The following is a 72089-nucleotide window of genomic DNA, read 5'->3' on the forward strand; positions in this document are numbered from 1 at the left end:
GAGGAGGAAGCCATTGTTATAAATACCTTAATATGTCTTTAGGTAAGAGTGCTTGAATGATTTGCTTCACTTCTCGCTATGGACACCTTCGCTTGGAATTTTCACGCTCTCTAGAAGTTTGAATGCTCAGTGAATAAAAAAAGAGCCAAAACACTAGCTTTATAGTGTCATTTCCTTCAACTGCAATATTTAATGTCTATTGGTTAAGTGTAAACTTAACTCATCTGCCGGTAAAGAAGTAATCCAACTTCTCATCATCAACTGAGGGTAAACTAGCATGTTTTTCAATTTGTTGTCATACCCCCAAAGGATTATTTCTCAGTTAGAAGAAGAGTCTCCTACCAGTGGAGTGATACTCTATTCTACTGGTGAAGGAATATTCACATCAACATTCATATCTGATTTTTTGATCCATTGTTTTGAAAATTCTTGCTTTACTTCTTCAACGTTTTCTTTAGCTTTCAAACTGGGTCCTTTGTTATTTGCTAGTGATGCCTTACTTCTACAAATTTTTGCAGTATGTCCAATCTTGTTACAAGAATAATAAGTCACATTGTTTTTCTGAATAGCTTTTCCATATCCTATGCCGGTATGTGTTCTGCATTGATTAGATAAGTGTCCAAACCTTCCAGAAATATAACATCTTACATTCATTCTGCAATTTTCTGAATTATGACCAACTTTATTGCATTTAAAACATTGACCGGTGGGTGCATTGGTGTTCTGATAGTTTCTAGATCTACAGTGATTTTCTCTATGACCATACTTGTTAGAGTTAAAGCATTTTCCATTAAATTTATAAGCATTAGGCTGTCTTACTGGTTTGTTGTGATCATGTTTGTTTGTAGTGCCGGAGCTTTCACCAACTTTAAAGCCAAGTCCATTAGTATCTCCATTAGGTTTCTGATTTTTCAGCATGTCATCAAGTTCTTTTGAACTTTTATTGAATTTCTCCCTATGTTGATTTGCAGTAGCCAACTCATTTTCCAAGAAATCCTTTTGTCTCATGAGTTCAATTTTATCATGTTCCAAGTGAATCATATCTATTTTTAACATATCATTCTCATGACTGAGTCTTATATTTTCATTTGCAGCATCATTGATTCTTCTAGCCAAATCATCTTCATTCTTCTTTTTGTTTTCAGTGTCTTTACAAAATCTCATGGTCATGTCTTGCATCTCATTTCTCAAAGACATACTTTCTTGTTTCAGTTTGCTTACCAGATCATTAAGAGTCTCTTTTTCATCATCATCACTTTGTATCTTCTCATGAAGTTCTCTTCTTTTGTTCCTAGCAATAGAGAGATTTTCCTAAACTCCTTGAATGATTTCTTGTGTAGCCTTCAGATCATCTTCAAGTTTTATATTCTTCAATTTTACTGCATCATAATCTGCAAGAGATGTTTCCAATTGCTTTCTCATATTATCCATCTATACCTGTGTCAGAATCTTCCTTAAGCTATTAGCCTTCTAAAAATAGAGGACCAGGTTTTGATACCAATTGTTAGGATTCCTCAAGATACTGAAAGGGGGGGTGAATCAGTATCTTATTGGTCAATGGATTTTCTTGACTTATTAAATGAATTGCATCTCAAAATAGTATACCGGTAAACAAGAATTAATGCAGTAAATAAGAACAACAAACACAATATAGAAATCACACCATAACACAATATTTTTAACGAGGAAACCCGGTGTGGTAAAAACCTCAGTTGGATTTGTGACCCACAATATTCGCTTACTGGCTAATAAGTGAATATTACTATTACAATAGGGGCCTGCACATGCAGGAAGGCCAACTGCCTAAAGCTCACTGCTTAAATACAAAAGAGAAGTCTCACTAACTTACAAAAGTGGATTATGAAAATCCAATGTCATGTACTACTTTGGATCAGCATCTACTATGCCAAGTTCAGTATTGGTTTAAGCTCATACAACTTCCAAAACCTTATTCCAAACTCTGCCTTAATAATCGCATCTTAGTTATGCAAATCTAACCATATCCACATATCTTAAATGATTTACAAGAGCTCATACTTATATGAGTCATATTACAACTCACCTTGTCAGCTTACAAAAATATTTTATAATTAATATTAAATACAATAAATAAAATCTTGTCGGCCAGGGTGCCGATGAACATCATTGTCGTTGCCGCTGCTAGTGTCTGTGCCTGTGCCTGTCCCAGTGTTTGTCGGTGCCATAGGATTGTAAGGTTGCCATCAATGACAATACCTTCAATCACCTACAATTTCCCATTGGAGTGTGCATTTTCCAATAGGGCCTAGCACTTCAAAAGGTAAGAAAGAGCCCCCCTTATCACTAAGGACACAACCTCCTATTAATAATTTGATAGGGCATGTGAAGCCATATGTTGAACAAGTGTCATTAAAACTGCATAAGCAAATGAAGGATAAAAAATGAACTCAAGAAGGACATTCTTCCTATACTCCTCAAGCCAAGAAAGGAAATGAAACACCTTATATCCCTAAAGCCCCTCCTTCATCCTCTATCCATCAAAGAACAAGATAAACTAAGGCAAAGGAGAAATTTAAAGAGATTCCAGAGGAAGATCCCGTAGTGTATAAAAGGTTGAGGAAAGGTCCCAAAGGACATCCTCCTATAAAGGTACTTGAAGATTAGTCAAAATAAGAATAGGAGGATCTTGGACCACAATTATAGAGGAGGAAGAGAATGAGACTTGAGGCCAAAACATAACAACAAGGTGAAAAAGCACGCCAAGATCCTGTTAGGTCCTAGGAAGGACAACTGAGAGGGGGGGTGAATCAGTTGCGAACCAGTTTCCACTAAATTGTAATCCAAATGCAAGTTATTCTGATTTAACCTCAATGTCAGTAAACCAAACTTAAGTGTCGATAAAAAAGATTAATAGATATAGCAGTACTAGTTTAACTTAATGCATGAAACATAAAGAGAAACAACATCCACAACACATAACACAAAGATTTTGATGTGGAAACCCAGTAAGGGAAAAACCATGGTGGGAAACCTTACCCACAATCAGATGATACTACTGCAAATAGTATGTGTATACAAATGGGGTCTGCACATGCAGAAAGGCCAACTACCTAGAGCTCACTGCTCAATCAAAGAATAGGAAGCACACTAACTACACAACTTGATGGTTAAATCCAATGATAATGTACTACTCAAAATAGAATCTCCAATGTTGGATTCAGTACTAGTTAAGCTCTAAACATGAGTGTCAAAACACCTTCATAACCTTCCTTCAACCTTCAAATAATGTCTGCCTGATTCACACAAGGATCTGCCTTTTTTGCTCTTCAATATCCACACTCACTCATGATTACCATGATCTTCAATAAGATCTTACAATCATATATACAAAACCTAATACCAAATGAATAGGTCAGCTCACTAAAGATATTACAATTAAATCAATTATTGTATACACATAAAAATGGCTATGAGCAATTAAATAAATATTTTATATTTATTTAATAATTATTCTTCTATTAAATAGTTAATTTGAAAAGATTAATTTATTTAATTCATTTCGTGTGTTTCTATTAATTAATTTAATTGAAATAATTTATTAATTAATTCATCTATTCTATTCCTCTAAAAATAATTAAATATCTAATATTTAATTATCTCCTTCAATCATCTGAATATCTAATATTTAATGGTTATTCTCCTATCCTATAGTCTCAAATATTAAATAATTTCTTAAATTATTTAAATCCCTTATCCAATTCACTCTTCTATCTCCACTTCATCTTCCCTTTGCCAAATCATCAAACATGTGGCTAAGGAAATTAATATTTCTTAAATATTAATTCATCATTTATCTTCAACCTCCAAATTCAATTAATATTGTGTACGTACACATATTTCATAACCTCCTTCTATATTCTCTCCAACATCCCTACATCTTAGAAAGGAATTGATTCCACTTGTCCTCTCATGCCTAAATCTTCTCCAACCATCCCTAGATTCCCTCAGTCAGCAACCCAAACAAGGTGAGATGAGTGACACTTGTCTTCTTCTTCCCCCTTTCTCTAAACCTTCACCTTTTCTCACAGCCATCCAAATCTGTAGATCTGATCATGACCATTGATCTAAGCCACATCATCTCATCTTCTCAAAGTCTATAAAATAAAGACCTTCAGTTGAGAGAGAGTTAGACTTCAAGAGACTTCAAGTCCATTTTCAAGCAAATCATTTATAAAACTTATGCATCCGTGAGTTTTAATCATGAAGCAAATAGCAATTAGCATTTTAGCATAATCATGTAGCATTGCATATCATAGTATCAGTTAACTATCAGTTATCAGTCCATTATTCATATGCCATCTTGGAAGCTATCAGTGCATTATCTGAGAGCACACCATCTGCAACCAGGAATAGTGGAGTTAGGACACAATGAGACATAAACCATGAAGGTAATATTAGTATTTTTATTTCATATGTATTTCATGTAGTTTCATTGTTGAGTTTGGATTTCCTGTAGCATTTCTATTGGTATTTTGTGAAAGTAACTTGTTACAGGTAGTATTCTGATGATGAAATTCAAGTCGACACATTCTAGTGCCCACCGTGGGGCTCATGGACCTCGCATATAACTTTAAAATCTCGCAAAAGTAGAATTAATGCATTTGTAATGCAGATTAATGCATGTGTGAATTCTGACAGCACTTTTGCATCCCAGGTTAGCAAATTTGCATCTTAGGTTAGCGCATTTGCATCATAGGTTAGCGCATATGCCATGTAGGTTAGCGCTTTTATCTGAAAATGTAGCGTCCTAAAATTGTGACACTTGCAATTTCGACTGCATTTGGGTCTTCACGATGGCGGCACAATGTTGAACCTGAATGGAGATCCCAAAACCTGTTTACGACACCAAAAACTGCATTTTTCTGCACCCTGGCCTGATCCCTCCTTGCACCCTGCTGTCCTAGGAGGTGGGACCATGGCGCCTAGTGCCCTGGTCCCTGGCCCTATTTTGGGCCCGGTCTCTTTTGGGCATCGGGTCTTTAAGTTTGCAATTCGGGAAATAATGTTTCCTGGTCAGCCTAAGGTCAGAAAAATCAGTCTATCAGCCCTAATTGACAAGTATATAAACTACTTTTCCTCTCCTAGAAAGGAAAGGGAGGAAAAACATATGTGAGCAAGACGCGGAAGCGATATTCAAACATTCAAGCATTCAAGCATTCCTTCAAGCAATTGAGCATTCAAAGTCTCCATTCAAGGCTAGGTGTTGCATTCAAGACAAGGATTCAACCATTGAAGAGAAGATCACTTACAACATACAAAATACAACATTCATTACACCTTCACATGTAAGAATACAAACATTCTTACAACAAGGTATCAGTACTTGTTTACATTACAAACATTTACATTTACAACATTCTCATTTCTTGGTTAATTCCAAAACTGGGGTTTGACCTAAAGGCAAACCCCTCATCCCTAACCCCCCAATCATCCTCTCTTTTCTGTGTGTAGGTTGTAGGTACGTGGCTGTAATTGAAGATCTGGAATCCTTGTGCAGAGACGAACAGATCCCCCTTCGTTTCGCGGATTTTTTGGAGGACCGTGTGCACACCGGGCGCCATCATCCCGTCAACTTTTGCTCAAATTTGTAGAATAGCACCGTCTCGACATTTTACTACTAATTCCAGGTCCGCAACTTCATCCCATATCCCTATCTCTATTTATAAGCGAATCTTTCCTACTTTACATGCATTCCTAGTTCAATCTTTCTATCTACATTCTTTACAAAAGAGGGTATCCTTGATGTCACAACCCTTGAAACTCATTTAGAATCAAATCTTGCATTGTGTGGGATTGGATCTTGTGGGTTTCAACCCCTCTTTTGAATGTAAAGTCCCTCCTAAGTGAAAACCATCAACCCTAGTGACTCCCCCTTCTCTCTCCTTGGAGTTGGGGAGGGGAGAACAACTAGGGTTCGATTTTTCTACTTTACATTTTGGTGAACCCGACGTGAACATCCTCATTCTGATTATTCATGTTTAGATCTGAAAATTTGCTTCCCTAATTACATTTCCATGTTTGATCTTTTGCAAATTTTAGAGGCTAATTGCATAAAAACCCTAAAATTTTCTTTTTAAGTAATTAAACTTGTGAAATGTTTAATTGTTAATGCTTGTTTCAGATCTACCCTTCTATTGCAAATTGTCAATTCATATTTGTGCTTTAACTCTGAAAATTAAGTGTTTAAATGTCAAAACCCTAATTTTTAAAACCTTCTTGATTCAACCTTTGACTAATAATTTCACTAATCAAAACACTTCCAAATCGGCTGTAACTTTGGATTCCGCAATAAAATCACAACATCTTTCATCCCTGAAAATTTGGAAAAAAGTTGCGAGGACCGTGTGCACCCCGAGCGCCATTGTCCCCGACATTTTTTTCGAAATTTCGGGAGCTAGATCTTACTGTATTTTTCTTCTAAAATCCAGAATTTTGGCTGATTTTACCAATTTTAACACTTTCAAAATTAAAGTCAAAGTTCATCTAGCGATTGCTTGGATTAAGGCTTCTAATCATTCAAAAATTGTTGAAATTGAAATTCATAGCAAAATTGTTTTTCTTACAGTCCTAAATCTGAAAAGTGTGTTAGCATTCATTCGAAATTTCAGTGTTTTATTCAATTTTTTGCAGTTTGTGACTTTTGAAATTAAGTGTTTAATCGCAACAACTTTGATTTCCACTTTCAAATTCGAATTTTGCATGAAATCGAGTCAACTTTTAAATTTCAATACTTGCATTGCTTTTAGTATTCCCTCTAAAATCATAAAATTCAAAATTTCAGTTTCCCTCTCTCTTTCAAAATTCAAATTTTACATTTTTCAACAATCTTGGTAGGGTTCAATTTTGAGATTGCGACTTTAATTTGGTCTATCTACAGATCGTAAAATCACTCAATTTTTTCAAATTAGCTTTAAAATGATCATAACTTGCATCCCTAAAAATTTTGAAAAAAGTTGCGAGGACCGTGTGCACTCCGTTCGCCACGGTCCCGGACATTTTTTCCAAAATTTCGGGAGATTGTCTTGATTGCATTTAACAGATGAAATCTAGTAGATTGGCTGGATTTATTGAAATTTGCTACCTCTAAAATTCAAAATCTTCTCTCTCTCTCTTTAGTGCATGAGTTTTACAACAATAAGCCCTACTTACACTATTCCCGTTAGACGAAGCCTTAGAATTAAGTCCTTCCAAGGTTTAATTACTGAGGAGATGGAACCTAATTTGAATGGCCTTTTTAACGAGGACATGGGTAATTCCTCTAATCCTCTTAATGATGAAGAAGCTCTCCATGAGGTTTCTATAGAACAACTTTCAAAATTGGATAACCAATTTGATGATTTTCGACAATGGATGTCTCAAGAATACCCTGATAGTCAATCTCTTCCTTTAATTGACGGTCTAAAATGTATGGTTCAAAGTGATAAGAATGGAATTGATATTTTGCGTGGTATTGCACACATTGTGGATTCGAATGTAATGCCTATGAAAAGTTGTGCCGAAACCTTAGGTTATACACAACCTCCTAGTCAAGTTAATCATTCTATTCCTTTGACAACTCCTATTGCTAGTATACCTACTTTTACATCAAACATAATGACTACTTCAATACAAGACATTCCACCTATGATCACCAGTCATGGGGGCAATCCTTCTTCTTCAATCAACCCTCTTCCTTCATTCAATCCGACTTCTTCATTCATTCCTTCAATGAGTGTTCCTATTATATCTCCACAAATGAACATGACGCAAGGGGGAAATTCATTTAACCATTCCATTCCTCCTTGTAGTATTCCTCCTTTCCAATCATCTCCTATAATTAACTATCATAGTGTCCCACCACCTTATTCTCTACCTTCTTTCAATAACATAACACCTCCATCACAATCTAACACGTCTAATATGAACTCTTCGACTGAAGCGACCATTAACAATCTTGCACAAACTGTCTCTTCTTTACAACGACAAATTGCTTCTATGAATCAATCTAAGTTTAGTGTGCCCAGATTTGATGTTGCGAACCCACTTTCTCTTGACATTGTTCGAGCTATTCCCCCTAAACATGTTGAAATCCCGCATTTGGAGCTTTATAATGGTAAGAGTGATCCTCTAACACATGTTAAGACCTTTCAAACAATATGTACTGATTTTGCTTATGACCAAAGGTTGCTTGCAAAATTGTTTACTAGAACATTAAGAGATAAAGCCCTACAATGGTATTGCTCATTGCCTTCTTATTCTATTACTTCTTTCGAACAACTTGCAAATGCTTTTATTCAACAATTTCAAAACAATATAAGTTTAAAGTTACTTTGATTGATTTAATGCATTGTAAACAAGGTGTTAAAGAAAAAGTGACTGATTTCATTGGTAGATATAAGCATTTGTATGCTCAAATTTCTTTTCCAGTACCTGACAATGATATTCAAAGAATCTTTATTTCTAATTTACAAAAAGATATTAGAGAAAAACTTTTGTTTTCTGAGTTTACTTCTTTCCAACAGTTGTGCACAACTCTTCACAATTATCAACTGACTGTGAGTCAAATGGAACAAGCAAATCCTATGGCTCCGAGTGATAAGGGTGATAGTAGTCAACAACCATTTGGGAAGTTTAAACCAAATAGAGAGTCCATTAAATTCAATGAAAACATCATCAACAACAATGTGAATGCGGCATCAGGTGTGCCTCCTATTTCTAAGTTTTTCAAGAAAGAAAGAAAGTTTACTCCTTTGAATGAATCATTGCATAGTATTATGAATAAGTTATTGGAACAAAATGTGCTTACTCTTCCTCCTATAAGGCAAATAGATCCTGCAAAGATTAACTCATCCTATTTTGATAACAAATCTTTTTGTCAATTTCATCGTCAACCTGGACATGATCCTTCTTGTATGGTTAATATCATTACTGGAGAATTTCTTTTTACTTTGCAATTGAATCAAGTGATCTATGATGAAACAAATGTGGTTGTGAAACTATTTGATGCATTTTCTTCTCCTGCAATTGGTTCTATTACATTACCTATTGAGGTCCATAACAAATCCCTTGATGTGGACTTTGCTATTATTCCATCGTCCGAACAATTTCGTGTGAAGCTAGGCTATCCTTGGCTATCTTCCATGAAAGCTATTGCTTCTCCTATTCACAAGTGTTTGAAATTTCCCCATAATGGTGAAGTTCTTACTGTAAATCATAGTCTCTTTAAACCAGCTGAAAGAACTTCTAGCATTCCTATTGATTGCTTTTGGCCTAAACAATTCCAATCTCTTCCTCCGCGAAGTGATCATCTTTTCAAATCTTATCAAAAGTGGAAAAAAGATATGATCTTATCTCTAAGTGAACCTAGAACACCCAAACTTGATATTCCTATCGTTCTTGAGAAGGAAGTTCTTCCTTTGAAAGATAAAACTAATGTCTTTCCTCAAGAAGATTCCCAACCCATCCCTATGGATGTGACTATGCCTATATCTAATAAACTTCCTAAAAGTAGACCTATACCTCTTCGTCATAATGGACTTGGTCTCCTTCCTAAACCAAATATTCCTCCTTTATATGGAGTAGTTCCTCCTCCTTCCTCTTATGGAGAGAAGAGACCTTCCTCTTCTCCTATTGTTCAACCTAAGAGACCACAACCTAAACACCCAAGTGATAAGGATGAGAACATTCCTCCTCCTCAATCTTCTCAACTCCCTACTAAGACTAGACGAAATCACTTTGCATGTGAACGCCGACGAAAGTGTCATCTTAGAGCTCAAACTTTGCAATCCCCAAAAACACCTTCAGCCAGTATTATTCCATTTTCTCCTCAGCCGACGATTGAGCCGAAATCTCCTAAACATAAGATGCATGATGGTTTTGATCCTGTGCGAGTTAAAGATCCTATTTTTATAAATCTTGATGATGGTATAGATGAAAATGTTATTCATGATGAAAATATTACTCCTGTTCATTCTGATAGTGAATATGAATATGTTGATGTTGATAACCATTTATCTAACTGTAAAGCGGAAAATCACGATCGAACCCTAGTTGTTCTCCCCTCTTCCAACTCTGAGGAGAGAGAAGGGAGGTTCGCTAGGATTCGATGGTTTTCACTTAGGGGAGAGACTTTACATTCAAAAGAGGGGTTGAAACCCACAAGATCCAATCCCACGCAATGCAAGATTGGATGCTAAATGTGTTTCAAGGGTTAAGACAGCAAGGCTACCCTCTTTTGTAAAGAATGTTGATAGAAGAATTAAGCTAAGCATGCATAAAAAGTGATAAAGATTCGTTTATAAACTGAGATAGGAATACAGTATGAAGCTGTGGACCTGGAATTAGCAGTAAAATGTCGATACAGCGTTGTCCTGCAAATTTGAGCAAAAGTTGTCGGGACGATGGCGCCCGGTGCCACGGTCGTCCGAAAAATCCGCGAAACGAAGGGGGATCTGTTCATCTCTGCACAAGGATTCCAGATCTTCAATTTCAGCCACGTACCTGCAACCTACACATAGAAAAGCGAAGATGATTGGGGGGTTAGGGATTAGGGGTTTGCCTTTAGGTCAAACCCCGGTTTTGGAATTAACCAAGAAATGAGCAAGTGCTGTAAATGTAAATGACTGTAAAACAAGTACTAATACCTTGTTCTAAGGATGTTTGTATCCTTATGTGCGAAGGTATAGATGTTGTATGTTGTATGTTGTAGCATGTAGTATGTGATCTCCTCTTCAATGGTTGAATCCTTGACTTGAATGCAACACTTAGCCTTGAATGGAGACTTGAAATGATCAATTGCTTGAAGGAATGCTTGAATGCTTGAATGCTTGAATGCTTGAATACTTGAGTATAGTTTCCACGCTTTTACCTATATCCTCTTCATGCCAAATGAGAGAGAAAAATGTAGTTTATATACTTGTCATTTAGGGCTGATAGACTGATTTTCCCGACCTTAGGCCGACCAGAAAAGTTAATTTCCAAATTGCAAACAAAAAGACCTGAGACCCCTTAGGAGACCGGGCCCAAAATAGGACCCAGGGACCAGGGTGCTGGGCGCCATGGTCCTGGGGACCAGGGCACTGGGCGCCCTGGTCCTGAAGGACCAGGGCACTGGGCGCTCTGGTCCCACCTCCCGGGACAGCAGGGTGCAAGGAGGTTCAGGCCAGGGTGCTTGAAAAATGCAGTTTTCAGTGTCATAATCAGGTTTTGGGGTCTCCATTCAGGTTGCGTGTTGCGTCGCCATCGTGAAGACCGAAATGCAGTCGAAATTGCAAGTGTCGCAATTTTAGGACGCTGCATTTAGCCCCCACTTTAGCAGGAGTATGTATGCTCATACTTCCGGTAAAGTACAAGGAAACAATATTGAAAGACTTTCACCACGTCAAGGAGGCAAGATACACCAAGCCCCCAGTGGACTAAGGATCTTATGACTTCGATTGACAAAGTAAAAGGGAAGATCACGAGGAAGAACCATGACTGTCAGTAGTAAGGTTCCCTCACTATGAGTCATGCAAGAAAAGATATGAACGGGATGTATGCCCCCCTACGTTAAAGCGATCGCACACACCTCACTGGGGGTGATTGTTTTAACGTAGTGATACACATAAGAAATGAGAAAGGAAAGGAGCACGTTATCACAAGGATTTAGCCCCCCAGTGTGAGATAAACCCAAGGATAATAGACACAAAACACAAAGCACGAGGTGACTTCGCTTTCCTCGAGGTCAGTATGCTGTATGATAATTCATGTATATATATCATATGTATGTATAATTGTTCTTCATTCCCCAATCAAGGAAGGTCATCTAGAAGAAGGGAACACATGTGTCTTTTGAGTCCACATGAGAGAGATCGAGAGATCTCAATACTTTGCATCGTCCTCAAGTAAACAACACTAAGGACAACAAATAGAAGAATGAGAATAACATATGGAAGAAGTAACGAAAGAGAGGAGGAGAGAATCTGCTATGCTAATGTAACTAGTCTAGCATGTCATCTACCCCCCGATCTTGCTGATCAATGTTTTGGGAAGGTAGGGAACACGCCAGAGGAGGAACATCCAACACAGCAGATGGAGCTATCACAAGATCCAAACAAGGGCTATGTTCATGTTCCGAGCCACATTGTTCTTGTCTAGGAGCTAGGATAAGTGCTTTAGAAAATTCATTAGATAAATGGTTATCAATATCAACAAGTTCATATTCACTATCAGAAGCAAGAGGAGTAACATTTTCATCAGGAATAACATTTTCATCTATATCATCATCAAGATTTATAAAAATAGGATCTTTAACTCGCACAGGATCAAGACCATCATGCATCTTATGTTTAGGAGATTTAGGCTCAATGTCTGGCTGAGGAGAAAATGGAATAATGCTTGTTGAAGGTGTTTTTGGAGATTGCAAAGTTTGAGCTCTAAGACGACGCTTTCACCGGCGTTCACGTGCAGAACGATTTCGTCTAGTCTTAGTAGGAAGTGGAGAAGATTGAGGAGGAGGAATGTTCTCATCCTTAGCACTTGGGTGTTTAGGTTGTGGTCTCTTAGGCTAGATAATAGGAGAAGAAGAAGGTCTCTTCTCTCTATAAAAAGAAGGAGGAGGAACTGCTCCATATAAAGGAGGAATTTTTGGTTTAGGGAGAAGCCCAAGTCCATCATGACGAGGAGGTATAGGTCTACTCTTAGGAAGTTTATTAGGCATAGACATAGTCACATCCATAGAGATGGGTTGGGAATCTTCTTGAGGAAAGACATTAGTTTTATCTTTCAAAGGAAGAACTTCCTTCTCAAGAATGATAGGAATATCAAGTTTAGGTGTTCTAGGTTCACTTAGAGATAGGATCATATCTGTTTTCCACTTTTGATAAGATTTGAAAAGATGATCACTTCGCGGAGGAAGAGATTGGAATTGTTTAGGCCAAAAGTAATCAAGAGGAATGCTAGAAGTTCTTTCAGCTGGTTTAAAGAGACTATGATTGACAGTAACAACTTCACCATTATGGGAAAATTTCAAACACTTATGAATAGGAGAAGCAATAGCTTTCATGGAAGATAGCCAAGGATAGCCAAGCTTCACACGAAATTGTTCAGCAGATGGAATAATAGCAAAGTTCACATCAAGAGATTTGTTATGGACCTCAATAGGTAAAGTAATAGAACCAATTGCAGGAGAAGAAAATGCATCAAATAATTTCACAATCACATCTGTTTTGTCATATATCACTTGATTCAATTGCAAAGTAAAAAGGAATTCTTCAGTAATCACATTAATCATGCACGAAGGATCAATAAGCACTCCACGGCAAGGTGTATTCTTAACTTTTGCAACTATGTATAAAGGACCATCAGGTGCCCTAATGGTTTCACTGGAATCAAATGTGATGGAAGATTCTTTAGGGATTTCTTGCTGCTCTACCAAGTTAATCACATTCGGAGTCATAGACACAAGACCATCAGATGAGAGAGAGGAATCCTTAGCCTCAATTGCATTAGAGGTATGAGAAGGCAATGGATCAGTGAAAATCTGAAGATTTTGGTTAGGAGGAGCAACAGATGTGTTGCCTTTATCATTCACTCCAGAAACAGAGATAGTATTGTTATCAATCAAATCTTGAATTTTACCCTTTAAAGAAAAACATTTTTCAGTATCATGCCCAGGCTGACGATGAAATTGACAAAAAGCTTTGTTATCAAAATAAGGTGAAGTAATCTTTGCTGGATCAATCTGTCTTATAGGAGGAAGAGTAAGCACATTTTGTTCCAATAACTTATTCATAATACTATGCAATGATTCATTCAAAGGAGTATACTTTCTTTCTTTGTTGAAAAATTTAGAAATAGGAGGCACACCTGATGCTGCATTCACATTGTTGTTGATGATGTTTTCATTGAATTTGATGGAATCTCTGTTCGGTTTAAACTTCCCAAATGGTTGTTGACTGCTATCACCCTTATCACTCGGAGCCATAGGATGTGATTGTTCCATTTGACTCACAATCAGTTGATAATTGTGAAGAGTTGCACACAACTGTTGGAAAGAAGTAAACTCAGAAAACAGAAGTTTGTCTCGAATATCTTTTTGTAAATTAGAAATAAAGATTCTTTGAATATCATTGTCAGGCATTGGAAAAGAAATTTGAGCATACAAATGCTTATATCTACCAATGAAATCAGTCACTTTTTCTTTAACACCTTGTTTACAATGCATTAAATCAATCAAAGTAACTTTAGGACTTATATTGTTTTGAAATTGTTGAATGAAAGCATTTGCAAGTTGTTCGAAAGAAGTAATAGAATAAGAAGGCAATGAGCAATACCATTGTAGGGCTTTGTCTCTTAATGTTCTAGTGAACAGTTTTGCAAGCAACCTTTGGTCATAAGCAAAATCAGTACATATTGTTTGAAAAGTCTTAACATGTGTTAGAGGATCTCCTTTACCATTATAAAGTTCCAAATGCGGGATTTCAACATGTTTAGGAGGGATAGCTCGAACAATGTCAAGAGAAAGTGGGCTCGCAACGTCAAATGTGGGCACACTAAACTTAGTTTGATTCATAGAGGCAATTTGTTGCTGTAAAGAAGAGACAGTTTGTGCTAGATTGTTAATGGTCGCTTCAGTCGAAGAATTCATATTGGATGTGTTAGATTGAGATGGAGGTGTTATGTTATTGAAAGAAGGTAAAGAGTAAGGTGGTGGGACTCTATGATAATTAGTCATAGGAGATGATTGGACAGGAGGAATACTACAAGGAGGGATGGAATGGTTAAATGAATTGCCCCCTTGCGTCATGTTCATTTGTGGTGATATAATAGGCACACTCATCGAAGGAATGAATGAAGAAGTCGGATTGAATGAAGGAAGAGGGTTAATTGAAGAAGAAGGGTTGCCCCCATGATTGGTGATCACAGGAGGAATGTCTTGTGTAGAAGTAGCCATTATGTTTGATGTAAAGGTAGGTACGCTAGCAATAGAAGTTGTCAAAGGAATAGAATGATTGACTTGAGTAGGAGGTTGTGTATAACCCAAATTTTCAGCACAACTCTTCATAGGCATCACATTCGAATCCACAATGTGTGCAATACCACGCAAAATATCAATTCCATTCTTATCACTTTGGAGCATATGTTTTAGACCCTCAATTAAAGGAAGAGCTTGACTATCAGGGTATTCTTGAGACATCCATTGTCGAAAATCATCAAATTGGTTATCCAATTTCGAAATTTGTTCTACAGAAACCTCATGGAGAGCTTCTTCATCACTAGGAGGATTAGAGGAATTACTCATGTCCTCGTTAAAAAGGCTATTCAAATTAGGTTCCATCTCCTCAGTAGTTAAACCTCAGAAAGACTTAATTCTATGGCTTCGTCTAACGGGAATAGTGTAAGTAGGGCTTATTGTTGTAAAACTCATGCACTAGAAAGAGAGAGAAGATTTTGAATTTAGAGGTAGCAATTTTCAGTAAAATCAGCCAATCTTCTGGATTTAAGCTGTTAAATGCAATCACAACAGTCTCCCGAAATTTCAGAAAAAATGTCTGGGACCGTGGCGCCCGGAGTGCAACACGGTCCTTGCAACTTTTTTCGAAATTTGCAGGGATGAAAGGTATGATGATTTTAGAGCTAATCTGAAAAAATTGAGTGATTTTACAATCTGTAGATAGGCCAAATTAAAGTTGCAATCTCGAAATTGAACCCTACCAAGATTGTCGAAAAATGCAAAATTTGAATTTTGAAAAAGAGAGGGAAACTGAAATTTTGAATTTTATGATTTTAGAGGGAATGTCAAGAGCAATGCAAATTTTGAAATTTGAAAATTGACTCAATTTCACGCAAAATTCAATTTTGAAAGCGGAAATCAAAGTTGTTGTAATTAAGCACTTAATTTCAAAAGTCACAAATTGCAAGAATTTGAATAAAGTACTGAAATTTTTAATGAATGATAACACACTTTTCAGATTTAGGACAGTAAGAACACAATTTTGACACAAAATTTCAATTTCAATGATTTTTAAATGTTTAGAAGCCTTAATCCAAGCAATCACAAGACCAACTTTGACTGTAATTTTGAAGGTGTTATAATTGATAAAATCGGCCAAAATTCTGAATTTTAGCAGAAAAACACAGTAAGATCTCGCTCCCAAAATTTTGGAAAAAATGTCGGGGACGATGGCGCTCGGTGCCACGGTCCTCGCAACTTTTTTCCAAATTTTCAGGGATGAAAGATATTGTGATTTTATTGCGGAATCCAAAGTTACAGCTGATTTGGAGATGTTTTGATCAGTGAAATTGTCGGACAAAGGTTGAATCAAGAGGGTTTCAAAAATTAGGGTTTTGACACTTAACCACTTAATTTTCAGAATTAAAGCACAAATATGAATTGAAAATTTGTAATAGAAGGGCAGATCTGAAACAGGCATTAACATTTAGACATTTCGCAAGTTCAATTACTAAAAAGAAAATTTAGGGTTTTTATGCAATCACCTCTAAAATTTTACAAAAGATCAAACATGGAAATGTAATCAATTTTTTCAGATCTAAGCATGAAAAATCAGAAAGGATGTTCACGTCGGGTTCACCAAAATGTAAAGTGGAAAATCGCGATCGAACCCTAGTTGTTCTCCCCTCTTCCAACTCCGAGGAGAGAGAAGGGAGGTTCGCTAGGATTCGATGGTTTTCACTTAGGGGAGAGACTTTACATTCAAAAGAGGGGTTGAAACCCACAAGATCCAATCCCACGCAATGCAAGATTGGATGCTAAATGTGTTTCAAGGGTTAAGACAGCAAGGCTACCCTCTTTTGTAAAGAATGTTGATAGAAGAATTAAGCTAAGCATGCATAGAAGGTGATAAAGATTCGCTTATAAACTGAGATAGGAATACAGTATGAAGCTGCGGACCTGGAATTAGTAGTAAAATGTCGATACGGTGCTGTCCTGCAAATTTGAGCAAAAGTTGTCGGGATGATGGCACCCGGCGCCACGGTCCTCCGAAAAATCCGTGAAAGGAAGGGGGATCTGTTCGTCTCTGCATAAGGATTCCAGATCTTCAATTTCAGCCGCGTACCTGCAACCTACACACAGAAAAGCAAAGACGATTGGGGGGTTAGGGATTAGGGGTTTGCCTTTAGGTCAAACCCCGGTTTTGGAATTAACCAAGAAATGAGCAAGTGCTGTAAATGTAAATGACTGTAAAACAAGTACTAATACCTTGTTCTAAGGATGTTTGTATCCTTATGTGTGAAGGTATAGATGTTGTATGTTGTATGTTGTAGCATGTAGTATGTGATCTCCTCTTCAATGGTTGAATCCTTTACTTGAATGCAACACTTAGCCTTGAATGGAGACTTGAAATGATCAATTGCTTGAAGGAATGCTTGAATGCTTGAATGCTTGAATACTTGAGTATAGTTTCCACGCTTTTACCTATATCCTCTTCATGCCAAATGAGAGAGAAAAATGTAGTTTATATACTTGTCATTTAGGGCTGATAGACTGATTTTCCTGACCTTAGGCCGACCAGAAAAGTTAATTTCCAAATTGCAAACAAAAAGACCCGAGACCCCTTAGGAGACCGGGCCCAAAATAGGACCCAGGGACCAGGGTGCTGGGTGCCATGGTCCTGGGGACCAGGGCGCTGGGCGCTCTAGTCCCACCTCCCGGGATAGCAGGGTGCAAGGAGGTTCAGGCCAGGGTGCTTGAAAAATGCAGTTTTCAGTGTCATAATCAGGTTTCGGGGTCTCCATTCAGGTTACGTGTTGCGTCACCATCGTGAAGACCGAAATGCAGTCAAAATTGCAAGTGTCACAATTTTAGGACGCTACACTAACGAATTTTCTAAAGCACTTATCCTAGCTCCTAGACAAGAACACCGTGGCTTTGGATATGAACATAGCCCTTGTTTGGATCTTGTGATAGCTCCATCTGCTGTGATGGATGTTCCTCCTCTAGCGCATTTCGTACCTTCCTGAAATATTGATCAGCAAGATCAGGGGGTAGATGACGTGCTAGACTAGTTCATTAGCATAGCAGACTCTCTCCTCCTCTCTTGATCTCTTTTGTTACTTCTTCTATGTGTTATTCTCATTCTTCTATTTGCTGTCCTTAGTGTTGTCTACTTGAGGATGATGCAAAGCATTGATATCTCTCTTGGTCTAAGACAAATGTGTTCCCTTCTTCTAGGTGACCTTCCTTGATTGGGGAATGAAGAACAATTATGCATACATACATATGATATACATGAATTATCATACAGCATACTGACCCCAAGGAAAGCGAAGTCACCTTATGCTTTGTGTTTTGTGTCTATTATCCTCGGGCTTATCTCACACTTGGGGGCTAAATCCTTGTGATAACATGCTCCTTTCTCATTTCTTATATGTATCACTACCTTAAATCAATCACCCCCGATGAGGCGTGTGTGATCGCTTTAACGTAGGGGGGCATACATCCCATTCATATCTTTTCAAGATACTTGAAAATTTCTTGACAAATTTTGCTTTGCCTTGAAAATTTTTGATATCTTTCTTGCATGACTCAGAGGGAGGGAACCTTACTACTGATAGTCATGGTTCTCCCTCATGATCTTCCCTTTTACTTTGTCAATCAAAGTCATAAGATCCTTAGTCCACTGGGGGCTTGGTGTATCTTGCCTCCTTGACGTGGTGAAAGTTTTTCAATGTTGTTTCCTTGTACTTTACCGGAAGTACGAGCGTACGCTTATACTCCGCTAAAGTGGAGGCTAAATGTAGCATCCTAAAATTGTGACACTTGTAATTTCAACTGCATTTGGGTCTTCACGATGGCGGCGCAACGTTGAACCTGAATGGAGATCTCGAAACCTGTTTACGACACCAAAAACTGCATTTTTCTGCACCCTGGCCTGATCCCTCCTTGCACCTTGCTGTCTCGGGAGGTGGGACCATGGCGCCCAGTGCCCTGGTCCCCCAGGACCATGGCACCTAGCACCCTGGTCCCCCAGGACCATGGCACCCAGCGCTCTGGTCCCTGGCCCTATTTTGGGCCCGGTCTCTTTTGGGCATCGGGTCTTTAAGTTTGCAATTCGGGAAATAATGTTTCCTGGTCGGCCTAAGGTCGGAAAAATTAGTCTATTAGCCCTAATTGACAAGTATATAAACTACTTTTCCTCTCCTAGAAAGGAAAGGGAGGAAAAACATATGTGAGCAAGACGCGGAAGCGATATTCAAACATTCAAGCATTCAAGCATTCCTTCAAGCAATTGAGCATTCTAAGTCTCCATTCAAGGCTAGGTGCTGCATTCAAGACAAGGATTCAACCATTGAAGAGGAGATCACTTACAACATACAAAATACAACATTCATTACACCTTCGCATGTAAGAATACAAACATTCTTACAACAAGGTATCAGTACTTGTTTACATTACAAACATTTACATTTACATCATTCTCATTTCTTGGTTAATTCCAAAACTGGGGTTTGACCTAAAGGCAAACCCCTCATCCCTAACCCCCCAATCATCCTCTCTTTTCTATGTGTAGGTTGCAGGTACGTGGCTGTAATTGAAGATCTGGAATCCTTGTGCAGAGACGAACAGATCCCCCTTCGTTTCGCAGATTTTTCGGAGGACCGTGTGCACGCCGGGCGCCATCGTCCCGTCAACTTTCGCTCAAATTTGTAGAACAACACTGTCTTGACATTTTACTGCTAATTCCAAGTCCGCAGCTTCATCCCATATCCCTATCTCTGTTTATAAGTGAATCTTTCCTACTTTACATGCATTCCTAGTTCAATCTTTCTATCTACATTCTTTACAAAAGAGGGTATCCTTGATGTCACAACCCTTGAAACTCATTTAGAATCCAATCTTGCATTGCATGGGATTGGATCTTGTGGGTTTCAACCCCTCTTTTGAATGTAAAGTCCCTCCTAAGTGAAAACCATCAACCCTAGTGACTCCCCCTTCTCTCTCCTTGGAGTTGGGGAGGGGAGAACAACTAGGGTTCGATTTTTCCGCTTTACAGAAAATATGCGCATTTGCCATACAGGTTAACGCTTTTTCCCTCTAGGTTAGCGCATTTATTATAAAAATCATGCTTTTGTATTTGTAGAGCAGTGGTTTTGTAGTCTAGATTAGTGCTTTTGCTCTCTAGATTAGCACTTTTGAGGGGAAAGATAGCGCATATGTTAGAATAGCGCTTTCATTTGCATTGATAAAATTTTCTTGTAGGCCTAAATGTCCAAGATTTTTTTTTTTTAACTACTAACATGTAGGTGCAATATGGTGTTTAAGGAAAATTTTATGGATTTCCTCACTTAGTTAATTAAAAGCCTTATTTTGGGAAGTAATATATCATGTCTTTCTCATTTAGTTTAACTAAGAGGATAAATTGACAGCATGCAACTTGCATTTTTAGTAACTTCTCTAAAATAGTTGCACATAGACTTTTAAAGAAAAGGCTAAAATAAACACCATGCTTGTTGGAGCAACATCTCCAAATAGGACTTAGCCAAACAATTGCTTTGAAAAGGTTAAAAAGAACACTTATATTCTGTGTCTTGAAAGTGGTAGGTATAAACCACTCTTTTATGCTTTCTTTACTTTCAAGCAATTAAATCCTTTAGAGGGCCTGCCTTCCTGAGTTGCCTTGAGGGGGCCAATGAGAGGGGAATGACCTAAAGTGGAAATAGACTAATACCGATTCCTTCGAATCCGCTATAAATAAATTGTGTTTGTGACGAAAGTCCCAAACAACATGTGCTGATAAGTTCATACCGACACTATGTTTCCCCATAAACCCTATGGAGCGTAACCTCTATAGGCTGGGAACCTTTTGTATTTACAGAGTTGAAAGTGTTGTATGTATGGACACATGACCAAAATCCTTTACTAAAAACCACTTGTACTAGTTGCCAAAATCCTTCTAGTTGTTGGTGCAGGAGGTCGGACCTCTAAAGCAGCTCACACACATACGGTTCTTAGTAGAGATATAAAGTTTGCCATGGGGAGTTTTCATGGAAATGGGTGCTTGGCTGCCCCAAAGAAGTGAGTGTCGAGGGTGGAGCTAGTGGGGTCAAGCATCTAAATATCTACTTTGAATAGCATAGCCTCGGGGGAAACCCCACGTGAGATTCAACAACTATTGTCTCAACTTGCCATAAGATTTGTACTTTCTTGTGCATTTTATTTATTAGACATTGTGTCTTCCATGTCTATGACATGTTCCAAATGGTCAAAATTTGAAGAAAACTATCATCTATGAGTGAGAAAAAATCCAACAAAGCACTTTTTTTTGAGGTGGTTATCAACTTTTGAACTATCTTTAGGAAAGATTTTCATCCAACAAGATTAGGGGAGTATCAAACCAAGTGATCAAGAGTATATCATCCAACTATCTAAACAAAAACAATACCTAGATAGGTATTCAAGTTAGTCAAGTCAAGTTTCCATATCAAGAGACTTTATCCATATCATTTGACATACTTTGTCATAGGGGCCTATCGAACAAACCCTCTATTCGACTTAGTGAGCTTGAGTATCTGAAATGAAGTATCCATCAAGTCAACAAAATCAACCTATTTAAACTGAAACTTTGATCACTCATGTGATCATCCCTTGTCACTTGAAAAAGAAGAATCTTATTCAAAGGAAATGAGTCCTAGCCTAAATCAAGATCAAGATATCATGGCTCTCCAATCTAATCCCATTTTTTATCAAGATCCTACCAATCAAGAATCTTATGATGATCCCCTAAAATTTTGGTATTCCATCCATGATGATCCCCTTTTATCTCAAGAGCATAGTCTCATTCAACATCCACCTCCTAAGAAAGAGCATGATATCCCTTCCATATCCTTCACTAATATAATTCAAAATCAAGTGGAAAACACAAATTCAAATGATCCTACTCCAAGTCAAGATCAAGAAAAGTCTTCATCCTCCAAATCCATTTTAGGTCCTTTCATTCCAAAGTCAAACTCTTCATCCTCCAAATCCATTTTAGGTCCTTCCATTCCAAAGTCAATCTCTTTATCCTCCAAATCCATTTTAGGTCTTTTTGTTTGAAATTCAAACTCTTCATCCTCCAAATCCATTTTAGGTCCTTTCATTCCAAAGTCAAACTCTCTATCCCTTCCATCCATCTTGGGTCCTTACTTCCCTCCATTCACCATTCTATCACCTCAAATGATCCATAAGAAAGATCAACAAAGGTACACATCTTTGAAATTCTTTCAAACATCTATCTAAACATTTTTTCAAAACCATTCTTCCATCATTTCCTTTATCTATTTTGGGTTCTTATGTCCCAAAATTCAATTATCCTCCATCTCTTCATGATCACTTCTTGAGTTGTGTACCAATACTCATCTTGAATGCATTTCCATCTATACTCACACAAGTCTTCAAACATTCTATCTATTATCCAACACCTCTTTTCTATCTTTCCATCCCTTTCATTCAATCCTTTGCATAAATTCATCATCTATGAAATAGGCATTTTTGTCATTTTGTCACATGCTTGCCCATGCTTGAATCTCATGTTCAGTTCATTTCCTAGATATCTATTCATGATACACTTCAGAATCCAAGGTTATTCCTCTTTAACATTATCTTTTGGTTGGGATACACACTCAATCCAGAAAAGAACCACGTATCTTGTCTTGGTACCAACATCTTTTGATTACTATATCTCGTACACTTAATCAATTGCTCTAAATCATTGTGATCTCTTAGTTGAAGACATGGCTAGTGAAAAATCTAAAATCTTTCTTTAGTGCCATTGTAATTATCAGACCCATGTAAGTTTCATTACTTACAAGCCAATGCAATCAAAATAAGAAAAGAAAAAGACAATATCAAAAGATCCAAAGCATGATCAGGAAAAGAAATATCAAAAGCTTGGCTATGGGAAAATACGAATAGCTCCATCAGAGTTATGGATGCCCGGCTAGCAATGGAGCAATATTTGTGATATTACGGTGATAACCTTGTTGGATCTATGGATTCTTTCTGGCAGCGAGGCTCTATCCAGGATGATTTTGAAGTCAGGTCAACTCATGTAGCTAGCCACATTGGATTTTAAAGATTACAATGATCATATGAGCTAGAATGAACCCAATTGCACACACATGGGTAATAAAAGACTAAGTACCTTGATCCAGTTTGGGATTCTTCTTCCTTTTTGAGTCTACTTCCTAGTTTCTAGATATGTTTGGTTGAATTTTCTAGAGGTTCTAAGTGTGGGTTGGGTCTCTATCTTTGAAAAGTTTAGGAACACTTATTCAGGTGGTGCTAAATATTGTGACAATCTTACATATCACCTCTTTAGAAATGGAGACTTCTATACTTGGGGTCAAACTTCCATCCACTCTATTCTTCATACCACATCTCCCATTATCCTTCCTCCAGTATCCATTACCCTATCTAAATTCATCTAGTGCTATCTACGATCTTGCTTCATACTAATCTATACCATCTATCCTAACTATTCATTTCTTTCATCATCTATCACTATCTATGATCTTATTTCTCCTATCCATATCCTATCTCCATCCATATTCCCTTTTTCATCCTTGATCTTGATCAAAACTAAGGACAAAAACATGATTTAAAAAAATAAAAAAATGTCTCAAAAACTAAAAATTGAAAAAATCAACAAAAAACATATAAAGTCCTAAAAAAATAAACAAAAAGCATATAAAGTCCTAAAAAATCCAAAAAAAAATCCCCCCAAAAAATACAAAATATGGAAAAAATGCAATAAATTTAGATGGTGAAAACCTGGTAAACATACACTATCTAAAAAGTGAGTTCCTCCATCTTTGAAGATCACTTTACATACCTATCCACTCCATCCTATCGCATCTATCGCTTCCATCTATCTTACCTTATCCATTCCATCTTCTATCTTTTGCATCCATTGCTCTGAACCATTTAGCAAGAAATATGCAGCTTACCAACAATTATCAATCTTTGACATACTTGTCGTAGTCACTGTCTTAGATTTTATCAGAATCAATTAATCTACATTTGTATCCATCCATGGTTTGGATCTTGATCAATTCATACATCCATAATAAATTTTTGTTTCCACTGGGGGGAAAATCCTAATTCCTTTTGCTAAGGTGATCTTTTGAATCTTTGAAAATCCAAAACATTTAGAAAACTTAGAAAAATAAAAAACACCTAGGATTTTGAAATAGATAACGAGCAACAAAGCAACGAAAATCAAGGCATTTCATCAATAACTGAATCGTGAAAATTAGAAACCAAAGAATCGATAAGCAAGTAATAAAGGATTATCAAAGATCATTCATCAAGATGATTATATCAGTTAATGACCATAAGAACATGTGAATGGCATGCAAGATTCAGTGTTTATATCTTGATTTTATTGCTAATCATGTACTCTATGCAACTCAAAGATGTCCATGACTAGAGAAGCTATGATGAGGCATGATTATTTTTCTTTGATTGTTGTCTATGGTTTATCTCTTACTACGGTATGTACTTGTCTTAGGATATGATCGGCAAAAGATCAAGGAGGATGTTCCAAGTCATGCATGAAAGGGGATAATCCTTGTCTATTTTGCAAACAATATTCAGGAAAAACTTGATCCATTATATCAAGTTGCTTGTATTAACTTACTATATCAAAATCCATGTAAGCAATACTCAGGTCATCTTGAATCATTATGTCAAGTTGCTTGTATTTTCTTACAACATTTTAAAGCTCAATGATGAAATCAAAGCATAGTTACAAAGATGGCATATGAAGAATGGCAGTATCATTTTTAGTTAGATCATTTCATTAGCTCATTACTCGTGTGCTTTAAAAGCATTCATTGTCAGTTGCATTATAAGCATTTCATTGCATTCATAGATCAATGGTCATAAATCAAGATTGAGTATGCTTGGACAAACAAAAACAATTTGCATTTGATCATCATAAATGCATTTCATCAATCATGTAGAAATCATTCATTTGCATCATTTAAGTTAGAAATCATTTTCATTTGCATCCATGGTCATCAAAATCAAAAATCAAATAAAAAACATTTATCATTGCATCATCTAGATCATTAACATAAGGAAAAGAAAGACAAACATCATCATATCATCATCTATGCATAATCAAAATCATCATCATATAGGGTCCATGTTTGCATATAGGCCATCATAAAACAACAAAAAGTCCAAGTATACAATGATATCGAATCAATAATGTAAAAACTCCCATCAATACAAATCAAGTCAAGAATCATGACTACCTCTCAAGCCCGTGGGTCTAACACCTACATCACCTGCAACATCTGCACCAGCATCATCATCTATTGGAATCATTCTTCACTTTGATATCTTCATCATTCATTAAACTATCATCTATCAAGTCTTATACATGATGTATCTTTCCTGAAACCAGAAGTTTTGATCATGTGTCATATCTTATACAGGATATATCTTTCCTGAAACCAGACATTTTGATCATCTTTTGTCTTATACGGGATGTGTCCTTCCTAAAACTAGAATTGATCTCAATCCAATCAATCTTATCAATCTAATTTATCTGATCAATCTACAATCTATTCACTCATCTATCTTTCATATAACATTCTTCTTCTACCAAGAGATCATCCATGTCTTTAATCCACAAACGATCTCTTGAGGGGTCATCATCATCAAATCAATATCCAAAAATCAGTATCTAGGGCACACAATTAGGATTTTCAATCTCCATCAGGCGCACTATCGAGACTTGATTTAATCTTTGAAACAATGTTGTCTCGACATCATTTCAAAGAGGGGCAAAATGTATACACATAAAAATGGCTATCAACAATTAAATAAATATTTTATATTTATTTAATAATTATTCTTCTATTAAATAGTTAATTTGAAAAGATTAATTTATTTAATTCATTTCATGTATTTCTATTAATTAAATTAATTGAAATAATTTATTAATTAATTCATCTATTCTATTCCTCTAAAAATAATTAAATATCTAATATTTAATGGTTATTCTCTTATCCTATAGTCTCAAATATTAAATAATTTCTTAAATTATTTAAATCCCTTATCCAACTCACCCTTCCATCTCCACTTCATCTTCCCTTTGCCAACTCATCAAACATGTGGCTAAGGAAATTAATATTTCTTAAATATTAATTTATCATTTATCTTCAACCTCCAAATTCAATGAATATTGTGTACGCACACATTTCGTAACCTCCTTCTATATTCTCTCCAACATCCCTACATCTTAGGAAGGAATTGAGTCAACTTGTCCTCTCATGCCTAAATCTTCTCCAACCATCCCTAGATTCCCTCGGTCAGTAACCCAGTCAAGGTGAGATGAGTGACACTTGTCTTCTCCTTCCCTCTTTCTCTCAACCTTCACATTTTCTCACAGCCATCCAAATCTGTAGATCTGATTATGACCATTGATCTAAGCCATATCGTCTCATCTTCTCAAAGTCTATAAAATAAAGACCTTCAGTTGAGAGAGAGTTAGACTTCAAGTGCATTTTCAAGCAAATCATTTATAAAACTTATGCATCTGTGATTTTTAATCTTGAAGGAAATAGCAATTAGCATTTTAGCATAATCATGTAGCATTGCATATCATAGTATCAGTTAACTATATATCAGTTATCAGTCCATTATTCATATGCCATCTTGGAAGCTATCAGTGCATTGTATGAGAGCACACCATCTGTAACCAGGAACAGTGGAGTTAGGACACAATGAGACATAAACCATGAAGGTAATATTAGTATTTTTATTTCATATGTATTTCATGTAGTTTTACTGGTTGAGTTTGGATTTCCTGTAGCATTTCTATTGGTATTTTATGAAACTATCTGTTGGTATTTTGGTATGGTTTTGTCATTGATGTCAACACCTACTATCACTTATCAACTCTATCACTTTGAAGAATCAGAAATGTTCACTAGCAAGCAAGTGACTTATGCATAGTCACTGGGATCTGGTACACCGACAGGATATAATGTTCACCCACACTTGGAATGGCATGAAAAACACCTGGTTATGTCAAAGACATCATTTGGACACTTTGTCTTGGAGATTTGTTCATTGGCATATTCGTGTTTGCATATTTGTTGTTACCGGCAAATAGGTCCCGGTCATACACCAACAGGCTTATCTATTCCAGATCAGCACAACACACTATGGAGATGTTTTATTATTGTTGTAAATGCATCAAGATGACATGTTGAATCGGTCATTGCATTAGATATTGTTTTATTTGTAAATTAATTTTATTGTAATATCCTTTAGAACTGACCTACTAAAATTGGTCTTAGGTTATGATATAAATGTAAGATCTTATTTGTAAGATCAAGTGTGGAATGCAAAGGAAGAAACAATTCGGTATATACGAGAATAAGAAGAGCTTTACACGCAGACATCATTTGAAGGTGAAGCAAGGTTTTTGTGAAGACAATCAAAACTACACCGGTATTGAATCTAGCATAGTAAGATGCTATTTTGAGCAGTACATCCTTATTGGATTTAACCATCCAATTGTAGTCAGTGTGACTCCTATTTTTGTTTGAGAAGTGAGCTCTAGACGCTTGGCGTTTCTGCATGTGCAGACCCCATTTGTTTACACATACTATCTGCAGTAGTATCATCTTATTGTGGATAAGGTTACCCACTGTGGTTTTTCCCCTTATAGGGTTTCCACGTACAAATATTGGTGTTATGTGTTGTTGATGTTATTGTCTTTTTATTTCATGCATTAATCTTTACATGTACTGTAATTAACTGATAAAACTGTCTATCGGCATAAAAGTTTGGTTTATAGGTATTAAGCATTAAAGTTGGTTAAGTTGTTTTGGTTTGAATTTATTTTACAACTGATTCACCCCTTCCCCCTCTTAGTTGTCCCTAGGGACCTAACACTAACTTGTTGTAGGTAGCATTCTGATGATGAAATTCAAGTCGACATAATTATAAATGTCTTGATGCAATACAATATGTCAGCTCAATACATTTACCACAATAACCAATCAATAAACAATATCCATGATTTGTTGTGCTGATCTGGAATAGATAACATGTACCGGTCCATAACCTAGACCTATCTACTGATAATGGAAAATCTGTCAACCCGATTAAAACCAATAAGCAAAACATGAAAACCAAAATTCCAATCCATGTCTTTGATATAACCAAATGATCTCCAAGTTATTATCGTTGCTGGTAAACAATATAACCTGCTGGTGAACACATACCAGTGACTGTGCATAAGCCACTAACCATACCGGTGAACCATAATGTAAACCTCCAAGAAGACAAGTGTTGTGATCAATGACAAAACCAATGCAACACATGATAAATTCATCCATAATACCAACAATCTCACCCTTTGGCATTGATGGAAACACTAGATGGAAAAACATCTAAGTGCCAAAATCAGAATGCCAAAACCAGTAAACCAATCAATCACCCAAAGATAGATCAATACAAAGTTCTGTAATAGAAACAGAAACAAAAACCAAAATAGATATCCAAAGAGTATATCTCTCCTTCAATTAATAATCTCTCCCCAAAGGAATAATGTTTTTCCATAGATATCTCTCCCCCTTTGACATCAAATGCCAAAGCAGTTAAGAATTCAAAACTTAACATTCTACCAACTACTCCCCCTGAGAAGTAGCTCTCCTCCATAAAAGTTGGAAAAAGATTTTTCTATTTAGTTCTTGTCAGTTTGATGCCAATCTTCAATATCTAAGTCTCTGCTGGTGGGGAAATTACCCCAAGCTGCTCTATGAGATATTCAAATGTTTTCTTAGGAAAAGGCTTTGTAAATATATCTGCAATTTTCTCTTTAGTATTCACATAAACCAATTTCACTTCATATGCTTCAACATTCTCTTTCAGAAAATTATACTTAATAGAAAATGCTTTGTCTTAGAGTGAAATACTGGATTCTTTGATATATCAATTGTTGCTAAATTATCACAATAAATGATTATTGGTTCTTTGCATTTTACCTTTATATCCTTCAACATTTTCTTAATCCATAATACCTGAGTACAATTAGTTGTTGCTGCAACATATTCTAATTCTAATGTTGATAATGATGTATAAGTCTGCTTCTTCCTTATCCATGAAATCAATCTGCTACCAAGAAAGAATGCACCACCAGTGGTACTCTTTCTGTCATCTACATCTCCTACCTAACTTGCATCAGTGTATGCACATAAATCAAAATTTTCATCTTTAGGATACCATAAACCAAGATTTGTTGTGCCTTGTGTGTGTGTGAAAAGGGGTCTCTAGCTGCAAGCACAACACTTCAATTAAGTCATTACATGTATGGTTAGAAAATCAATAATCAATAAGTAATAAACCATAACAAAGTGACTAATTGCCTTCTAAAAGATGCGAGCATAAGATTGCTCTCAGATTTTTATAAGCAATACCAGTGACTAGACTACACCAAGATGAAGGATTTAATCTATATGATATTAACTATATGAATGCAAGATGGATGAATAATTCAAGCAATAACGAATTCAAGCAAATATGAGGTAAACTAAAATATGGATGCAAATAATCTTAAAAAACACAATGATCTTCAATGACTCTAGAATGAAATTAGCATGATAATATCTCCAAGCATGTTTTCAAAAATCTTTGGGGTAAATTGGAATGAGAGCTGAAGGGAATCACAAAAAATCTCAATTTAGGATTTATTGAAAATAATTGAGAAATCAGGTTCAGTTAACCTTGAGATAGATTCCAATTATAGTTTAATTGAAATGCATTTAGATAAGAAGTTCAAGTTGCATTAGAAATAAAGTTTAATTAATTCCATGCATTTGTGATACAAATAGATAATTCCATGCATATATTTGATTTATTCAAGAAAAAGGTCTTTTCAATGCAAGTGAACTTCTTTTTCTGAAAAGCTTTGAGTTCTAATTTTAGAGAATAATTCAATAATTCAATTTAATTGCTTTTCTAATTTCAAGTTCTAAATTTAGAAAAAGAAATAATATCTCAAGTTTGATTTCTCTCTCAATTCAATTATTTTTGTTTAATTTCAATTCAACTCTTGCTTTGTGATTAATTCCTCTTTTGTAATAAATGAATTCCTTTTGCATGATTAAATGGCAAATTTATTAATTAATTAAATATGCAAGGATATTTAATAAATTAAAATAGGATAATTGATCAAAATGATATTCTTGGAAATGATTCAATTAATTAAATAAATATTTAATTAATATTGAGTAATTGATTTGCCATGTGATATTTGATGATTAAAGAATTAATAATGTGCTCAAGGTTGATTTAATTGCCTTTGGTTAGGACCTTATTGATGTTGTCGAGATTAGAGGCCCATGGTTTAGATGACCATTTTTAGGGTATTACATTTGCCTCTCTTTGAATTAATGTGTGAGCAGCGCGTTTGTTCAAAGAATGTGTGATGTCTAGGAGATGCTAGTTCTAAACTTGATTGATCACGAACCAGATGAAAAGCAAGGTGTTTAGCTTGATTCGAAGCGATGAAGCTGAATGAAGTTTGATTAAAGAGATACCAATCCCAAACTTGATTGAACTGAGGAATGATAGAAAAAAAAAGATACCAAACTTGAATTTGATTGATCAAGAAGCGGATCTTACTGATCTAGAACTTGATTGATCTAGACACAACGAGAGAAGATAAAAATTGATCTTGAACTTGATTGATCAAGATATGATGAGCGAAGAATAAACTCTCCAGCTTGATTCAAAGTGATGAAACTGAACACCTGCTTAGATTTAGTGTATGATCAAAGTTACTCTTTAAACTTTTGATTGAGTTTTAACGAATAATCAGCTTGATGAAAAGCGATGAAACTGATTAACATTAAGAGATTGATTCAGATGAAGGACAAATATCAGCTTGATATGAAGCGATGAAACTGATATGCCCCTAGCAATTGATTTGATTTAGATGATCAAGAGATCTCAACTTGATGTGAAGTGATGAAGCTGAGATGCCCCTTAGCAATAAGAATTGTTTTTCTTTAGTTGAAAATATTTTTGCTCTACTTTTGATGAAGATTTGAAATTTTTTTTGACTTTGAAGATGTGAGATCATAAGGTCATGAGTATGCCCCCTCAGGAACAAAATCGAAAGATAACGAGGGTACATTATAGGCAATTGTGTGGCAAAAATAAGTTATTTGAGCATAAATTGATCTTGAGGAATATTTGAAAAATCCGGCGTTGATTGATGAGAAATTGAGCGCAAAGTTGATCGTAAAGTTGATGTGTAGAATGAAATTGAATTAAGATTTAGCATTGAAATTTGAGTGCAATTTGAAGAAAGAATGATCATTTGATGAAAAGAGGGCTAAGTGGTCCAAATTATGAAATTGACTAGAAAACTAATCTCAAATTTTGATTTCGATCCCGAAAATGGAATCAGAACGGGAAAATTAGCTAAGGGTACAATTTTCATGTCCATCGAAGCAAGTTGAAAAATTAGGTTTTTGGCTATATAAGGATGAAAGTGTCATTTTCAATTCATTTTAACCCTCCAAGTTTGAAAATTCAAAAAGCCTTCTGCGAAGAAAATGGTGGTCCCCACTTGTTAGCATTGATTAGAGCGCTAGAGACATCATAATCGACCCTGAAACTATGAGCCAGCAGTAAGTGATCGATCTTAAGCCTCCTTATGTTTCAATTTTGAATTTTTTTGCTCATTTGTCAAGTTTTTTGCATGTTTGGGGTCAGGTTTCACATTTTATCGTGCGAGATAGGATTCTGTCTCATACGCGTAACTATTAAATTTTTTTTTCGTTTGAAGCCATTATAATTGTTGTTCGGACCCTACCCTCGTGTCATACGACATGTCTGTAAAAGACCATTTTGTTGTGCGGGGTCTAAAATTTTGTCGTGTGGGGATGTTTTATTGTATGAAAGTCATTCCTGACTCGTATGAGATGTTGTCCTTCTGTGTTTTGTCGTTCGGGAAATAGTGAGCTTTTTTTGAAGAGCTAAACTTAAAATTTTGATTTTGCACTTGACTTAGTTGGATCTATGTAATGTGTTACTTCTCTTGTAGGCTTATTTGGAATGCTTTCTGATGCTTTGTTGTTGGGTTTTTGCAGCTTCAATTACCTCTTGTGCTTTTTAGATGCATTTATCCTCCCACCATGACTTTAGTACGACAGTTATCAATGGTTGATCAGGCTCATATTGACTCGTGTGGTTTGACTCATCTTCTTGGTTTACCAAATATCCATGTGAATCATGGTATGCTCACAACATTGGTTGAGTGTTTCCATTCGGAGCATAACACCTTTCATTTGCCAATGGGGGAGTTGACTATCACTCCCAAGGATATATAGGATCCTTCGTATCCCTTTTGTTGGGGATAAGGTGGATTATGATGCAACATTGTTACCTAGACTACAGGCAGTTAGGCATGTATTCAGGGATCCAGACATTTTGACCCATTCCATTAGTTGGGACATCATTATGTGCAGATACAATGAGGATTTTCCTTTGGCATGTGTTATAACAGGATTTATCGATTATTTTCTGATGCCAGATAGAGGGCAGCAGGGTTTCCATTGTGGATGGGGCAGGATGCTGATGAGATTGATGGAGACCCCTCAGGGCCTTGGCTGGGGTTCTTGTATATTGGCCCATATGTATCGCAAGATGCATGAGATTGTATATAGGGATGGCAAGAGCATGGCTATAGGTGTATTTATTTTACAGGTTTGGGCTTGGGAGCATCTTCTCGTTTGTCGGCCTATTGTAGATGATAGTAGAGAGCTTGGGAAGCTGATTATATATAGGTATGCGGGTTATGTTTCACAGCCCCATCTGGGCAAGATAGACTGTTGGTGGTGGAAGTTAGACAATTTGACAGCCGTAGTGTGGAGACCTTATAGAGGTTTAGAGCCATGGGATGACTAGCAGCTAGTTCGCAGGGACCTTTTTGTTACGCACCCTCTTATTGGGAGATCACAGACTATTGTTGAGTGGTGTGTCATTTCTCGAGTGATGAGATAGTATAGTAGGCCTCAGGGGATCTTGTAGGAGTATACAACTTATGCACGTTATGCAGATGAGGAGAGATAGGGATGGTCTCCATGGTTGTCTTATGCCTTGGCTATGCAGGAGCTGACTGGTCTACAACACCTTAGATGGGATTATATGGATGATGTTGTGGATGTAGGGGTATTCCCCCAGTATAGAGATTGGTTCCAGCAACATCCATTTCCTAGGTTTATAGATCCAGGTGAGCAAGCGCTTTGCATAGAGGATATTGGGGATGATGTCCCTGCACTAGGACAGGGATAGGGTCAGAGGTAGGGCCAAAGATAGGAACAGGGATAGAGAGCCAAGGCTCTGAGGCGGATAGGTGGTGATCCTGGTGCTAGTAGTAATAGGGTTCTAGCTGAGGGTGGATAGCAGAGGGGTGAGGGCAGAATCCCTTGGGAGCATATGCATGAGATTGGGTAGAGCTAAGGAGGAGCGAGCAGCTCCAAGACAGGTCCATTAGTGGTGAGAGGAGTAGGGTGGTACTGGAGGTGGAGATGGGGGTGGAGAGCCTGCGAGAGAGCAGGAAACGGTCATAGGGTAGTTGATGAGAGCACGTCTTGCAGAGCTGCAGTCATAATTGACAGTGGTTCAAACTCAGCTGGTGGAACCAATGTCCAAGTAGTTCCAATTACATTTTTATCTTTAGGCTAGGGAACCAATGTCCAAGTATTATTCTTTTCAATTTGTTCTAATTCATCTTCCATTGCTTTTATCCAATGTTCATCCTTACATGCTTCAATAATATATGTTGGTTCAATTTGAGAAATTAAACATACCTCTTCATTTGCTAGTCTTCCTCTAGTCATAACACCTTGATTCTTGTTTCCAATTATCTGATTCTCTGAATGATTCAATCTTGCATACCTGGGTTTGTCCTAATTAACATTCACAAGCTGTTGTTCTTCAGTCACTATTGAGTTTTCTGATAATGCCGGTGTGACTAGGTCTTCAATATGTACCTGTGTAGTCTATGTTGATTGATCTATGATCATTTCAACTGTCGATTCTACAGATCTTGAATCTCCTCTAAAGTGTTCATCTATCTTCACATTAGTAGTCTCAATGATTTTATGTAACCTTTTATTATAACATATATATGCCTTGCTTTTAAATGAATAACCAAGAAATATTCCTTCATCACTTCTAGGATCAAACTTGCCAATATACTCATCTCTTCTAATATAACATTTACCTCCAAATATTCTGAAATATTTATGAGTAGGAATATGACCAAACCATAGTTAATAAGGGGTCTTACCAATTTCACTTTTGATGTGAACTCTATTGAAAGTATAAACCGATGTATTCACTGCTTCTCTCTAGTACACATGAGGTAGATTTGCTTCCATTAACATTGTTCTTGCTGCATCCAAAATAGTTTTGTTCTTCCTTTTGTTGGCATTTTTTATGTTTATGTTGTGATTGTCATTGATGGACACACACTTTCTTTGAGATCACTTTTTATGTATGAGTTATGCTCAATCAATATTTGTTCCAAACCGACATTATGTATTATAGTCTTTAGGCTATCAGTGTTCTGCAGAAAGTGTTTACCAATCTCAAGCGGTATGAAGACCTCAAGCGGTTCGAGGATCTCAAGTGGTATGATTTTCCCATTCTTCATTTTTGGACAACCAGTAATCGGTTTAATGTTTGAACCAGTATTACTCTATGATGAGTTACCAACCGATAATCAGTAAAGTTGTATGAACTAGTAATACTCTATGACAAGTTACCAACCTGTATTTTTGTGATGAGTTACCATCCACCGACACTTTGACGGTGATTTGTGTTGTGTTATCAAATGTGTCTAGATGCAATGAACCTAGGAACTTGTAATGTAATCCTATTAGACCGACATGAAATCAGATTCCTTTTTAAGGACATCATGTCTAGGGTTTTAAGACATGGAGCTGTTAGGGTTTTTGGTGGTTGATGATTTTTTGTATGTACTATCTTAGAAGAGAAGATCGAGTCTATGTGTTGTAACAGAGTGTGGATTTACTGAAGACTAAAGTAATGCTGAAATGCATTAGCAATGAGCCATCATGGATCTAACCAAGCAGACTGTGCTATTTGCTAGATCATTCACTTGTTGATTACTCACATCTTTGACAAGTCTGAAACCCTTAATTGGGTAGGCCCAGAAAAGCCTTTGTAAATCCTCTAACAAGGTGGTTCACATCTATGGATCTGAAATCCTCTCACAAGGTAGTCTTTAATCGAACTTATCTCCTAACAGAGATTGAGATTCCTAATAGGATCTGTTCTGGTGAAGAACATTGTATGACCTTAACTGGTCTAACCTTAACCAGTCTGTTTACTATTCTGCAGATAGTTACTTGTGAGTTTCATCTCAACGTGGTTTTTCCCATTTGGTTTCCATGTCAAAGTCTCTTGTGTTATGATGATTGTGCTTCTATGGGTGAATGCCTTATTTGCTATTTGGTTTGCATTTGTGTTAACTGGTTTGTTAGTAAAACTATTATACCGATTTACTGCTAAATTGTTTAAGTGTTTAAGTTTAGTATTCTTTGGTATACTAATTCACCCCCCCCCCTCTTAGTATTCATCAATTGGTATCAGAGCCAACCTTTCTATAAGTTTAACCACTTGGAAAGATATATGGGGGAATACATTGTGAGGGAACTTACTCATTGACTCACTCAATCTGAGATAGCCTATGATGAACTCAAAGTCAAGTATAAAGCCTCTCTGGCAAAAAGGCTAGAGCATGCTGAGAAACTGATGGAGCTAACTAAAAATAGTTTCTCCGATGAAGCGGACATGGAAGCCCTAGTTGAAGAAATTGAAAAGCTGAATGAGTCTAATGCCAACCTGAGAAGGGAACTTGAAGGACTGACTATCAGGATGTGTCAAGAGCTTGAGAACTAGAGAAAAGCTGAAGATCTGGTAAAAGACAAAGATCATGAGATCTCCAAGTTGAAGCAAGAAATCAGTGCACTTACTGCTCATCTCTAAGAGAGCAAAGTGGAAAAAGAGGAAATGCAAGGTGAAATAAACATGGCTATTTCTGAGAATGCAACCTTGAAGGAATCCAATGCTGCTATTACCAAAGAACTCACTGACTCAAAGGAAATACTTGCCAAATTCAATAAAAGCATTGTTAAGCTAGAACAAAAGCTTGAATCAGCAAAACCGATGAAGAACACCATTGGACTTGGTTTTTTTGGTTATGAGAAAGGTGAGACCTCTGGAACAAAAGATGGAGCATCAAAGAAGAAACCAACACCAAAGGATAAAGGTAAGAAAAATTTCAAACCTATTTTCTTTAATTGTCTCAAGGAAGGACATACTACTAATGTATGTAGAAACAAGGCTTACAATAACTTTCCTTACTTTCTAAACAATAAGCCTAGATCCAATAGATTGAATGGAAACTATTATGCATGCAACAAGTCTGGGCATAGAGAATTTGAATGTAGGTTTGTCATGCACAACACTGGAAGGTATCCTCAAAGGAGTCAAGGAGTCTTTCCTGAACCCTCTGGGAACTGGAATCCAAACCAGTTTAATACCTATAATCATCAGTTAGGAAGCGGTGGCTATCAAGCGGCAACCGGATGGAGAGTAACCTATTTGATCTATCATGGTAGTGGTCACACAGCTACAACATGCAGAAGGAAGAATGGAAACATGAATAATGGACCTTTGAGAGCACCTGGAATGGTTTGATATCATTGCAAAAAATCGGGTCATACAGCAAGATTCTGCAGAACGAGAAAGAATATATTGGATGATATATCAGTCACTCCGGAAGGAAAGATTGATGTTGAAACTATTCAAGTGGATATGAAGAAAACCTGGAAAAAGAAGCCAGAAGAAGTGTCTCTAGAAGAACCAATTTTTGCACCTAGTGTGGAAATCTTTGAACCGGAAAACTAAGCTATAGGAAAGCTTAGGGGGAAATAAATCGGTAAAATATTTCGAACCCCCAGTTTACACCAATAAAAGACCTTAATCGATATGTGATACCTGTCAATTGATGGAAAACCGAAAATGGTAAAAGGCAAATTAGGGTTTATGCCCTAATGATGGAACATTTATTATGGTGGGTGGATAATTCATTTAAAAGGGATTTTCAAGTCATTTTCACTTATCATTTTTCAAACAAAGAATTTTTCAAGTGTAGAGCAACAAAAGATGATTTGTCTTGCAATTCAGAGAGAATTCAAAACCTTGAAGAAGAATCTGAAGATAACATCAATCGATCAAGTGTAGAACTCAAAGAGGTAGCCCAGTAACTAAAGTAGTGAGTGGCGAAGTGGAATTTGTAAGCCCTAAATCTTGACTTTCGAAGGTATTTTTTGAGTTTCTCTATTTATCATGGCTTTAGCATCGCACTCTAGTTCTAGTACACCCGTTGATTCAGTAGATTTCATCCAACAGAAGGCAAAGTATAATGCACTATCCCAATTACTCATTGGTGTTATAGTTGAGGAAGGTATTTTGGATTACATTGACTGTAAAATTAAAGACCTAGGATCTCTAGTGATCCATTCTCAATTGAGTTTGTTCTACGAAAAGGATGAGAAGATCAAACCAGAATTCAGCATCTTGGAAAAGAAGAAGCTTCACAATGCTATCTATTTCCTTGAAGAATTCATAGATGATCAGATCCGCATCATTCTGAGCAGAGTGCACGATGACAAAATGTATTTGGAGTGGATACATGACATCACACCGGAAGCGATTCATGTTGTCACCAGTTTCTGTAACGTTGGAGAAGTGCCAACCCTAAGGAAGATCAGCAAGACCGAAATGACCAAGCTCACTGGTTCTATGAGTGACCATTGGGGAATGACCATCAATACCATCAAGGATAATCTAGTCAAGTATGCCTACATGGTGATAGGTTATCGGATATTCCATGCTAGCAGAATTAACTCTGTCTCTGTTACAGTGGTAAATGCTGGCTACAGGATGATCATGGAAGATGCCTCATTTGATTTATGCACCTGTATGCAAAGGCAGCTACTGGTGAACCTGAAGTCAATCAAACAAGACAATGCCTTGAGATTTAAATTTGGACAACTATTGCTCAGATTGTTCTTCTACTTCCAAGGCTACTTCCCAGGAGTCGATGATATTCAGTGGTTTGCTGACCAACCGGTTACAAAGCAAATCAAGGAAAGTCTTCAAGGGGTTGGAACCGATTATCCTAAAGTCCTAAACAAATACTTTGATGAGTTCAGACACAAGATGAGCCAAAGGGTGAGAATATATGGTGATATTGTCAAGAAGTATGAAGAGGGCATCTATTTTATCATCAAAGTAGATGAGTGCATAATGGAGGCTGTTGATCCCAGAAAGGAAGAAGTGGAGCCTATGGGTTATGAGGTGATGTACGACATACTAGATGAGTATGCTTCTACCCTACTTGCCTCACCACTTGATCCTAAAATGAAGAGAACCGACACCTATCTGGAAAGGGTTACACCGGTTGAGGAGCCCTCTATGAAGAAAGGAAAGGCAGTACCATCGATATTAGTATTGGTTACTTCAGCAAGTCCTAAAGTGACCAAGTAGTCACCGACAAAGAAGAAACTAGAAGTTGCACCCACCAAAGTATTTGAGAGAAAGAAGAAGAAAAAAGGCAACACACCAAACTCAGAAGATATAGAATCTAAAGAAAAACCTAAGAAGACTAGGCAAACAAGAAAGAAGACAAAGATAACCAGCAATGAACCGGCATCATCAGCACCGATAAATATTGATATTTCCTCTTACAAACTTTTGACACATTGTCAAAGAACTATTAAGAACATTAGGAGAAAAGTGTTGAGTGATTTGGCAGATTGTTTTGATGATTTCAATGATAATGAGAAGGAGGAAGTAGAACAAGAAGTCATTCACTATTTATGTATTAATGACCGGTCGCCATTAGAAATGAAATCCATGACACCGGATTCTTTATATAACTCTTTAGACAACAAATGGTGCATTGCCATAGAAAAGGAATAGGAGATAAGAGAGGAAATATTTGCTCAACATTTTCCTGATGTGTCTAATTCTGAACTTTATGAAGTTATGGAAAAATATAAAGGCCTCTTCTTTATGCAGAGAAGGAGACTCTTATTGCTAGAAGGGAAAGTCCCTGAGGTGGTAAAAGATACCCATTCTCATGCCCAGGCAACTCTGAGATTGCACCAAGTGTCTGAAGCCAACAAAAAGGTTGAACAAGAACCAGAAATAGCAAAACTGGATGAGGTGTATAACAGTAAAGGAAAACAGGTCACTGAGCAAATGGACCCTATTGATGTTGATGCTTTGGATGGTGAAGATGTTACTCTAGATACACCAACATAAATGGTAGGATAGGAGAAGAGAAATGAAGAAGAGAAGAGAAAAGAGGAAGAGAATAGAAAAGAGGAAGAGAAGATAAATGAAGAAGAGAAGAGAAAAGAGGAAGAGAAGAAAAAAGAGGAAGAGAAGAGAAAAGAAGAGGAGAAGAGAAAACAGGAAGAGAAGAAGAAGAAGAAGGAAGAAGAGAAGAAATAGGAAGAGGAGAAGAAGAAGAAGGAAGAAGACAAGAAACAAGAAGAGGCGAAGAAGAAGAAGGAAGAAGACAAGAAACAAGAAGAGGAGAAGAAGAAGAAGAAGGAAGAGGAGAGGAAAGAAGAAGAGAAGCGGAAAGAATAAGAAAGGAAGAAGGAAGAAGAGAAAAGAAAGAAAGAAGCTGAGGAGCAGAAGAAGGCAGAAGAAGATAAGAAAAAAGCCAAGGAAAAGGAGGAAGCGGCAAAGAGTGTACATGTAGAGACCCCAAAGGAAACTGGTGGTAAAGCCAAACCGGTTGATATCACCAGTCCCAATGACCTCCAGTCTACAAATGAAATAGAGCTACTGCAAAGTATTAAGCTTGCTCAAGAGCGACTAGAAGCACTAAGGAGGAAACAGGAGGAAGATGTGATTCAAACTGTGGAGGAAACTCTCACCAGTTTGATTCTCGGTACTAATATTCCAAATACTGATTCCTCTCTAGCTCAATTGAAGCTCCTATGCATAGTTGTAGAGGACCAAGTGCAATGTCTAGAAGATGTTGCTGAAGACAATGCTCAAAAGAAGCATCAAAAGGCTCTGAACACTACCATGGTGAAGAAGTTGAATGAGCTCTAGTCCAAACTTTAGAAGGTACAAAAGGACATAAGAGATGCTCTGGATGAGGGGAATCTGCTACTCAATAAGATATGCCAACCTCATCTATTCTGTGATGATGTGCTTGCTCAAAAAGACAAATTGCAAACTGATTTGTAGACATACATAAGCACCTTCAAGACGCCCTATGATTCCTTCACCTCTTATGGGCAAACCATTCACCGATTTCAACTCTAGTCTACAAGAATAGAGTTAGAGATCAGCAACCAGACATGAGATTTGTAGGAACTTCAACTGGTTCTACTACCAAGACTACAAATACTTCAGAAATGTTATCTCAATCTGGATGCCTTAACGATCACTCAAGAGATGAGTACCTTGGACACCATGGAGGAACAAGTATCCCAAATGCAAATGGAAAGTGAGGTTGTTACCTCATTGCTTGAGTCATGTTCTTTATCCATGAAGACATTTATGCAGGACTTTAAATCAGTTTTTGACAAGTTTCACTCTTTATTGTCATAAACTGTTATGACTTTAATGATAATGGAAACAGGGGTTATTCAGCTGCACTTTGTCATTGTTGGCAAAGGGGGAGTAGTATTCTGTATTTAAAATTTTTGATGCATGTTATGTATACTTTCATGTTTATCTCTGTAAGGGAGTAGTATAAATTGTATTTTTTGCAAAAGGGGTATTGTATATGCTTAGGCAGAGTAATTTTCATTATGGCATATTTTTGTTGTAAAACACTTAGATGTCAAAAAATTTTCTAAGTGTTGCCATCAATGCCAAAGGGGGAGATTGTTGGAATTTTTGACGTTTATGTTGTGATTGTCATTGATGGACACACACTTGATTTGAGATCACATTTTATGTATGAGTTATGCTCAATCGGTATTTGTTCCAAACTAGTATTATGTATTATAGTCTTTATGGTATCAGTGTTCTGCATAAAGCGTTTATCGATCTCAAGCGGTATGAAGACCTCAAGCGGTCCGAGGATCTCAAGCGCTACGAAGAAACTGAAGCGACAGTTATCATTTTCCCAGTCTTCATTTTTGGACAACTGGTAATTGGTTTAATGTTTGAACCAGTATTACTCTATGATGAGTTACCAACCGGTAATCGATAAAGTTGTATGAACCGGTAATACTCTGTGACGAGTTACCAACCTGTATTTTTGTGATGAGTTACCATCCACCGACACTTTGATGGTGATTTGTGTCATGTTATCAAATGTGTCTAGATGCAATGAACCTAGGAACTTGCAATGTAATCCTATTGGACCAACATGAAATCAGATTCCTTTTTAAGGACATCATGTCTAGGGTTTTAAGACATGGAGCTATTAGGGTTTTTAGTGGTTGATGAGTTTTTGTATGTGTGATCTTAGAAGAGAAGATCGAGTCTGGGGCTATAACAGAGTGTGGATTTACTGAAGACTGAAGTAATGCTGAAATGCATTAGCAATGAGCCATCATGGATCTAACCAAGCAGACTGTGCTATTTGCTAGATCATTCACTTGTTGATTACTCACATCTTCGACAAGTCTGAAACCCTTAACCGAGTAGACCCAGAAAAGCCTTTGTAAATCATCTAACAAGGTGGTTCACATCTGTGGATCTGAAATCCTCTCACAAGGTAATCTTTAATTGGACTTATCTCCTAACAGAGATTGAGATTCCTAACAGGATCTGTTCTAGTGAAGAATATTGTATGACCTTAACCGGTCTGACCTTAACCAATCTGGTTACTATTCTGCAGATAGTTACTTGTGAGTTTCATCTCACCGTGGTTTTTCCCATTTGGGTTTCCACATAAAAATCTCTTGTGTTATGGTGATTGTGCTTCTGTGAGTGAATGCCTTATTTACTATTTGGTTTGCATTTGTGTTAACCGGTTTGTTAGTAAAACTATTATACCAGTTTACTGCTAATCTATTTAAGTGTTTAAGTGTTTAAGTTTAGTATTATTTGGTATACTAATTCACCCCCCCCCTCTTAGTATTCATCACCTTTCAACAACTCCATTCTGCTGGGGTGTCCGAGGTACTGATAGTTGTCTTTTGATTCCATTCACTTCACAAAATGCATTAAATTCCCTAGATGCAAATTCTCTCTCTTGATCTAATCTCAAACATTTGATTTTCTTGCCAATTTCATTCTCTACCATTGCTTTGAATATCTTGAATCTTCCAAAAGCTTTTGATTTCTCTTTGATAAAAGTAACCCAACACATTCTAAAATAATCATCAATTATTATCACAAACCATCTATCTCCTTGTAGACTTCTTGTTCTTGTAGGACCACACAAATGAGTATGAATTAAATCAAGAATATTATTTGATTTCTCAGTAGTTCTCTTAAATTTTGTTCTAACTTGCTTTCCCATTTGACATTCCTTACATATTGGATTATGAGGTTTCACAATCTTAGGTAAATCCCTTACTACCTTAGTTGAATTGATCTTTACAATGCAATCAAATTCACATGACAGAGTCTTTTATGCCATAGCCAACTTTCATCAATATGTGCAATCAAATGAGTTTTATCATTGGTATTCAAGTGAAAGATATTACCTTTAGTCCGATTATCGGTTGCAATCTCCAATCCAGTTCTGTTTATGATTTTGCATTTCCCATTATTGAATTGTAATTGAAATCCTTTTTCAACTAACTGAGAAACACTCAAAAGATTATGCTTTAAACCTTCTACATAATAAACATTGTCAGTATTATGCTTATCATCCAAAGATATAGTTCCTTTTCCTTTGATTAAATAAGATTTATCATCTCCAAACCTTACTAGACCTCCAAGAATTTCTTGAAAATATAAGAATTTGCTTTTATCACCAGTCATATGATGTGAGCATCCAGAATCTATAATCCATTTATCTTTTTCTTCAATTTTTGCTGCCAGTGTCTGCTCTACTGGTTTGACAATAGGTGCTGGTTGATCTTTCTTTATTGCAACAAAAATCCCATCCGCTATCTATTGAATCTTCATCTGAATCATCTATAACATCTTCATTTGCATAGTAACATGACTTATCTCTGTTTTTCTTGAATCTATATCTCTCATATTCAGGGTTAGGTTTATATGATCTATTTACTTCTTCCCTTAGTCTTGAATGTCTATTAGCACATCTAGATGCCATATGACCAACTTTATTGCAATTAAAACATTTAAAATGTGCTTTACCTTCATACTTACTTCCTGTTGGACCTTTAGGCATTTTCCTTGCAAATAGTGCTTCAAGTTCTTCAAGTTCTTCATTTTCTCTCCTCATATCTTCAAGTTCTTTTGCATAAAGTGATTTCCAATTAGTTTTGTCAGATGATGATGTTTTTGATGATGATGATGATGCTTTGAAAGCTAAATCAATTTTTACAATAGCAACAAGACCAAATTCCTCAAGTTCAAATGCTGAAAGTTTTCCAACCAAAGTATCTCTAGAAACTGAAGTATTAGGCATTGTTCTCATTTCATTAATAGCAGTCTCTTTTATTTTGTAAGCCAGTGGTAATGCTCTTAAAAATTTAGATACAATTTCATCTTCACTTAAAGATCCTGCACAACATTGTATTCCTAAAACAATTTCATTAACTCTTTCCATAAATGTAGAAATTATTTCATCTTCTTCCATTTTCAAATTTTCATACCTGACTCGGTAACATTCCGGTTTTGTAATTTTGATAGTGGTATCTCCTTCATTTAGTCTCTCCAGTTTATCTCCTCAAGTTGTTAGACTTCTGCAAAAGGAGGACTAAGCTCTGATACCAATTGTTAGGTCTCAAGAAGGACAACTGAGAGGGGGCGGTGAATCATTTGTGAACAAATTGTTAATAAATTGTAATCCAAATGTTGTTAGGATTGATGATAGTCCCAAAGATACTGAGAGGGGGAGGGTGAATCAGTATCTAACTGGTTAATAGAATTTATGACTTTATTAAGTATTTTGCATTCCAAAATAATATACCGGTAAACAAGAATAAATGTAGCAAATATGAATAGTAAAGACAACATAGAAAGCACACCATAACACAAGATTTTTAACGAGGAAACCCGATGTGGGAAAAACCTCGGTAGGATTTGTGACCCACAATATTCACTCACTAGCCAATGAATGGATATTACTTACAAGAGGGGCCTGCACATGCAGGAAGGCCAATTGCCTAAAGCTCACTACTCAATTACAAAAGGAAGTCTCACTGACTTACAAAATGGATTATGAAAATCCAATATAATGTACTGCTATAAAACAACATTTGCAATGCTAGATTCAGTACTAGTGTAAGCTCATACGATAACCATAAACCCTTCTATAATATCTGCCTTAATATTCGCTCTACATATCCATCATATCTATCCTCTATGTTGTGTCGCACAAAATGATCTACAAGATCTCATACTTATATATGAGTCTTATTACAATATGCCATGTCGGCTTACAAAAGGATATTACAATTAAATACAAAATACAATAATCAAAATCTTGACGGCTACGATGCCGGTAAATATTATTGTCATTGTCGGTGAACTATTTGCTGGTGTAGAGTCTGCAGATGTCGGTGCCTACCGGTGCCATAGGATTGCAAGGTTGCCATCAATGACAACACCTTCAATCACCTTTAACTACCATTAGAGTGTGCAATGCCAACAAATGCAAGTTATTCCAATTTAACCTTAATGCCGGTAAACCAAACTCAAGTGTCGGTAAAATAGATTAACAGATATAGTAGTACCAATTTAACTTAATGCATGAAACATAAAGAGACAACATCCACAACACATAACACAAAGATTTTGATGTGGAAACCTAGTAAAGGAAAAACCATGGTGGGAAACCTTACCCACAATCAGATGATACTACTGCAGATAGTATGTGTATACAAATGGGGTCTGCACATGCAGAAAGGCCAACTTCCTAGAGCTCACTGCTCAATCAGAGAATAGGAGCCACACTGACTACACAATTGGATGGTTAAATCCAATGATAATGTACTTCTCAAAATAGCATCTCCAATGCTAGATTCAGTACCCTTCAATCACCTTTAACTACCATTAGAGTGTGCAATGCCAACAATCTCCCCCTTTGGCATTGATGGCAACACTCATGAGAAAAATCCAAAAAGTGTCCCCAAAATTGAAGTCCAAAAATATTACCAAAATTGTGTGCTCCCCTTGAGCAGATGATCTCTTCTGATGACCATTTTTCTCTGTCCTACTACTCCCCCTTTGACATGAATGACAAAGATTGTCAAAATTGTAAAATGAGTGCAGTTATCAGCTAGAACCTTGTAACCGGTTGGTTACAATCTGGAATGGGTCTGCTAATACCAAATTCAGGCTCTGAGTAAACCTGTTAATCTCCTTTAATGTTGCCTCTGTTCTTTGAATAGTGATGCATTTTCTCTTCTGATGTCTTCTATCCTGGAATAAGTGCCTTAGAGATATCTTTCCTCAAAGAGATGAGGTTATCTAATTTTGGACCAAGTCTGCATTTAAGATCTTTTTCTTTGCCCTTTATTCTTTCCTTTTCCTTCTCTGACTTCTCCAGTTTCTCCTCAAATTTAGCAATTTCCTGCTCAATAACTGATATTGGTTTAGGTGAGCCAATGATATTATCAGCTATGTTATCAATTTCCTTTTGCACTTTATTGATTTCCTTATCAATATCCACTGTCAAAAGATTAGTCTTACAGGTGTCTCTGTATAGTTCCTTGAACTCCATAACTATTTTGTTTAGTGCCGGTAAGAGGGTGTCAATATGTTTTGTGCACTTATTTTTTGTTTCTCCAAAGAATTTCTCTTTTTCCTTGTCCATTTTCTCCTTAAATGTCTCTTCATTTATTTGGACCACAGTCAGTATGTTGTCGGTTATGTACTTAGACAACGTGTCTAACTGACTCAAAGAATCCTTATTATATACATTACACTTGGGTGCAATCAATTTAAGAATAGGAATGGTATCATCTATAGCCTTATAAGCCAATGCATTACAATCTGTAATTTTCTTAATAAAATCCAAAAGCATTTCAGTCACATTTGTGGGTCTGAATTGTGTCATGGAAGTACTAGATGACTGTCCAACTACCTTAACAATCTCCATGTTGCTGGTGGTAGTAATAACTTTGCTTGTCTCAACCTCTGGTAGGTCAGTTTGTGTTTGCATTTCAACTAGCAAAGGTTTAGGCTTCTCAGTATTTGTCAGTGGCACTATCTCTATATGAACCTGTTTCTCAACCTATTTCTCATCTTGTGTCACGATCTGTTTCACTATGCTCTCTTTAGCTGATTTTTTTATATTGTTCTTTAGTTGTATCCACTGTCGGTTTCTCTGTCTGACTATTGGTATCTCAATTGGTTTTTGTGAGGCCCTACCCTAACCCATCCTAGCATTTCAGTGATTTTCATGTTGGAACTATTATGGATGCTTTATTTTTATGCATTATGGATATAGAACTTTATATGATCCCAGGAATTGGATAACATTGATATATTGATGCTTCATTTCTATGCATTGTGGATATAGAATTTTATATGATTCTAGAATAGGATAGCATTGAGATGGTGTATGTCATTATTTGATTTGCAGGACTTTATTATGATGCTAGAAATATGATGCATATCTTATGAATGGATTAAATTTATGAAGATTATGATAATTGCTTGTGTATTTCCTTGTTATATGGTAAATTGATTTGTATGATGTCAATTGTATGCAGAGTGATTGATTTTGTATTCTTATTATGTGTTTAATATTATATGAGGCTATTGGGAAGTACTAATGTGTAATTGAGATGCGCAGGAAAATTATCCATGTGACCATGGAAACATTATGGAGAATCAAGCCTAGGCCTATGTACGTTCGTAAAACCAAGGGTTGTCTATTTGGAGAGACAACACCCCGTATGTATCGTATTTTATTCGTAAACATAAATGTTTGAATGTGTGTAAATTGTATATATTAAATTGTTTAAATCATTCTAGAGACAATTGCCATGTGTGTATTGGTGATGTGGAATTATTATTGTAGTGTCACTTGACACATATGTATGTTGTGTTGGCAATTGTCATGTCACCTTTTTGAGAGATTTATTTTTTGTTTAATTGATATATTACCAAATTATCCTTGAAGGTTCCAAGATCTAGGATAGTGAGCCATAAGGAGGGTCAACTCAGAGTTGACCCGTAGGTTAACTTTAGGTGGACTTTCTAAGGGTTAAACCAACTCCTAGAGTCAGTTTTGGAGCATTTTTAGAGGGCCCTATGGGGTACCTACGGGTGAAGGTCAAATTTGACCATGTGTCCTTCCCCTAGGACTTGTTTTACCTCCCAAAAAAGTGGGTTTTCTTTCCCAAAAAAGTGGGTTTTCCTAGATGGTTGAATTTCAATTTTAGGAGTGCCATCCTTGGGTAGATAACCTTCTTGGTATGTGTCATTCCTCTTCCCCATTACATTCCTCTTCTTGAAGTGCCTTGGTTAGGGAGTGCGTAAGACCTAGGGAAGACCAAACAATGGGAGCCTCTCACTCTATCCAAGAGGTTGGAAAGAGTGGGAGAAGTCTTCTTAGGCAAGAGATTGAGACTTAGTGAGTTAATCACCCACTCTCCATCTTTGGAGATCTTGCAATTTGAAAAAAAAAACCAGTTTTTAGAATAGAATTTTGGCTAAGTGTTGCAGAAAAGAATTGTGGAATTGGGTTGCTCTTCTCTAGGTTATCCCTAGAAAACCCTTGGCAAATTCAAGGTTGGTACACTTTTTTACTTGTATGTTGGAAATCTGTTTGTAGGAATGCTTGAATGTAAATGTTTCTTTCCTTGTATTTCTTTTGTGAAAATATCTTGTAATCTTTCTCTTATTTATTTTTGTATGCATTTTCTTGTGTTTTGGGAGTATCCAAGGCCTTCTTACCCTTGGGAGGGTAGAATGGTCTTGGGGGTGGAAGGAATTTGACAACCTTAGAGTGAGAGGCTCTCATTTTGAGAGTGGTCTCAAGGGTGTTATTATGTAACCCTTGCTGCATAGTTTTGTTTATGCATTCGGGGGTCATAAGGGGAGAAAGTATGACATGTATGCCTTGGGGGTCATAAGGATGATTGGGTTAAGATGGATTTTTGTTGTGTTCTTGGTTGCCATGGGTTGGCTGTGATCTACTATCTTGCAGTTCTCCTCAAGGTACTTGGTCCACTTCCACCCTTGTAAACATCACATTATGTGATGAAGTTTCAGCCTTGGGATGGGAATGTGTTTGTTAAGTTTTTCCCATACTTGTTTGTGTTTGCTTGAGTGTAACCCTTCTAGGACTTGGTTCTCCAAGCTCGAGGGTGGCTTCTAATAGGCCTAGGCTGGGAGGTGAGCACTCCATGGTCACTGCCTTAAGATTTTGTATGCAGGTTGCTTGGAAAGAAGAAAAGAAAAGGAAAGCTAGGAGTTGCTGATTTTATTTTAATTTCAAAAAGATAGAAAAAAAAGAATGTAATTTTTGTATTTGTTGTAAAGAAAGGATGGGAAAGTAAAGAGTTTTTCTACTACAAATATATTGTAAAATGATTTAGAATCTGTATTATTGACTGATCCTTAAGATGTATTTAATTGATGTATGGATCATTTTAAATAAATAAAAAAGAGTGCATTTGGTTAACTCTGTTTTGTATCAATTGCAAGGGAAAATAAATGTATTATGCTGTTGTCTTTTAACTGAATTCTATCATTTATCTGAAATCTGTCTTTTATTTAAATCTGTCTTTTAACCGAAATCTGTCATCTATTTATCTCTGTAATTTATATAAAGAAAAAAAAAATGCAGAAAGTGAAATGATAATGTTTTTAAGTGTTTTTCTATATAATTTAAATGTTGTTGTTATTGTATTTATTACTGTCATTTTTCTACTTCAAAAAAAAAAGCAGAAAGCTAAAGTAGACAAATTTAAATTTACCTCTTTCCTATAGTTATCTATTAGAAGTTAAAATGAAGAGAAATGTTGTTAAATAAATCTGATAGTTTAGAAAGTCTGTTGTTATGTGTTTTTTTTTAAAAGAAAATATATGCATACACAAACTTAGAAAACCAGAAATTACTAATAGATCTATGTCTAATTTTAATGAAGAAATGAACTGGTTGATATATTTATCAAACTGATAAAACTGATAGTCATAATATTATTAATGCTACATAATAAAAAAATTTATTTAATCTAACTAAAAGAATATTTGTATGCATGTTAACTAGATCACATTTTACATTTAAAAAAAGAAAAGAAAATGAATGTGTATCTATTCTATGTTGCCTATACTTTTTTTTTGTCCTGCATGTTTTTAAAAATAAACCCAACCCTGGAAATATATATATATATATATATATATATATTTGAAAAAAATATATATAAGCAAGGGATTCGGGCGGCTGCTCGTACTGTGGGCCGCAACCCACAAGGGAAGCGGCTTCGGCTGTTCCCTGTGGGCGGCATCCCACAGCGGTGGCCACGGCCACACTGTGGTCTGCAACCCATGGGGGAAGCAGCTTCAACCATTCCCTGAGGGTGGCATCCCATAGTGGCAGCAACAGCCGTACTGTGGGTTGTGACCTGCAGGGCTCAACTACGGTCATTCCCTACGTGGAGCTCCATGATACCTGCCACCACTTTAAACCCCCTCCATGGCTTCCCTTCGGGTGGCTCTGCCTCTTCCAACCGCCGCCCTGCCTCCATTTCGGTCGCCGCCTCCATGGCTGCCGCCTCCACCGTACCCTACAACACATTCACAAAACACACACACACACACACTAAACCCTAGAAAGCCAAAGAGAAAAGAAAAGAATTTTAGTTGGTAAAAATGCAACCCTAACCCAATTTTGGGTTAGGGTTAGCATTTAAATAATAAAAGTATATTATAAATGCAACCCTAGCCCATATTTGGGTTAGGGTTAGCATATAAAAATAAAAGAGAGATTTGAATTATAATTTTAATTATAACTTTTAAATTTAGGGTTTTTGTGTAAGTTGTAGTATTATAATTAGTTGGTATAGCTAGATTATTTAATTAACACCATATATATATATATATATATATATATATATATATATATATATATATATATATATATATATATATATATATATATATATATATATATATATAAGAGGTTAAGTTGAAACCAATTTTATTTTATTTTATTAATAAACATTAATGAATGCTTAAGTAATAATTAGACCCCTATCACTTTTAGCTGAAATTAAATTGGGGGATTAATTTTATATAGTTCTAATATCGCAATTATTGATGTAATTTTATCAAGGATTATTAATAAGGATATTTCATAGATAATTTTTGTATTTAATTAAATGTGGACATCAAGTTAAATTTAATTTGGGGGAAATTTGTAAATCAAAAATTATTAATTATTTTATACGAATTTTTAGCCTATGAGGCCAATTTTGGCCAAATTATTTAATAGTCAAAATTTGAAGGTTTAGGGGAAATTAAAATTGGCTATAGTATAAATTATATTTATTTAGCAAATAACATTATTGAACTTGTAACCTTATTGGTTAAATTTAAATAATGAATTTGCATGCACCCAATTAATTAATTTTAAATTTAAGATAACATTATCATTATTTTGGCCTGGAATGTTTTAAATGCAATTGAGATATTTAAATATCCTTCGACTTTAATTAGCGGAAAATTAATTGGGTTGATTAAATTAACTAATTAAATTGCGATGATCCTCTTAGGAAATAATTTGTCTTCATTAACTATTGTCGCCCTATTGATTGAGTTAATTATTCCAATCTTAGTAAACCAAACTTAATTGATTTCTTCATAAATTAGATTATTATATGAGTTTATGATGTTCAAAAAAAAATTTGTTGTTCATTTTTTGCCCAAAAGTTTGGGCATGACAGTTTCTCTGAATTCTCTACAGTCGATTTCTCTATCTCTGTCAGTTTTTCAATGTTAGCATCAACAGTATTATCAGTAACCATTTCACTAACCCCAATCTCAATGTTATCATCTAGTGTTTCAACTTCAACATTTTCAGCTTGTGTTCCAACATTGTTAGTTGGTTGCTCAGTAGCAACATCTTTCTTCTTTTCCTCAATACTTTCTTTATCAACTACAATATTGACCTCCTGAGTGTCTATGTTCATTGTGTACAAAATTTCAGACTTAGGATTTGTATCCTCATGTGGAGTCTCCACTTTCTCAGTAGTCGGTGTATTGTCAGTTAGTACTGGTGGAGTAACTGAAGGTGGTGGAAGGTTATCTATCACTTTTATACTAGGTAGTCCACCTACCTTGCCTTTTCCCTTGTCCTTATCCTTTTGGTATACCTTGAATTTTTTAGGTCTGTTCAGTTCTTCTTGTTTCTCTTTCTCAACAAAGAAAATATCCCATTTGTCAGTTGTCTCTTCTGGATTTCATTAACCCTGTCGGCCATTAGACTTACATGTCGATGTCCACTTGAAAAGACTATTATGTTAGCTTCACTAGTCAATTCATCAATTTCCTCAACTAATTTCACAGGGTGAACAACTAGTAGTTTCTCAATTTTGATTTTCTTGTCTAGCTTCATAATAGCTAACCTTTTAGCATCTAGCCGCCTATATAGATCACTAGGCAAATCATCTACAACCTCTATCAAAACTTTCTTATAAATATCAAGGTGTAAGATGATACTATTTTTTATGCTTTATTTCTCCTCATTTGTAAAATTATCATACAATTTACTTACATTTGATAAGTTACCATCATCTGTTATCTCATTTAGTAGGTTGTCAAGTGGTGGAATGACCTATTTTTGCTTTCTCTTTCTTGGTGTCATCTTCTTAGCTGGTGACCTTACCGCTTGTTGTTTCTGCCTTGGTGTTCTAGTTTTCTTTGGAGGAGAGTGTACTGGTGAGGGTTTTCTCTTCCTATCAACTCTTTTGAATTCTACAGGGATTTCACTTTCTGAGGATGTACCAACCAGTGAGAGATGAGCCTCCGGTTGTATTCCTTCCAGATCACTTTCCTTGATACCAGTGGCATTCATTACATTTTCTTTTATTTCTTTAACTTGTTTAGATGCACTCCTTATATATTTTTCTCTTCTCTTCCTTTGTTTCAATGTTTGTACATCACTTTCTATTGATTGTGCATTTCCAAAAACCTTTTCTTCTGGTTCTCTAGGGGCTACTAATAAGGCTTTGGCATATGTTTCAATTATGTTCACATCAGCCTCATATCCCATTTCTATCACCCAAACAATTCTAGGAAGAATTGCCTCCATCCAAATTTCATCCTTCTTAATCGCAAAACAAATTTCTTTCTCATACTTGTCTACAATGCTTTGAGGTAACCTTTCCCTAGTCTTCATTTTTTATTTAAAAGCTTGGAAATACTCTATTATTTTGTTTTCCTTATTTGTCCCCATACCATTGAATATGTCTAACAGTTGTTTTCCTATTGGTATGTCATAACCAAAGTCTATCTTTCCTATATCGAGAACCTCTTTTGTAAGATATAGCATTAAGCATACAAGAAGATTACCAAAATGGAAAGTACCTTTCTTATCTCCTTTTATTTTCTTCAGATTATAAATCAACTCATCCTTAAACCACTCACATACATCTATATTAGCATCATTATTGACCATATCATATGCACTTTTAATACATAGACTGGAAACTGAGTTCAGTCAGTTAGCATGTGTGGTATTATATCCTAAGATCATGCTTATGAATCTAACATTCTCATCCTTTACATCATTAACTCTCAGGGATCTACTATCATAGGTTGCACTAGTTAAAGTCATCACTATGTTATTAGGAACCTTCTTAGTTTTGTCTGGCCTGCTACCGGTGGATGGTAAGCCAGTCACTTCCCAAACTGCTTCTCTAGTGATTTTATGAATAGAGTCAAGCCAAAAGAATTCTCCATGAACTCTGTTGAGTACAATTCTTACAACTTCCTTAGGATATTTTGGGATGTCAAGGATTTCCACAAAACCTAGGGTCTCTATAACCTTATGCTCGAGTTTTACAGTTCCATTCTCAGCACAGATAACATTCTTATACATTTTCATGATTTCCTCATAACCTAATTCCTCAATATGGCAATGTGTGTAAATTCTAGGGTCTTCTGCATATGCAACTCCTTTAGGGATTTTTGAAAAAACACCTAGGGTATCATCCTATTTCGCTGCTTCGAGGATAATTTTGAAAACGGGCCTAGGGCATTTGATTACTTCTATAACAGTAGGGTTTGCAATTAATTCTGGAGTAGAGGAGGAAGCCACTGATAAATACCTTAATCTATTTGATAGGTTTGGATGCTTGAAATAACTTGCTTCACTTCTCTCTATGGATGCCTTCTCTCAAGTTTTTCACACTCTCTGAAAGTTTGAATGCTCAGTGAATGAAAAAGAGGGAAAAACACTGATTTATAATGTCTTTTCCTTCAACAACCACAATAAATGCCTGTCAGTTAAGTGAAACTTAACACATCTGTCGTTAAAGAAGAAGTTCATCTTCTCACCATAAACCAAGGGTAAACTTGCATGATTTTCAATTTGTTGCATTACCCCCAAGGATTACTTTTCAGTTGGATGAAGAATCTCCTACCGGTGGAGTGATACTTTGTTCTATCGGTGAAGGAATAGTCTCATCAACATTCTGATCTCTCTTTCTAATCCATTGTTTTGAAAATTCTTGCTTTACCTCATCTACCTTCTCTTTGCCTTTCAAAATGAGTCCTTTATTATTTGCTAGTGAAGTCTTGCTTCTACAAAAATTTTCAATATGTCCAATCTTGTTACAAGCATAACAAGTCACATTGTTTTTTTGAATAGCCTTTCCATATCCTATGCCGGTTTGTATTCTGCATTGTTTAGATAAGTGTCCAAATCTTCCACAAACATAACATCTTACATTCATTCTGTAATTTTCTAAATTATGACCAATTTTGTTGCATTTGGAACATTGACCGGTGGGTGCATTAGTGTTCTGATAGTTTCTAGATCTACACTGATTTTCTCTATGACCATACTTGTTACAGTTAAAGCATTTCCCATTAAATTTGTAGGCATTAGGTTGTCTTACCGGTTTACTGTGATCATGATTGTTTACAGTACTAGAGATTTCACCAACTTCAAATCCAAGTCCATTAGTGTCTCCATTAGGTTTCTAAATTTTCAGCATATCATCAAGTTCTTCTAAACTTTTTTTGAATTTCTCTTTATGTTGATTTGCAGTAGCCAACTCATTTTCCAAAAATTCCTTCTATCTCATAAGTTCATTTTTATCATGTTCCATGTGAATCCGATCTATCTTTAACATATCATTCTCATGGCCGAGTCTTAGATTTTCATTTCTAGCATCATTGAGTCTTCTAGTCAAGTCATCTTCATTCTTCTTTTTGTCTTCAATGTCTTTACAAAATCTCATAGTCATGTCTTGCATCTCATTCCTCAAGGTCATGTTTTCTTGCCTCATCTTGCTTACAAGCGCATTAAGAGTTTCCTTTTCATCATCATCATTTTGTATCTTCTAATGAAGTTCTCTTCTTTTATTTCTAGCAATAGTAAGATTCTCCTGAAGTCCTTGAATGATTTCCTGTGCAGTCCTTAGATCATCTTCAAGTTTGATATTCTTCAACTTTTCTGCATCAAAGTCTACAAGAGTAGTTTCCAATTGCTTTCTTAAGTTTTCCATCTGTACCGGTGTCGGAATCTTCCTCAAGCTGTTAGACTTTTGAAAATAGAAGACCATGCTCTGATACCAATTGTTAGGATTGATGATAGCCCCAAAGATACTGAGAGGGGGGGGGTGAATCAATATCTAACCGGTTAACATAATTTCTGTCTTTATTAAGTATTTTGCATTCCAAAACAATGTACCGGTAAACACAAATTAATGCAGCAAATATGAATAGTAAAAACAACATAGAAAGAACACCATAACACAAGATTTTTAACGAGGAAACCTGGTGTGGGAAAAACCTCGGTGGGATTTGTGACCCACAATATTCACTCACTGGCCAATGAATAGATATTACTTACAAGAGGGGCCTGCACATGCAGGAAGGCCAACTACCTAAAGCTCACTACTCAACTACAAAAGGAAGTCTCAATGACTTACAAAATGGATTATAAAAATCCAATATAATGTATTTCTACAAAACAACATCTGTAATGCCAGATTTAGTACTGGTATAAGCTCATAGAATAACCATAAACCCTTCTACAACATCTGCCTTAATATTCGCTCTACATATCCATCATATCTATACTCTATGTTGTGTCACACAAAATGATCTACAAGATCTCATACTTATATATGAGTCTTATTACAATATGCCATGTTGGCTTTCAAAAAGATATTACAATTAAATACAAAATACATTAATCAAAATCCTGTCGGCTAGGATGTTGGTAAACATTATTATTGTTGTCAATGAGCTATCTGCTGGTGTAGAGTCTACCGATGTTGGTGCCATAGGATTGCAAGATTTCCATCAATGACAACACCTTCAATCACCTTTAACTACCATTAGAGTATGCAATGCCAACAAATGCAAGTTATTCCAATTTAACCTTAATTCCGGTAAACCAAACTCAAGTGTCGGTAAAATAGATTAATAGATATAGCAATACCGGTTTAACTTAATGCATGAAACATAAAGAGACAACATCCACAACACATAACACAAAGATTTTGACGTGGAAACCCGGTAAGGGAAAAACCACGGTGAGAAACCTTACCCACAATCAGATGATACTACTACAGATAGTATGTGTATACAAATACAGTCTACACATGCAGAAAGGCCAACTGCCTAGAGCTCACTGCTCAATCACAAAATAGGAGTCACACTGACTACACAATTGGATGGTTAAATCCAATGATAATGTACTTCTCAAAATAGCATCTCCAATGCTAGATTCAGTACTCGTTAATCTTTGAAAATGAGTGTCAAAACACATTCATAACCTTCCTTCAACCTTCAAATAATATCTGTGTGATTTGCACAAGGATCTGCCTTTTTCATTCTTCAATATCCACACTCACTCATGATTACCATGATATTCAATAAGATCTTACAATCATATATACAAAACCTAAGTCCAAATGAATAGGTCGGCTCACTAAAGATATTACAATTAAATCAATTATAAATAAGTCTTGATGTGATACAACATGTCGGCTCAATACATTTACCACAATATCCAATCAAAAAACAATCTCCATGATGTGTCTTGCTGATCTGGAATAGATAACATGTACCGGTCCATAACCTAGACCTATCTGTTGGTAAAGGCAAATCTGTCAACCCGATTAGATCAATAAGAAAAACACCAAAACCAAACTTCCAATCCATGTGTTTGACATAAGAAAATGATCTCCAAGTTATTATCGCTACTGGTGAACAATATACCCTACTGGTGAACACATACCGGCGACTGTGCATACACCACTAACCGTACTGGTGAACCATAATGTAAACCTCCAAGGAGACAAGTGTTGACATCAATGACAAAACCAATGCAACACATGACAAAGTCATCCATAATACCAACAATCTCTCCCTTTGGCATTGATGGCAACACTAGATGGAAAAACATCTAAGTGCCAAAATCAGAATGCGAAAACCAATAAACCAATCAATCACCCAAAGATAGATAAATACAAAGTTTTGTAATAGAAACAGAAACCAAAACCAAAATACATATCCAAAGAGTATATCTCTCCTTCAATGAATAATCTCTCCCCAAAGGAATAATGTTTTTCCATAGATATCTCTCCCCCTTTGAAATCAAATGCCAAAGTAGTTAAGAATTCAAAAATTAAAATTCTGTCAACTACTCCCCCTGAGAAGTAGCTCTCCTACATCAAAACCAGAAAAAGATTTTTCTGTTTAGTTCCTACCGGTTTGATGCCAATATTCAACATCTAAGTCTCTATCGGTGGGGAAATTACCCCAAGCTGCTCTCTGAGATATTCAAATGTTTCCTTAGGCAAAGGCTTTGTAAAGATATCTACAATTTTCTCTTTAGTATTCACATAAACCAATTTCACTTCATTTGCTTCAACATTCTCTTTTAGAAAATTCTACTTAATAGAAACATGCTTTGTCTTAAAGTGAAATACCAGATTCTTTGATATATCAATTGCTACTGAATTATCACAATAAATGATTATTGGTTCTTTGCATTTTACCTTTATATCCTTCAACAATTTCTTAATCCATAATACCTATAATACCCTAAAAATAGTCATCTAAACCATGAGCCCCTAATCTCAACAACATCACCAAGGTCCTAACCAAAGGCAATTAAATAAATCTTGAGCACACAATTAATCCTTTAATCATCAAATGTCACATGGCAAAATCAATCACTCAATATTAATTAAATATTTATTTAATTAATTGATCATTCCAAGTAAATCATTTTTAAACAATTATCTTATTTATTTTATTATATATCCTAGCATATTTAATTAAATAAATCAATTTGCCATAAATCTTCAAAAAAGGAAACAAATCAAGAAAGAGGAATTGGAAATTATGAGCACAAATCTTCAAAAAAGGAAATAAATTAAAAAAAGGAATTAACTGACCAAGAAAGAATTAAAAATTGAGAAAAAGAAATCAATTGGAGATAATCTTGAAAAACAAATTAAAAATTGATGAATAATCTCAAAGAAAGCAATTAAAACAATTGAATATTAAAATTGAATGAAATAGAGAATAAATCAATTTTTTCCTGATTTTATCTTAATTTTAGTTCAATTTCCTTTAAAAGTGAGAAAAGCATCCAACCACATCAATTCACTTAGATTGCGCTTCCTCTTGGAAAATCTTGACCACTCATCATCATTTGATCTCAGCCTTTGGTTTCTTTCTGAATTTTCTATAAATTCAGGCTCTCATCTCTCATTCAAAATGTTGGAGAATATATTGTTATTATGTTGTTTTTGCTCTAGGTTCATTGAGAATTTGCATTGAGATATTACATATTAGTTATTTCATATTGTTTAAATCATTTAGCTTGAATATTCATCTATTGCTTAAATCATGTTAGATTAATCTTGCATCCATATAACTTAATATCATGCTCATATAGATTAAAATCCTCTGGCTTGGTGTAGTCTAGTCACTAGTATTGCTTATAAAAATCTGAGAGCAATCTTATACTCACATCCATCTAGCTTAATATCATGCTCATATAGATTAAAATCCTTCATCTTGGTGTAGTCTAGTCACTGGTATTGCTTATACAAATCTGAGAGCAATCTTATACTCGCATCTTTTAGAAGGCAATGGATTGATTTGTTATGGTTTTATTATTCATGTTTATATCTGTCTAACAATGCATGTAATGACTTAATTGAAGTGTTGTGTATTCTAGATACAGATACAGGTCCAGTTTTCACACACACAATACCTGAGTACAATTAGTTGTTGTTGCAACATATTCTGATTTTGTTGTTGATAATGATGTACAAGTCTGCTTCTTGCTTATCCATGAAATCAATCTGCTACCAAGAAAGAATGCACCGCCAGTGGTACTCTTTCTGTCATCTACATGTCCTGCCTAATTTGCATTAGTGTATGCACATAAATCAAAAAATTTATCTTTAGGATACCATAAACCAAGATTTGTTGTGCCTTGTAGGTACCGAAAAATCCTTTTTATTGGTGATTCATGATTTTCTTTAGGATTGCCTTGAAAGCTTGAAACAATACATACTGCATTCATTATATCAAGTCTTGTTTGTGTCAAATATAGTAAACCTCCAATCATAGATTTGTACCTTGTCAGATTAATAGGAGTTGAATCATCCTTCAATTTCAATTTATTGGTTGTAGTCATAGGAGTATTTATTGGTTTGGAATTTTTCATACCAAATTTCTTCAAAATTTCCTTCAATTACTTTGTTTGACATATGAATATACCTTTATCTATTTTTAAAATTTGCAAACCTAAAAAGAATTTTATCTCTCCAATCATAGACATTTCAAATTCTTTTTGCATCTGATTGGCAATGTAAGTAAAATATCATCATTGGTAACTTTGTAATATAAGTTCCTATTAGCATTACCTTTTGTGTAACCAAGCTTCAAAATATATTTATCCAATCTAGCATACCAAGCTCTTGGAGCTTGCTTCAATCCATATAAATCTTTCCTTAACCTGCAAACCATATCCTTATTATTTGTCAAAGAAAATCCATCAGGTTGTTCATTCTAAACTTCCTCCTCAAGATTTCCATTCAAAAATGCACATTTCACATCTATTTGATAAACTTTATAGTTCTTATACATTGCAAATGCAAGAAATAGTCTAACTACCTCAATTCTGGCTACTGGTGCAAAGGTTTCATTATAATCAGTTCCCTCTTTCTGTGAATAACCTTTACGAAATAATCTTGCTTTGTTCTTGATTACTTCTCCATCTTCATTAAGTTTATTCCTATATACCCATTTAGTTCCACTTACATTTTTGTCTTTAGGCCAGGGAAACAATGTCCAAGTATTATTCTTTTCTATTTGTTCTAATTCATCTTCCATTGCTTTTATCCAATGTTCATCCTTACATACTTCAATAACAGATGTTGGTTCAATTTGAGAAATTAAACATACCTCTTCATTTGCTAGTCTTCCTCTAGTCATAACACCTCGATTCTTGTTTCCAATTATCTGGTTCTCTAAATGATTCAATGTTACATACCTAGGTTTGTTCTGATTAACATTCACATGTGGTTGTTCTTCAGTCACTGTTTAGTTTTCTGATGATGTCGGTGTGACTGAGTCTTCATTCTATACTAGTGTAGCCTGTGTCGATTGATCTATGATCATTTCAACTACCGGTTCTACAAATCTTGAATCTCCTCTAAAGTGTTCATCTATCTTCACATTAGTATTCTCAATAATTTTTTGTAACCTTTTATTATAACATCTATATGTCTTGCTTTTAGATGAATAACCAAGAAATATTCCTTCATCACTTCTAAGATCAAACTTGCCAATATATTATCTCTTCTTAAATAACATTTACTTCAAAATATTCTGAAATATTTAAGAGTAGGAATATGATCAAACCATAGTTCATAAGGGGTCTTACTAGTTTCACTTTTGATGTGAACTCTGTTGAAAGTATAAACCGTTGTATTCACTGCTTCTCTCCATTACACATGAGGTAGATCTGCTTCCATTAACATTTTTCTTGTTGCATCCAAAATAGTTATGTTCTTCCTTTCCACAACTCCATTATACTGGGGTGTCCGGGGTGCTGATAGTTGTCTTTTGATTCCATTCACTTCGCATAATGCATTAAATTCCCTAAATGTAAATTTTCCTCCTTGATTTGATCTCAAACATTTGATTTTCTTGCCAGTTCCATTCTCTACCATTGCTTTGAATATCTTGAATCTTCCAAAAGCTTTTGATTTCTCCCTGATAAAAGTAACCCAACACATTCTAGAATAATCATCAATTATTAGCATAAAGTATCTATCTCCTTGTAGACTTCTTGTTCTTGCAAGATCACACAAATCAATATGAATTAAATCAAGAATACTATTTGATTTGTCAGTAGTTCTCTTAAATGTTGTTCTAACTTGCTTTCCCATTTAACATTCCTTACATACCAGATTATGAGGTTTCATAGTCTTAGGTAAATCCCTTACTACCTTATTTGAATTGATCTTTACTATGATGAATGCTAAGAGGGGGGGTGAATTAGTATACCAAAAATTACTATATTCAAACACTTTATTAGTTTAGCGGTAAACCGGTATAACAGTTTAATTAACAAACAGATTAACACAAATGCAAACCAAACAACAAGAAAGCCATTCACCCACAAAAGCACAATCACCATAACACAAGAGATTTTGACATGGAAACCCAAATGGGGAAAACCACGGTCAGATGAAACTCACAAGTAACTACCTATAGAATAGTAACCGGACCAGTTAAGGTCAGACCGGTTAAGGTCATAAAATGTTCTTTACCAGAACAGATCCTGTTAGGAATCTCAATCTCTGTTAGGAGATAAGTCCGATTAAAGACTACCTTGTGAGAGGATTTTAGATCCATAGATGTGAATCACCTTGTTAGAGGATTTACAAAGGCTTTTCTAGGCCTACTCGGTTAAGGGTTTCTAACTTGTCAAAGATGTGAGTAATCAACAAGTGAATGATCTAGCAAATAGCATAGTCTACTTGGTTAGATCCATGATAGCTTATTGCTAATGCATTTCAGCATTACTTTAGTCTTCAGTAAATCCACATTCTGTTATAGTACATAGACTTGATCTTTTTGTTAAGATCACACATACAAGAACTCATCAACCACTTCAAACCATAACAACTACACACATATTAAAACCCTAGACATGATGTCCTTAAAAGGAATCTGATTTCATGTCGGTCCAATAGGATTACATTGCAAGTTCCTAGGTTCATTATATCTAGACACATTTGGTAACACGACACAAAATCACCGTCAAAGTGTCGGTAGATGGTAACTCATCAAAAAGATATATCGGTTGGTAACTCATCACAAAGTATTACCAGTTTATACAACTTTACTGATTACCAGTTGGTGACCCAATACCGGTTTGAAACAAATACCAGTTTAGCAGATTATCGGTTGACAGAAATGAAGACTGGGAAAATGATAACTGTCATTTCTAGTTCCTTTGCTCCGTTCCACTTGAGATCCTCAGACCGCTTGAGATCGGTAAACAATTTTTGCAAGACATCGATAGTCTAAAGACTATAACATAATACCGGTTTGAAACAAATACTGGTTGAGCATAGCTCATACATACAAAAAGTGATCTCATAGCAAGTGTGTGTCCATCAATGACAATCACAACATAATCATCAAAAATGCCAACGTACTATGCAATCAAAATTCACATGATAGGGTCTTTTATGCCATAACCAACTTTCATCAATATGTGCAATCAAACATGTTTTATCACTGGTATTCAAGTGAAATATATTACCTTTAGTCTAATTATCGGTTGCAATCTCCAATCCAGTTCTATTTATGATTTTTCATTTCCCATTTTTGAACTGTGACTGAAATCCTTTTTCAACTAACTGACCAACACTCAAAATATTATGTTTTAAACCTTCTACATAATAAACATTGTCAGTATTGTGCATACAATCCAAAGATATAGTGCCTTTTCCTTTGATTAAACAAGATTTATCATCTTTATACCTTACTAGACCTCTAAGAATTTCTTGAAAAGATAAGAATTTGCTTTTATCACCAATCATATGATGTGAGCATCCGGAATCTATAATCCATTCATCATTTTCTTCATTTTTTGCTACCAGTGCCTGCTCTATCGGTTTGACAATAGGTGATGGTTGATCTTCCTTTATTGCAACAAAATCGCATCCGCTATCTACTAGATCTTCATCTGAATCATCTATAACACCTTCATCTGCATAGTAACATGACTTATCTCTATTTTTCTTGAATATATATCTTTGACATTTAGGGCTAGGTTTATATGATCTTTTTGCTTCTTCCCTTAATCTTCCATGTCTATCAGGACATCTAGATGCCATATGACCAACTTTATTGTAGTTAAAACATTTGAAAGGTGCTTTACCTTTATACTTACTTCCTGATGGACCTTTAGGCATTTTCCTTGCAAATAGTGCTTCAATTTCTTCAAGTTCTTTTGCATAAAGTGCTTTCCAATCAGTTTTATTAGATGATGATGTTATGATTAATGAAAGTCCCAAAGATATTGAGAGGGGGGGTGAATTAGTATCTAACCAATTATAAGAATATTTAAACTTATTAAGAACTTTGCATCCCAAAACAGTGTACCAATAAATAATTATTAATGCAATAAATAGGAATAATAAAGACAACATAGATAACACACCATAACACAAGGTGTTTAATGAGGAAACTCGGTGTGGGAAAAACCTCGGTGGGATTTGTGACCCACAATATTCACTCATTGGCCAATGAATAAATATTACTTACAATGAGGGGCCTACATGCAGGAAGACCAACTACCTAGAGCTCACTGCTCAATAAGAGTTACATTGACTACAAAAGTGGATTATGAAATCCAATGCAATGTACTGCTTCAAATCAGCATCAACTATGCCAGGTTCGGTACCGGTTTTAGCTCATTCTATAACCAAAACCTTCGCTGTCAACTATATCACCTTATACAAAATTTTATCCATATATTCTCTCCATACATACTACCTTACTCACTTCTCCACTACTCAAAATGACCTATAAGATCTCATACATATATATGAGTCTTTTACAATATGCCATGTCAGCTTTACAAAAGATAATTACAATTAAATATAATAAACAAAAGTTTATTCCCTATCGGCTGAGGTGTCGGTATGCATTGTTGCCACTGTCAGTGAAGTGCCTACCTGTGTATGTAGATATCTATGTGGGTGCCGGTAAATACCTATGGCTTACCAGATGAATGCCAGAAGGTTACCAGATGGTTTCCATCAATGACAACACCAACTATTCTCATAAGAGTGTAGAATGCTAGCAATCTCCCCCTTTGGCATTGATGGCAACACTCATGAGAAAAATCCAAAAACTGTTCCAAAACTGAAGTCCAAAAAGTTTCCAAAAAGATGTGCTCCCCCTAAGCAAGTGATCTCCTCTGAATAATCATTTTTATCTCTCCACTACTCCCCCTTTGACATCAATGACAAAGGTTGTCAAAAATTGTCAAACGAGAGCAAATATTTCACCTCAAGGTTTGTAACTGGTTGGTTACAATCTGAAATATATCTGCCAAAACCAAATTTAGACTCTGCATGAACCTGTTGCTGTCTTTTAAGGTTGCCTTAGTATTTTGGATCATGCCAGTGAGATGATGCATGTGCTCTTTTGGTGATCTTTCTTCTTGAAGTAATGCCTTACAAATTTCATTTCTCAGAGAGATAAGGTTGTCTAGCTTGGGACCAAGTTTATACTTAAGTTCTCTGGCATTAGCCTTAATCCTTGCCTTCTCTTTCTCAAATTTCTCCAGTCTCTCCTTAAAACTTTCTATTTCTTTCTCAATAACTGATGTAGGTTCAGATGAACAAATTATGTTATCAGCTACGTCATCTATTTCTTTCTGTACTCTGCGTATCTCCTTTTCTATGTCTTGTGTCAAAAGATGTGGTTTGCATGTTTCTCTGTACAACTCTTTATATTCCAAAATTGTAGTGTTTAGTGCCAGTAGTAGTGTATTCATGTGTTTTGTGCACTTCTTTATTTTATCCTCAAATAATTTGTCCTTCTCCTTTTCAACTTTCTCTTTGAAGGTGTCCTCATTCACCTTATCAACCATTATTACATTGTTAGCAATAAATTTGGACAATGTGTCCAATTTACCTAAAGAATCCTTTACATAATCTATGTTACATTTCAGTGCAATAAATTTAAGAATTGGTATGGTGTCATCAATTGCCTTGTAAGCCAATGCATTACAGTTAGTTATCTTCTTGATTGAGTCCAGGAGTACCTCTGTTACATTAGTAGGTCTAAATTCACTTGATGAAGTAGCGGATGTCTGACCAACTACCTTAATTACCTCTATGCTTCCAACATTAGTAACCATTTTTCTTGTGTTAACCTCTAGTGGATCAATCTGAGTTTGCAAAATTTCAACTAGTAAAGGTTTTTCCGATTGTTTAGGTATCTCAGTGATTACCGGTTTCTCTACTTCAATATGTACCTATGCCTCTGTAGATTTATCTGTGTGCTCAAATGTTGGTGTCTCTGTCTCAGTAGGTTTCTCTGTGCTAGCATCTATAATTTCAATATTCTTCCCAGTATCCAATGATTGCTCAGTTTGTAATGTTTTCTCTATTGGGATCTCAACCTCAAGAGTTTCTACCAATTTTTCAGTTATGTTGCCACTATCAACATTATCACCCTTAACCTCTATACTATCCTTATCCACAAGAATATTCACTTCCTAAGTATCTACATTCATGGTGATTAGTATTTCAGATTCAGGATTAGTGTTATCATGTGTGATACCTTCAGTGTCAGTAACCGGTGGATCATTAGTATGTACAGGTGCAGTATCCAAAGGTGGTGGCAAATTATCAGTTATCTTGATGTTTAATATTCCACTAGCTTTACCTTTCCCTTTGTATTTATCCTTTTGATATACTTTGAATTTTTTCTTTGGTCTATTCAATTCCTCTTGTTTTTCCTTTTCCACAAAGAAGATATCCCATTTATCAACAGTTTCCTCTGCAATCTCATTTACTCTACCTGCCATCAAACTTACTTGCCGGTGACCACTAGCAAAAATGGATCTATTAGCCTCACAAATCAGATCATCAATCTCCTCTTTTGAGTTAATCAGATGTACAACTAGAAGTTTTTCAACTTTTAGTTTCTTGTCCAATTCCATCACTGCTATCCTCTTTGAATCTAACCTTCCATATAGTTCATTATGTATGTCATCCACAACTTCAATTAAAACTTTCTTGTATATATTCAAACATAAAATTATTTTATTTTCAATGCCTTCCTTTTCTGAATCATTGAATGTGTTATACATTTTACTCACATTAGCCAAATTGCCATCATCAGTTATTTCATTCAACAAATTATCCAATGTGGGTATAACCGGTTTCTGTTTCTTCTTGGGAGTTAGTTTCTTAGCTAGTTGTCTTACTGCCTATTGTTTCTTCCTTAAGGTCCTTGTTCTTTTGGGTGGAGGAGAGGGTACTGGTGAAGGTTTTCTCTTCCTTTCAACTCTTTTGAATTTAGCTGGTATCTCACTTTCAGAATATGTGCCAACTGGTAGAATGTGTGCCTCTGGTTGCAGTCCTTCTAGCTCACTAGCGGATATACCAGTAATGTTTATAACATTTTCTTTGATTTCCTTTACTTGCTTTGATGCATCCCTAATATATTTTTCTCTTTTCTTCCTTTGCTTCATTGTTTGTACATCACTTTCAATTGTTTCAGCACTACCAAAAACTTCTTCTATTGGTTCTCTTGGTGCATCTAACAAAGCTTTTGCATATGTCTCAATATTGTTGAGATCTATCTCATAACCCATTTCAGTTACCCAGATAGCTAGAGGAAGTAAAACTTCCATCCATGTTTCATCCTTTTTTATTACAAAATAGATGTCTTTGTCATATTTATCCACTACACTCTGTGGTAGTCTTTCTCTGGTTTTCATTTTAGCTTGAAAAGATTTGAAATATTCAGTTATGTTGCTGTCCTTTGCAGTTCCCATGTCGGTGAAAGCTTCCTATAATTGTTTTCCTACCGGTATGTCATATCCAAAGTCTTTCTATCCTATACTAGAGATTTCCTTGGTGAAATACAACATTAAGCATACTAAAAGATTACCAAAGTGAAATGTCCCTTTCTTATCACCTTTAATCTTTTTCAAAATATCAATGAGTTCATCTTTCAGCCATTCACACACATTTATCATTGCATTATTGTTGACCATTTCATAAGCACTATTAATGCAAAGACTAGAAACTGAATTAAGTCTATTTGCATGAGTAGTCTTGTAACCTAAAACCATACTTATGAATCTCACATTGATGTCTTTGATGTCATTCAATCTTACTGATCTATTGTCTGATGTTACTCCAGTTAGGGTCATTACTTTTTTGTTGGGAACTTTCTTTTTTTTGTCTGGTCTACTACCAGTTGAGGGTAAACCAGTTACTGCACTAATTGCTTGCCGGGTAAATTTGAAGACAAAATCCAACCATAGAAATTCTCCATGTGCCCTACTTAGGACAATTCTCACTACTTCTTCTGGAAATTCAGGGATATTAAATATTTCAATAAAACCTAAAGTCTCCACAATCTTGTGCTCAGGTTTGACAGTGCCATTTTCATCACAAATTACCATTCTAAACATTTTCAACAATTGTTTAGAACCTAATTCTTCAATGTTGCAATGAATATAAATCCTAGGGTCTTCAGCATAAGCTACACCTTTAGGAATCTTCAAAAATGCTCCTATGGAATCATCTTGCTTAGCTACTTCGAGAATTATTTTAAACTTGGGCCTAGGGAATTTTACGTTTTCCATGATAGTAGGGTTCGCAATAAATTTGGGAGCAGTTTAAGAAGCCATTGAAAAATACCTTTAATTGCCTGATAATATCTGAATTCTTGAAAGAAATTGCTTCACACCTTTTCCTTGAATGCCTTCACTCATATTTCATTCTCTCTGCTAATTTGAATGCTCGATGAATAAAAAATGAGGGATTTCTGATGATTTATAATGACTTTTCTCTCAACAACCATATTAAATGCTCATCGGTTAAGTGAAAACTTAACACATCTACCAATAAAGAATAAATCTATCTTCTCACCATCAACTGAGGGTAATCTGCATGATATTCAATTTGCTACAATACCCCTTAAGGGTTACTTCTTAGGGGGGTGAATAATCTCCTGCTGGTGGAGTAATACTCTGTTCTACCGGTGAAGAGATAGTTTCATCAACATTATGATCTCTCTTTCTAATCCATTGTTTTGAAAATTCTTGCTTTACCTCATCTACATTTTCTTTGCCTTTCAAACTGGATCCTTTATTATTTGCCAATGAAGTCTTACTTCTACAAAATTTTGCAATATGTCCAATTTTGTTACTGGAAAGCAATTGCAGAGGAAGAAGACTAGCAAGGAAAGTAATAAAGATATCAGCCAAATCCTGATTGAATATAAATCAGAGGCAGAGGAGAATAAAAAGGATGAGGGATAGGATAAGGAGAGGGAGAAGAACTAGGTCACAGACAACATTGAGGGTTTGAATGCCCAAGGTATGCAGAAAGAGGAGCAAGAAGACAAAAGTGGTAAGCTTAGTGATTGTGTTGGTGAGAATGCGACTATAAAGGGCTTCTGTGAGACTGTTGGTACAATGGTGAAGGATATAGGTAGCTTGAAGAAAGATATGCTGACTGTCAAAAGAGCTACAGTTGAAAAGAAACCCCTGACAAAAAATGTTAAAGAGTTGGTAGTTGCAATTAATAACACGGAAGCCATTGAAAGCACGGTGGGTAAAATTATTGCCACTGAGAAAAAGGTAAAAGAGATGGAAGTAAACAAGGAGGTAAAAGGGATGGAAACTACTATGAACAATCTAGGTAGCAAAATTGATAAGCTGGAACTCACTATTAAGAAGGTCGCAGAACAAAACTTCCAGATCCTCAAAGCTTCGGTGGATAACATGAACATCATGATCAATAGATTTGAGAACAACACTGAGAAGGATGTTGACAGGGAACAACCAGACAAAAAAGGCCATGAGAAGAGGACTAGAGCCAATACTAGGATCAAGGGCGACATCAAAGGTCATGAGCTGGAGGAGTTGAAGACTTTGGAAGAAAATATGAAGCCGATGGTTGTCCATGCTAAGGATAATATGAAGAGTATATAGCTGTGTTTGTCTCTGTCTTGGCAGTTGTCTCATTTTCTGTCTTTTTGTTGTTGTTTTGCTTTCTGAATGCTATCTTTTCCTGGTTTATTAATGTAATGTTATGTTTTATGGGTTGTGATCCCCTTTTTGTTTGGTTGGGATCTGTTTTAGTTTTTGAAGTGATCAGGCATGGTGTTTTCTAGCTCTTTTTATATTTCCTTCTTTTTAAAAGGTTTGGGTTCCTTTCAAAAACTTGCTTTTACTTAATCAAAATGAGGCACATTATTCTTCTGAATAGCCTTTCCATACCCTATGCTGGTTTGTGTTTTGCATTGATTAGATAAGTGCCCAAATCTTCCACAAACATAACATCTCACATTCATTCTGCATTTTTCTGAATTATGGCCAACTTTGTTGCATTTGGAACATTGACCGGTGGGTGCATTAATGTTTTGATTGTTTTTGAATCTACATTGATTTTCTCTATGACCATACTTGTTACAGTTAAATCATTTCCCATTAAATTTATAAGTACTAGGTTGTCTTACCGGTTTACTGTGATCATGATTGTTTGTAGTACCGGAACTTTCTCCAACTTCAAATCCAAGTCCATTTGTATCTCCATTTGGTTTTTGACTTTTCAACATATCATCAAGTTCCTCTGAAATTTTCTTGAATTTCTCTTTGTGTTGATTTGCAGTAGCCAACTCATTTTTCAGAATTCCCTTTTGTCTCATAAGCTTAGTTTTATCATGTTGCATGTGAATCAGATCTATCTTCAACATATCATTTTCATAACGAAGTCTTATACTTTCATTTCTAGCATCATTGAGTCTCCTAGTCAAGTCATCATCATTCTTCTTTCTATCTTCAATGTCTTTACAAAACCTCATAGTCATACCTTGCATTTCATTCTTCATAGTACTATTTTCTTGTCTCAACTTGTTCACAAGTTCATTAAGAGTTTCCTTTTCATCATTATCATTGCATCTTCTCATGAAGTTCTTTTCTTTTATTTCAAGCTACAGTAAGATTCTCCTGAAGTCCTTGAATGAATTCCTGTGCAGTCCTCAGACCATCTTCAAGTTTGATATTCTTCAACTTCTCTGCATCATAGTCTACAAGACCTCCTTCCAATTGTTTTCTTTTGTTCTCCATCTGTATCGGTGTCAGAATATTCCTCAAGCTATTAGGTTTTTGAAAATAGAGGACCAGGCTCTGATACCAATTGTTAGGATTAATGACAGTCCCAAAGATACTGAGAGGGGGGTGAATCAGTATCTAACCAGTTATCAGAATATTTAAACTTATTAATAACTTTGCATCCCAAAACAGTGTACTGGTAAATAAGAATTAATGCTGTAAATAGGAACAATAAAGATAGCATAGATAACACACCATAACACAAGATGTTTAACGAGGAAACCGGGTGTGGAAAAAACCTCAGTGGGATTTGTGGCCCACAATATTCACTCACTGGGCAATGAATAAATATTACTTACAATGAGGGGCATGCACATGTAGGAAGGCCAACTGCCTAGAGCTCATTGCTCAATAAGAGTTGCATTGACTACAAAAGTGGATTATGAAATCCAATAAAATGTACTGCTTCAAAATCATGATGCTGATGATGATGATGATGATGCTTTGAAAGCTAAATCATTTTTTACAATAGCAACAAGACCAAATTCTTCAAGTTCAAATGCTGAAAGTTTTCCAACCAAAGTATCTCTAGAAACTGAAGTATTAGGCATTGTTCTCATTTTATTAATAGTAGTCACTTTCATTTTGTAAGCCGATGGCAATGCTCTTGAAAATTTAGATACAATTTCATCTTCACTTAAAGATCCTCCACAACATTGTATTCCTAAAATAATTTCATTATATCTTTCCATAAATGCAGAAATTCTTTCATCTTCTTCCATTTTCAAATTTTCATACCTAGCCCGGTAACATTCTAGTTTTGCAATTTTGACAGTGGTATCTCCTTCATTTAGTGTCTCCAGCTTATCCAAAATAGCTTTAGCAGTAGATCGGTCCGATAATCCCATGATTTTCTGATCTAATAATGCTATCAAAAGTGCTTCTCTTTCTTTGTAATCATTGTCCATGTCCTTAGTCAATGTTGGTGGATGAGGTTGATTCGGAACATGAGCAACATAGCCATTCTTTATAACATCCCATATATCTCTTCCAATGCAGTTCAGATGTGTTTATATTTTGATCTTCCATATGCCATAGTTAGTTCCATCAAGATTCAGACTGTCCTTCCTAAAAATATTTGTTGCCATAGGATCTTCTCAAGCTATTAGGCTTCTACAAAAAGAGGACTAATCTCTGATACCAATTGTTAGATCTTGGGAAGGACAACTAAGAGGGGGGCGTGAATCAGTTGTGAACCAGTTGTGAATGAATTGTAATCCAAATGCAAGTTATTCCAATTTAACCTTAATGTCGATAAACAAAACTTAAGTGTCGGTAAAATAGATTAACGGATATAGCAGTACTAGTTTAACTCAATGCATGAAACATAAAGAGAAACAACATAAAGATTTTGATGTGGAAACTTAGTAATTGAAAAACCATCATGGGAAAATTTACCCACAATTAGATGATACTACTCCAGATAGTATGTGTATACAAATGGGGTCTACACATGTAGAAAAGCCAACTACCTAGAGCTCACTGCTCAATCACAGAATAGGAGTCACACTAACTACACAACTGGATGGTTAGATCGAATGATAATGTACTGCTCAAAATAGCATCTCCAATGTTGGATTTAGTACCGATTAAGCTCTAAACATGAGTGTCAAAACACCTTCATAACCTTCCTTCAAACTTCAAATAATGTGCGTGATTCGCACAAGGATCTTCCTTTTTCGCTCTTCATTATCCACACTCACCCATGATTACCATGATCTTCAATAAGATCTTACAATCATATATACAAAACATAACACCAAATGAATAGGTCGGCTCACTAAAGATATTACAATTAAATCAATTATGAATAAGTCTTGATGCGATACAACATGTCGGCTCAATACGTTTACCACAATAACCAATCAATAAACAATCTCCATGATGTGTCATGCTAATCTAGAATAAATAACATGTACTGGTCCATAACCTAGACCTATCTATCGGCAAAGGCAAATCTATCAACCCGATTAGACCAATAATAAAAACACCAAAACCAAACTTCCAATCTATGTGTTCGACATAACCAAATGATCTCCAGGTTATTATCGTTGCCGGTGAACAATATAACCTACTGGTGAACACATACCAGTGACTATGCATAAGCCATTAACCATACTGGTGAACCATAATGTAAACCTCCAAGAAGACAAGTGTTGACATCAATGACAAAACCAATGCAACACATGACAAAGTCATCCATAATACCAACAATCTCCTCCTTTGGCATTGATGGAAACACTAGATGTAAGAACATCTAAGTGCCAAAAATAGAATGCC

This window comes from Cryptomeria japonica, chromosome 4 (genome assembly GCF_030272615.1).
Source record: "Cryptomeria japonica chromosome 4, Sugi_1.0, whole genome shotgun sequence".
Classification (NCBI taxonomy): Eukaryota; Viridiplantae; Streptophyta; class Pinopsida; order Cupressales; family Cupressaceae; genus Cryptomeria; species Cryptomeria japonica.